The 72,089-nt window shown below is 36.3% G+C and overlaps 1 protein-coding gene across 1 annotated transcript; it reads right to left on the reverse strand.

The window, feature by feature from the left end:
* Nucleotides 1–10,444: 10,444 nt before the first annotated feature.
* Nucleotides 10,445–27,656, reverse strand: LOC131154058 (heat stress transcription factor A-8). Its single transcript, XM_058106551.1, has 2 exons — nucleotides 27,148–27,656; nucleotides 10,445–11,511 (listed from the first exon to the last, which is right to left on the reverse strand). The coding sequence occupies exons 1-2, from the start codon at nucleotides 27,367–27,369 to the stop codon at nucleotides 10,561–10,563; spliced, it is 1,173 nt and encodes a 390-aa protein (XP_057962534.1). The 5' UTR covers nucleotides 27,370–27,656; the 3' UTR covers nucleotides 10,445–10,560.
* Nucleotides 27,657–72,089: the final 44,433 nt, after the last annotated feature.

Raw genomic sequence — 72,089 nt, forward strand, 5'->3', positions numbered from 1 at the left:
TTTCATACTTAATCTTAACATCTTATGAGTATTAATGAAATTTCTTTTAAAGCATCTCATAAGATAATATGATATAACACATGATTCAACTACGGATTTAACACAATATATATCACAAGAATCACATCATGAAATATTTAATAAAATAGAAGGAGACAGAGAAATACCAATACATTTTACTCAAACGTTTAAGCTTGGAATCCTTGTAGTGATGTTCTCATCTCTCTCATATTTTTCATACTTTTAAGGTTTTCCCAAAAACCTTAGTACTAGTATAAATCATATATTTCGTAAAACCATTAGTAACTAAGGCACAATATAAATATATGCATGACACTCAAATGATATGCATTAAAAATATGTCATGCTCATTCAAATCATTTTCAGGTATGGGAAAACTTTTCATTAAAAAATTTCTATGGGATATGAATTATCTTTAACAATTCCTTTCCAAATTCTCCAAACAATTGATTTTACAAACAAAAAAAAAAAAAATTATTTCCAATTTTCAAACAATAAAATCTTCAATGTGAAAGCAGTGGAAGATTTGCAAAGGGTTAACCCTCAAAATAGGGATACATCAAACATGAGTCATTGTAATTTTTATGCAAATAACAGTTAAACTTATTGCAATCTTGCTGTGATACCAATTGACGCAATTGGTGTAATCCCAAGAGGGTGAGAGGTGAATTGGAGATTTAAAACTTCCAAACTCAATTTAAATCACAAATAGCATTTTGCAACCTAAGGTCTTTCTAAACAATCTCAATTTCTCTAAATAATTAAGTATGCAAATATTTAAAACAAATATGACATTCTCTACAATTTAAATATTTGCAAACAAACATCTCATCATATCCCATTTAAGATTAAAAGTGTGCATGTAAAATGGTTAGGTAATGCATACGAACGTATATGTGTGCAATATATCTCATTTAATTTTATGTGTGCATACAAATAATTATAACAATAAATAAACAAGCATATACATGTAGAAATTAAAGTGCAAAAATATAAATAAGATAAAGAGCAAGAGAGACACAGGATTTGTTATTGAGATTCAACTAAACCAGCCTACATCCCCGCTTTGAGCGAGCAAGAGAGACACAGGATTTGTTATTGAGATTCAGTTTACCTCGTCCCGCTTTGAGCATACCCCCCCCCCCCCCAAGGATTCCACTATCCCTATTCATTTAAACGAGCGGAGCAGAAGCCGTTACAACCCACTCCTTACGGGACGAGGTAAACTCCAACTCAATTATAGGCTTGAGCCACAACTAATACAACCTCTCCTTATGGGGCGAGGAATACCCTAACTCAATTACCAGGTTGAGCCGAACTAATCTCCCTTACGGAGCGGAGACACCTAGTTCAATTTACGAGCTGAACCCAACCGGTGCATAAAATATTTTTTATACATAATACATGCTTCTAAATGCAAGCAGAGATGTACAACAATGAAACTCAGAAATACACTCTAGTATGATATGAAATATGCTCAAGAGAGTAATGGTGTTTTTCTTAAAAATAATTTTTGCAATATTTGAATATGATATATATGATAAAAACTTCAAAGATTTAAACCCTCTAAAATATTTCTCCAAAAATATTTCTCAATAAAAATCAGGAGAACCTAAGTTTTGCTTTCAAAGCCATGTTGCAAAGCATAATAATCTTTGAGTGAATATATATATATATAAACAAGTGCTCAAAGATTCAAATAAGATTGATGATTTCTCCAAAAATATTTATCAAGAAAAATATGCGGAGAAACACTAAGCCAACTCTCACAAAATGATTTTCAAGAGCAAAAGAAAGAGTGAGAGTATGTGCTTATTAATGAAAATAAATGTCCAAATGTAAATGCTCTCTTAAAGAGAATTTTTTAAGGAATGATTATAAGAGAGTAGGAGATAATAAAATTTTACCCCAAAAAGATTTTTGAAATAAAGGTGAATATAGGGGAACTTTGATTAAGAAAAAATTTAAAAGAAAAATTTGGCTAATCAAAGTTATTAATCAAGTTAATGGAAGGGTTATTTATAGACTTCTTGAAAATATGACCATTTGGGGACACAGTTGGTATTTTGAAATTTATTTAATTAAAATTTAACGGTGCTTAAGAGCTAAAAATTACCGAGACCCGAGAGCGCCGATCAGCTGACCACACACAAGAATTTGAAATTTCAAACGGGTTCGGTCGGCCGAGGAAAGGGCCGGTCGGCTGGCCTGGGTGATTTTCCGAACCTTCGTAGGTTCAATCGGCTGAGACCAAATCCGGTCTGCCAATTCTTGAGAATCGATCAACTGAGGCGTTTTTTACCTAATTTAGCTGGTCGGTCGAGCCTTTGACTTTGGTCAATTTTCTTAGGCTGGCCGACTGGGCATTTTAGTTCATTTTAGGGTCGATCGCTCAAACATGACCAAAAATGCAATTTTGCCCTCAGGGCATGGTCGGTCGACTGAGGTTTTTAAAATGTGAATAGGTCGGTCGACCAAGCCTAGTTAAAAACTCAAGTTTGGTCCTATTTTTTACCCTAAATGATTTAAACATTTTTGTATGATTTTAGTTTTTAAGAAAAATGTTTTTCTTTTACCGTGTTGGGTACCCTAGGGTCAGTCTATGGTCATTTTGAGCATACAATCATATCATGCATAAAAATGCATAATTACAAACCAAATATAAAAACTAAATGCATTACAAATGAAAAAACAAATGTCTTCCTTTTTTTTTGCCCTTCATTCTTCCCTAGAATACGTCATAATGAGATAATCTTTATGCCATTCATGACTTCCATTTTCAATCACCTTATGTGTATTGAATTATAAACCTCTTTAAGCATTACATATACACATAATTAAGTTGTACTTTGTCAACATCAAAACAATTATTGATTTTAAGAAGTCAATAATAAATAAATAAATATATAAAAGACTACAAGTCCACACGCTAACTTATAAGCATTCCCTCCATCTCAAGACTACATTTGGTCACTGGAGTCCCTAATGGTTTTTGTCACCCAAAACATAAAACAAATAAAATAAAATAATAAAATAGAAAAATAAAAGAGAACAGCTTACATGTAACTTCTATAAACATACCAAAAAGGAAAAAAACATGACTTTGGCTTACATATATTATGCTTGTTTAGAAACATTGGCATTAAGCAAATATGGGCGCAGTAAAACTGATTAACGGGCCGGGTTCGAATGGATCATAAGTAGATATAGATTAAATAGATTTAGATTCGAATTGACTCATTTATTAACAGGTGACTAATAAGTAAACTCAACCTGTTTGTTTAATAAATGAGTTATAAATGGCTAGCCGTTTAAAAATATAATTTATTTATTTTAAATTTTTTTAAACATTTCATATAAAATGATATTTTTTTTTTTAAAAGCACTCCATTTTATTTATTAATATCTAACTAAAAATACATAAAAATATAGAAAATAATACAATGCTTTAATTAATAATTTTTTTAAAAAAATTATAATTTTAAGAAAAATACCTATATAAAATATGCATAATTATTCCTTGTCCTAGCAGAATTGAAATGTTGTGCAAATAGTTGAGTTTAGAAAGTCAAAATTTAACTTGAAAAATCAGATACCTGTTAAGGACGTTTCTCCCGAATCAAATAGGAATCAAAATCATATTATTGTAAAATAAACGTTAAACATAAAAATCAACCATTTTAATTTTAATTCGTACTTCCCAATGACCAAACATCATCCAAACTTTTTTCGGTTCTATGGGAACATGAGACAAACTAAACCAAACTAATGGACCAACAAAAACTAAACCAACTAGTTTGATTCCTTCTGAAGCCTCAGAAAATCGAACCAACCGAACAACCTCATCCCTAACAAAATTGAGCTATAGATATTGATTTCCCCAGAAAATTGAACTTCATAAACCGAATTTTCCAAAGGAAAACCAAATTTCACCTTTAGTCCTCAAACTGATGAACACTCGAGTCTCGAACTCTCAAACACGAATACACGAACTAACGAACACTCTAACGTGTTTGTTGTGCCGCTGCAGGTTGACTGGTTGAGAGCGAACACTTAATTACTTGAACATGAGCTGATATGACGAACACGAACAAGTGTGACGAACATGATTACATGAACATGAATCACCTTCCCCGCTTCTCGAATCATGCCTAAATTGTGAGTCCTGACAGTTGAAGCTGAAAGTTGAAACTTGAAATTTCTAAGTTTCTAACGCTAAGGATCTGAGAACTAGAGATTTAAAAATGACTCCCATCATCATCAATGGTGAAAAGAGCAAAGGATAGCGTCAAGACTGCGTCTGGCCATCTGTGACTCTGCGAGTGGAGCTGTGGTCCTGTGGAGTGAGTCGAGTGACAAGTCTATCGTCTGCGACTCTGGCACTCTGTGATTGCGGTGAGGGACTGAGCGACAGTTATTACCGACTGAGGGAGAGGAAAAGGGTAGGAAGAGGGGCAGGGTGAGGTGAGGTCGTGAGGCGTGAGGGTGAGGCGCTGAGGCAGTGAGGCGTGAGGCGTGAGATCCGAGCTTTGAGGTGAGGGACCGAGCGAGTCGTGCGACTTCCGACTGAGGGAGAGGGGAGAGGGTAGGGTTAGGTTTAATATATACGGGTCACCCGGCGTAGCCGAACTCAAACTCGCCCAACCCATTTATTAAATGGGTCGAATTCGAGTTAACCAGTTTATAAATGAGTTATTTTGTATTAAACCCAAACTAATTTAAACAAATGAGTCACGAGTTACCTGTTAGGTTTCAACCCGATTTGTCACCCCTAAGCAAATAGCATGAACCACTATCACAGAGAGACACAGAGGGAAGGGAGAGATTACGAAAAAAAAAGAAAAAAGAATTCATGTACCCAATTTAGGAACAATTCAAATATGGTTATAATTACGTAAATTAGAGAAATAATATTAATCAATAAAGGCTGCTCGTAAAAATTCATGCTATTAGCAGAATGAGAGATTTTGGAATTGTGGAATTCTTCTCTCAAAATTTCTCATTGATGTTGAAGGTATATATATATATATATAGTAAAAGGGAATATCAAAACAAAAATAATTTGTTACAGATTGGTTGAGTAAAAAAAATGAATAGTAAAATACAAAGTAATAACAGATTACAAAGATGTTGATTCCTACACACCAACTGTTTATGAAAATGTCTCCTTGTGTGTAGCTGGGTTATATAGCTTGATACACCCCTTCGAGTCCAACGGTATATCTACAACATTCAGACTTGATTTGAATCAAAAAAATTTGTCGGTAGCCAATGGTTTTGTTAAAACATCTGCAATTTGATCTTTGAAACTAATGAAAGAAACTTTAAGCGAACTAGTAGCCACCCTATCTCGAACAAAATGAAAATCAATATCCATGTGTTTTGTTCTAGAGTGAAAATTTAGATTAGCTGAGAGGTATGTCGCCCCTAGGTTGTCACGCCATAAGTAGGAGCTTGAGAAAGCTGGTTGCCAAGTTCACACAACACTGTTTGAAACCAAATAAGTTTAGTTGTCGAGGAAGCTATTGACTTGTACTCAGCTTCCGTTAAAGATCTAGCAACAGCCTGTTGCTTTTTGGAACTCCAAGAGATGAGGTGTTTGCAAAGATAGATGCAAAATCCCCCCGTGGAACGACAATCATATGGACAACCTCCCCAATTGGCATTTGAGTAAGCTTGGAGAGTGAGACTTGATTTGGAGGCAAAAAAGATACCATCATTTACAGTGACTTTCAAATATTTGAGCATGCGCTTCACCGCACTCTAATGAGATGCTTTTGGGGAATGCATGAATTGACAAACCTTGTTGACGGAGAAGGAAATGTCTGGTCTTGTAACCGAGAGATATTGCAAGCCTCCCACAATGTTGCAATATAGAGTAACATCCTCAAAATTTGGGGTATTTGATTTGGACAATTTTAGGGAGGCAGCCATTGGTGACGAAATTGGTTTGGCATGAAGCATATTGTTGTGGCTGAGAAGATGCTTGATATATTTTCTTTGAGAAAAGACAAGACCACCAGCGGTGTAATCAACTTCAATGCCCAAAAAGATATATAAAGGACCGAGATCTTTTACTAGAAAGGTAAGTCTCAAATCATGAATGAGATCGGCAATGGTGGACTATTTGGAGGATGCGATGACTATATCATCCACATATATGAGCAAGTACATATGAAGATTGTGGCAATTGAGAATAAATAGAGATGGGTCAGCTCTAGAAGCAACAAAGCCATAATCAAGGAGCTAGGAACTTAACTGAGCAAACCATGCAAGTGGTGCTTGCTTAAGCCCATATATAGCTCTCTCAAGCTTGCATACGTGGGAAGGCCGAGAGGGATCCATAAAACCTTAAGGTTGTTGCATATAGACATCATCAGTGAGCACACCATGTAAGAATGCATTTTCAATGTCAATTTGATGCAAACACCAGTCACAAGAGACACCAATAGATAGAATAAGCTAGATGGTGGAGGGTTTTACTACGGTGCTGAATGTGTCATGGAAGTCAACACCTGATTGTTGATGAAACCCTTTTGCAACAAGACATGCCTTTCGTCTCTCAAAGAACCATCAGCTAGGGTTTTGGTGTGAAAAATCCGATGGCATCCGAGTACATTCATGTGTGGTATAGGTGGTACCAACGTCCATGTCTAATTCTGAATGAGAGCATCATATTCTTTGGACATGGACTCCTTTTTCAGTGTGTTTGATAGCCTAAAAAAAAATTGAAGGATCATCTGGTACACCTGCAGAAACAGTGAGACAATTTCGAGTAGGGTACAACATGGTTCCATCAGTAAAACTCCGTGGACGAGATGAATTGGTGTGGGATCAAGTGATGATAGGGGAACGAGGTGGGATAAGACAAGGGTTAGGATTAGGCAAAGGAGGGGATGGAGGGAGGTCAAGGGAAGGATCAGAGGAAGGGGATAATGTTGGTGAGAGGATTGGGTTGGAGATGGAGGGACATTGGGATGGGTTAGGGATGATAGGAGATGGAGGTACACAGGTGCTTGGATGTGGGCCTAAGATAGAGCAAGGAAATATGGGTAAAGGGGCCGGTTGGGAGGAAGATGGGTTAGAAATTCGTTTGGACCTGGCTTTGGAGAGAGGGAATGAGTATTCATTGAATATGACATCACGGGAAATGTACATGTGATTAGTGTTTAGATCAAGACATTTGTAACGTTTATGTGTTGGATTGTAGCCTAAGAAAAGACATGATGTGGACCGTAAGTTCAACTTGTGAGAGGAATATGGTCAAAGGTTGGGCCAACATTCACACTCAAAAACTTTAAGAAACTTGTAGTCAGGTTCTTGATGATAAACCAAGGAGTAGGGAGACTTGTTCTTTAGGACTGAAGTGGGTAAGAGATTGATTAGGAAAATAGCAGTTTCAAAAGCTTAAGGCCAATATGAGAACGAAAGAGATGAGTGGGCCAGGAGGGCAAGACCTACTTCTACACTGTGATGATGTTTTCTTTCTACAAGGCCATTTTGTTGGTGAGTATGAGGGCATGAGAATCTGTGAGTAATGCAAAGTTTTTTGCAAAAGGTGGTGAGACGTTGAAACTTACCTCCCCCATCTGATTGTAAGGTGATGAGCTTGGTGTTAAAAAGTCGTTCAATGAATGGTAAAAGGGTGGTGAAAATATGCAAGACATTGGACTTTGACTTGATAGGGAAAATCCATGTGAAGCATGCAAAAGAGTCCCCAAATGAAAGATAATATTTATAGTCATTTTGAGAGACATAGTGGGCTAGACCCCATAGGTCAACACATAACAATTGTAAAGACTTGGTATAATGGGCCTATTTTGAGGAAAAAGGAAACTGATGACATTTTTCTAGGGGACATTCAGAACATTGAAACACATAATCAGTAGGAGATAATGGAAGGTTCTTGGACCGCAGGAGTTGAGAGACCGAGGTTAAAGAAGGGTGACTAAGCCTTCGATGCCATTGATCCATAGAGGTTCGTTGGCCAATATGGGTTGATGGAGATGACAAAATGGTTGTAGCTGATGTAAAATGGTAGAGACCATCACGCATTGGCCCAATGAGGAGGATTTTCCCAGTTGCCTTGTCCTTTACACAGAAATGAGTGGAGTGAAACTCAAAATAACAGGAATTATCAACACAGAATTGAAGAACAGACACTAAATTTTTAGTGATTGACGGAACATGCAGAATATTCTTGAGAAGAAATGTAGAGGAGCTGCAAGAGAGGTAGGTATCATCAGAGTTTTCAATTGGAAGGCCATTGCCATCACCCACCCATATGATCTCGCTACCTGCATATGCTTCAGAAGACAAGTTTAAGTTAAAGAGGTCGTTTGTGAGATGATGAGTGGTTGTAGAATTGGGGTACCAAACCGATTCAGAAAATGGAGTTTGAGTAGTGTAGTGAGCAAAGAAATTGTTGGGAGCTTCAAATTGATATGCATGGTTGAAACATTGTCGGCACTAAAGAGCGACATGGCCGACCTTGTTGCAGACCTAACAAATTGGTCGGTGCGCATTGTAATGCTGAGATGAATGGGAAGGAGATGATGATCAGCCACCGCAACCATTGTAGGAGTACCAACCCTTGCCACAACCTTGGCGTCCTCCTCGATTGGGGCCACGACCTTGCCGGTCTCTTGCAGACGAAGTGAAATGTGTAGATGGTTCGAGAGAGGTAGTGATGGGTCGATTTGTAAGAGCAAGACGAGATTCATGGACGAGGAGAAGTTGGTAGAGCTCGTGGAAGGAAACAGGGGTGGGTCTAGTGGTGATGGAGTTGACGAAGTGTTTGTATGAGAAGCCAAGCCCATTCAACAAGTATGTGACCAAATCTTTATCGGAGAGAGGGTTACCAATAACAGCGATGGAGTTGGAAAAAAGACGAACTTTGCCAATGTAATTGGAGATGGATTGATCACCTCAAGAGAGATTTCTGAGTTGGAAACGAATTTGGAATTCTTTGGCATGAGCTTGAGAGGAGAACATGGACGAAATGGAGGTCCATAAATGATGGGAGGTTTTGGAGGATAGAACATGACCTAAAATGGAGTCTGAAAGAGAGGAGAAGAGAATGCTAAGAACCAACTAGTCGAGACGCCTCTAAGAATGAAAAATAGGATTGGGTTTAGGGTTATATTGAGAGGAATTGGAAGGAAATTCAAAGGGAGGTGTGACAGAACCATCGACAAAGGAGAATAGGGCTTGTCCACGAAGGTAGGCTAAGATTTGAACATTCCACAGCAAATAGTTATCTGTGAAGAGTTTTTTGGTACCTATGTGGGAGAAGCACGAAGTAGCAGAGAAGTGAGGGGAAGAGGAAGAAGATAGGCTAGTTGCCATTGAAGGAGGATCGGCGAGACTGGTTGTTTGTGGCTCTGATACCATGTTAGCCGAATGAGAGATTTTGGAATTGTGGAATTCTTCTCTCTAAATTTCTCATTGATGTTGAAGGTAAATATATACAGTAAAAGGGAATATCAAAACAGAAATAATTTGTTATAGATTGGTTGAGTAAAACAAAAAAAAGGAATAATAAAATACAAAGCAATAACAGATTACAAAGACAACCGTTTGTGAAGACGTCTCCTCGTGTGCAGCTGGGTTATATAGCTTGATACATGCATGGTTCATTTTACACTTTTTAAACCTAGGCATGGAGAGAACAAGCAATACAAAAAGCTAGCTGGGTAGGCCAGATAAAAACACGCATATTCATAAGAAAAACTAGCTAGGATGACTACTTACCAAGTTCTGTAAAATCTGAAATCCAAGGACACCAGTTTCTGTTTTGCTACCATAATGAAAGATGCAGAGCCCCATTTTGTGTGTGTGCATGTGCAAGAGAGAGAGAGAGAGAGAGAGAGAGAGTAGCCACTCACTCATTATTTATCAATCCCGAATATTTATAATTAAAAACTAAAACAACTTTACGGCTATGCTTGATTCATGGAATACCAATTATTAACAATAAAATGAAATATAATGAAAATTTTAAAAGTAGAGGTAATAATTAATCTTTGTTATTCTTATTATTTTTATCTAACATTGAGTGTGAAAGGAATAGACATTCCATAATAAAATTTAGAAATATTCATTTCTCCTTTCTTGCTATTGATTCATTAGAAATTTTAGATTATTAATTGCTTTTTGATAATGATTTATATAAACTATCAAATTCTTCTATTCTATTCTTAAAAATAGGCATTCAACATTCCTTGAGCCAAATGCAACGCAAGTGCTGTGCAACCATATAGCAACTGAAGAAGTAACCTGTGCGCTTCTAGCACCGTGCGGTGTGTGGTAAACTGAGCAACATGGGGAAGCACACAAGGTTCTCATGAAATTAACCTGAAAATGCCAATTTATTTGAGAGAGAGAGAGAGAGAGAGAGAGAGAGAGAGAGAGAGAGAGCATATAGTTTAATATGAGACGCATGAAATAAAGCAAATTGACTTGAATTTACAGGAACAAAACTGAGCTATAGCAGTAAGAACTTGATATAAGAACAGCTTGTGTAAAACTTCTATACTGTCAAGTTTGCTGTTGCGTTTCAGAACTTGGAAGTCCTGTTTGGTCAGTTAGATGAACCGAGTCCAGAGAAATCTCTACGTGAACCTCATGCGCTACAGAATCCATCTCTGAGTATTGAGATTTATCCACTTGTTCTGGTGAACATTCAAGACTTAGAAAATCATCCAGTTGGGTTTCAAAAATTTCTGATTCTAATACAACTCCCGAGCCATTGTCTTCCTGTTCAATATTTTCTAAGAAAGGTGCAGCTAAAAGAAGCTGTTCCAGCATTTCATCATTAGGTAAATCTGGGATAGCAGCTGAAGAGAGAAATTTTTCATCAATTGGCAGTGTCGGACGGAAATCAATATTCATGAAAAAATCTTTTATCTTCTCAAAAGAAGGATCAGATTCTAGGGATTCCTCTGAATTTGACGCTTGTGTGAGAAGAGGCTTTGAAGTTCCATCATTCTGTGGCCAGTACCTCACCATCATCCCATCCGAGGCATCTGATTCACCGTCCCCTGTAACTTCTTGTAGCATGTTCTTCACTGCTTCAGGCGTGCGCCAGTTATTTTCTTTTGGTTGCAGCAGCTGTACCAAAAATCCTGGGCATTGCATTACCATCACTAAAAATGACAGCATCTGCTGCTGATTTTTTTCCATTCCTTGAAGGCGGTCTCTCAAGAGAAGCACCTTGTTCTCTGTGGTTTCATGGTGCTGCCTAAGTTTGACCAACTCCTGCATGAGTGCATTCCTATCAATCTTGAGATTCTCCACTTCCTTCAAGAGCCCAAAATTTTCAATTTCTTCACATGCTTCAGCAGCATTGTTATTTTGCTGGGATGATTTCCGTGGAACTAAGCCCTGAGAATGTTTCCTCCTAACAATATTCTTCAACAAATGCTTTTGACCTTTGACAAATTCATCATTTGCAAATTCCCAGCGATCTGAATCAATTTTTCTGAAACCCTAAATGAAGTGGATTAACAAATCAGTTTTCCAAAATTATAAATAATCTAGATACAGCTTAAACAAGCACATGCATGCCATGTGTGAATTGACAAATGGATTCCAAGCGTACACGTGCTACAATTATCTACTAACACCCTATGGATTACATCCATCCATAGTGTCTTTTCCTAATCTTTCACATTGAATGGAAAATAATGCTCACTCTAACTCAAATTCATCTGTCATGGGTCTTGAAGCGTGGGGAATCCCATCCTCCTCTATGGTCCTCTTAGCTCTTCCTCAAATCTTGAATTATGTGAAATGGTCACCGATTAACAATGATGCATCAGTCATGGATCTTGTTAGAGTGGATGAGTTAACCTAACAGAGGCTCCAGAATTTGATGCCCAATGACCAATCATGAATCTTCAATTTATTCTTTGTTTGGTTGACTATTTATCAATAATGTGTTAATTATGGATATTTTTTTTAGATAACAGTGTTAATTATGAATATTGCATTTGATTGTTAGGAAGAAGTTCTTAATATGAAGAAATTACAGCCCATCAAGCCATAGTCATGGTCCTTTCGCCTGCACCTCCAAATTCATCGATACATTCCTTTTCCTTACATTGAAAACAAAACAGAACATTCAGAAATAGAACAGGGGAAAGAGATATAATTAGAGGCAGAACAGAATAGAAATGGGAGAGAAGAAGGAACAGGAAAACTACCGAGAGAGAGAGAGAGAGAGAGAGAGAGAGAGAGAGGACTGCAGCAATTCTGATTTCAAATGATAACTGTACACATATTCACAAAATAGAAAGTACGTAAAATATAAAAAAAAAAAACCTAAATTAACTAAACTCCTAAAATAAACAAAAGCTGTCCCAAATTAAAATAAAAAAACATAGCTACTATATAAACATCTAAAGTTCTCCGTTGGTGGTTCTCCATAAAACTCCCCTTGTTAGAGATAACTCAACCTTAAGTTCTGAAATGGAGTAGTAGCTTTAACTCCAGGAGTGGGAAAAAGATCAAACATGTGGGCAAATCAAGAGAAGGCACAATCTGCATTGCATCATCCATCACAATTGGAGAATATCTAGAAGATCCTCCAGTTGTAAGTAGCACAGAAGGTTGCCATGTCCTCTAACAAAACAACCAGTCCTCCAAAAATAAATCAATTTAATATCGAAATCTACGGGCAGCCCAAGAAAATGTGCATTCGGTCCATATTCTAATATAATGGACAATGTTTCACTAGATTCAGTTAAGGAAAATGTAGAAGGAGATGATAAAAGGGATGGAGGCATAAGTTTACCAGATTGAGAAATAATCTCACGAGGACTTTCAACAATAGGTTCCATGATTAAAGATTATTCAACGAACTCTATAGCAACCAATTGTTCCTCACTCTTTGGGTTAGAAACAGAAATTGAAGTTAAAGAGCAAGGTTATTGACAAACACATCTGTCCTAGTAGTTGGCATCTCATCTAGCTATTCATCACAAGTCTCGACAACCAAGTTTGGGGACAAGTCAAGATCTATCTCTGGCCTAGAGGCTCCAACAGTGTTTAGGGTAATAAAGACAGGTCTACGACATCACCTTAAGAAGATTCATGACGCATGTCCACATAAGCATCAAAACATTCTGCATTAAGTAATATGCAAGTCATTTATGTAGTCATGATACTCAATTACGCAACAATTAGTATGGGCATTTCTGATATTTGATTGCTTATCTTCAAAAATTTGAGCTTTTTCTTGAACATCTTGAGAGGATCTAGGAATACCTCAAGACCATAGAAAAATTGATCTAGATTGATGATATTCTTTAAAATAGGAAGTGATGTTATAGGTTGGTAGCTGGAGAAATATCTTCAATTCCAAGGCCATATGATACGCCTCAAATAGTAGTGGAACATTTTCAAATAATCATATACCTTTTGATTGCACCCCTCAACCCTTTATTGAACAAAGTTAACATTCTAGGTTCCTTACTAAGAGCACACCGAAAAATGAGGTCTCTAAACTTGAGGTAATAATCAAGGACATTAGAAGAAGGTTGTCTAAGACTACATAGTCAGGTCCAGTAATTGTTGAGAATTGCCAACTAGGTAGGAACCATATATATGGAACTGACTCATTATTATTATTATTATTTAACTGGAAAAAAAATATGGACCAATGCAAATTCAAATAACTACCAAATAGATAAGCAATATTAATTCAATTTCTGTGGAGTCCAAGTAGTGTAAGTCTATGCAACCTTACCAAAGGCCCTTAGATGTTTATATAGATGCTCAAACTTGAAGACTGATGCCAGCGCACTGAATTTGCCCTTGCAAAAACATGTATCAAACAATTAAAGTTGGATTTCTTCAGATCAACATCAAAATCCCACGAAGGAAAACTAATTCATTGCTGTATACCTCAAAATACAGCAGCTAGACCTCAATTTGAATGCTGGCAGGATAACTCAGAAATTTAAGCTGGCAGTCCAAGATCAAGCTAACTTCCCAATTTCTCAAGCCTCCACAAAATAAAAGCCTACAAAATGCAGCAAATGAAGCCTGAATCCAGTGTTGCTGATGAAATTATCCTCCAAACATGTACCTTGCAGTAGCACTTGAATTTTCCTCAATTTTGCTTCAAAATATCAAGGGAAACCCAATTTATCACGGATGCGAACAATTTCTCGCAAATTTGGAAGCAGGAAAACATTGGAAATTTCCACTCACAGGCCGCCAGTGTGTGGGGCATGGTGCTACCAGCAAGGTGTTCTGGGCGACGGTTTTCCAGCTGGTGGCAGATTCAAAGACGTTGGTTCTGGTGGTGGGTCAAAAGGAGCTTAAGAAATTGCGGATTTTGAAGGGCATTCAGTTGGACTACTTTCAGGTGGTGCATGGGGCCACACCCCTTGTTGGGTGAAAGTGAAATTGCATGGAGGGGCTTTCAGTGGTGTCTGTCTGTGATGGTGAAGGAGTTGTAAAATGGAACTTGGAAAAAGGTGCTCAAATTTCAGGGGAACGACTGTAATTTTCTAGGAAGTTACATATGAACAATGCTTTAATCCTCCAGGACTTTCCTGTGATTTCTGATCCTTGAGTTATTTGTTGGACTTGTAGTTGCGCAACGATGGCCATAGTTGTAGAAATTGAATCCAAAATAATTGCTCCTTATGCTGTTTTGTAACAGCAATGACCATTCTAGTCTGTGGGTTTGATGGCTGCTTGGTGATCATGGTTTGCTTTAGTGCCAACTTGATGTAGGAAAAGCACTAGAATTCAGAAATAGAGAGAGAATCGAGAAAAATAGGGGAGAGAAGGAGAAGAAGAAGAAGAAGAATAGGACAGAAAAGAAAAGTAGAACAGGGGAAAGAAACAAAATCAGAGGCAGAACAGAACAAAGATGGGAGAGGAAGAAGGAACAGAAGGAGAATCTGCGGCAGAGAGAGAGAGGGGGGGAAACTGCAGCAACCCTGATTTCAAATAATAACTGTACAATATTTATATGTCCAGCACTTATACCCACTACTAATTCTAACACATTTACAAAATAGCCACAACTAAACACATAATTACAAAATAATCCAAGGTACATAAATTACATAATACAAACCTAAATTAACTAAACTCCTAAAATAACCAGAGTTATCCCAAATAAAAATAAGTTAGCTACTACATAAACATCTAGGTACTGCACAACAAACCTCCCTTCTTCCCCTTATGTTTCTCTCCTCAATTCCCTCTATGTTTCTATCTCTTTACGGTCTTACATTAATCCGGTCTGTCCTACATCAATTCATTATCAAGAGCAAAGCACAATCACCACGCAGGCTGCTAATCTGCGAATTACGGCCAGAACTACAATTTGCACAACTCAATTTTCAAATACCATTTTCCAACTAACGTTTCAAAATTGTTGTGAGCAATAAGAATTGTTCACAAGAGATTCTGTTTCAAGATTTGATCTTGGAGGATCAAGAAAAATCCAAGATTTGGCTCTGCATGCACCTGTGGATAGCTGAACTTTATATGCGATCTGTTGTATCAAGAAGCTGCAAAAAGTTAACAGGCCTATCTTTGGTCTCACATCTCCAGCCAGCCATCTTTTCCAGCTGATTGCCCATCTCCGGTGGATCATATATTTCTCTCCTCCTTTTCCTCCAACACTCAAAGCAAAGGTTGACCAAAGTCACCTCCAGTTTGTCAATCTCCAGCCCCAGTCATCCATCTCTTTCTGCCTTATGGAGCCAAAGGCCCATCGTATGCAGCCAGCCTTGCAACACTGCTCTCCAGCAATCTTCTCCAGCGAAGATGGTCCTCCTGCTATTTATCACTGAAGAGATCACGAACTAATTAATACCTGAAACTTCTTGGGAGAGTCGAGGCCGGTGCTTACTTTAGCTACAAGTCTTAACATTCCCCATCTCTTTCCTTAATTTCTCTCTAAGTTTTGGTTCCCTTTTTCTTTCTTTGGAAGGAAACCCCTGCAAGAACCTTGGGTTTCAGCATAGATCGATTGCAAGAAGTTTTTGAACCATTAATTTTTTCTTGAAGCAAGGCTTTAAGGAAAATTTCACCTGCCGACCTCGCCCATTGCAGGGCTTTGTCATGAGTTTTGATAAGGACAAAAATCATAGTCATTTTGGATCAAGACTGTCATCAAGAACCTGGTCTTGCATTTCAGGGATCTCGAATCGGTGTCGATCAGCATGGTCAGGTTCCTATGAGGGATAAGATTGACAATGTATAGGCCAAATTTGAGGCAGAGTGATTGCTGAGAATTTGGAGAACAGTTCAATTGAAGACCATGAATTGATAAGGGACTTTTTTTTTTTTTGGGGGGGGGGGGGGGGGGGTGTGGGGTTAAGTTGTGTTGAATACAATCTGAAAATTCTTTGCATTAAATCCAAAAGAAAATTCAGAAGATCGCTGTTGATGTGAGGTGGAGTGAGTAGTGTGAGAGGTTTCCTCGACATTGACTTTATTACCAATTTTATTTTGGTTTGAAGAATTCTTACAATCCCTCATTACTCTTATTATTCTTCTATTGGTTTTGTTATTAGCGTTAAATTTCCGGCGTCAAAGGGTACTTATTGTGTATTTTTAGTTGGTTGTCATTGCTCTTTTTACTAGGGCAACAAATTTTTGCTTGGAATTCAACCTTACCGATTTTAGCCAACAATGAGATCTTATGCTCTTTTGATTTTTTTTGTTTTTCTCTCCTCAATCATTGGTTATTAAAGTGGATTTTGTGTTTTCATTTTTTGGAGACTTAACATATGCATGTAGACATTGTATTTTCAATTTGTAGGCTTAACATATGCCTTTTTTGTGTTTTCTTTTTGCAAATCTTCAAAAGTACTTTTTTAGTGTATATTAATTTTCTTTATGTTTTGATTGTTTGGGGGTAGGTGGTGTGGGTTTCTAGTTCTTGTTGTATTGTCAATGTGAAATAAGTCTGCATTCAAAAAAAAAAAAAAATCGAACTTGCACTTCACTTGTGTAACAAATTATCTTTGTACACACAGCCGGTCCCAAGCCCAGATAAACGAGAAGTGTTGCATTAGGTAGCTAACAAGTAGCGTAAAAATTGTTAGATCTATATATCATGAATCCTTACCAAATCCACCTAGGTCAAGCAGATAGATCGAGTTAATAAGGGAAAGAGCCAAGAAGTTAGCAAAAGAAACTAATATTAGATTAGCAAGTTGAAATATAGGAACACTTAAGGGCGAAAGCAGGGAAATAGTGAAAACAATGTTTAAAAGGAAAATCAACTCAATTTGCCTTCAAGAAACGAAATGGGTAGGGGAGAAAGCTAGAGAAATTGATAAATCAAAATTTAAATCTAGTACACGAGAAAAGAAACATAAAAAAGGGGTGAAAATTATTATGGGCAAAGACCTAAAAGATAATGTAGTAGATGTTAAAAGAACAGGGGATTGGATCATTAAAATAAAGATAGCTTTAGGCCTAGAGATAGTAAATGTCATTAGTGTGTATGCTCCCCAAATAGGTATAGCAAAAAATCTTAAAAGACAAATTTGAGAAGACATGAATAGTATTTTACAAGGCATACCAACATCTGAAAAGACATCCGTAGGAGTTGATTTGAATAGACATATTGGAAACGATAATTTAGGTTACTAGAGGATGCATGGAGGTCATGGATATGTAGATAAAAATGAGGCTGACGATAAAATTTTAGATTTTTCCATGTTTTATGATTTAGTTATATTGAATACTTACTTTATAAAAAGAGAAAAACACTTAATAACTTCCAAGAGTGGGCAAAAAAAAAAGGCAAATAGATTTCTTCTTAAATAATAAAGGGGGATCGTCTATCATGTAAGGATTGTAAAATTATTCCAAGAGAAAGTTTGGCTACATAACACAGAGTCCTAATATTAGATATACATACTTAAAAATGGAAGAGAGAGTAAAGTAAATCAACACAAGGACTAGGTGGTGGAGCTTGAAAAGAGAAAATATAGTAAAACTAAAAGATAAAATGATCAAAGAATGTGATTGGACAATAGTACGTAAGGTAAAATGCAAATATTGTTCGGAATAAAATGGCTAACTCTATCATAAAATAGCAAAAGAGATTTAAGGTGAATTCAGAGGAAGATACTCAAGTAGTAAAGAAAGTTGGTGGCGGGATCAAGAAGTCCAAAAAGTTGTTAAGAGAAAAAGAAAGTGTTATAAAATATGGAAAAGTTATAGAAATATAGAAAGCCTTGAAAAGTATAAAAGGCAAGAAAAAATGCAAAAAAAAAAAACCATTACTGAAGCTAAATATAGAACTTATGATACTTTTATATAATAGACTAGATACAAAAAAGGAGAAAGTGACATTTAAAAAACTTGCTAGAGCTAGAGAAAAAAAATACAAAGATTTAGGTAATGCAAAATAATAAAATGTATAAAAGAAAAGAATGATAATGTCTTGACTAGAGAAGAAGACATAAAAGAGAGGTAGCAAAGATATTTTTATACGATGTTTAATGAAAACCAAAATGAAAGATTGAACTTGGAAGTGGTAGATGAGGAAAAGTCTAAAAATAGGAGATTTATTTGCAAAATTAAAGTCATTGAACTTAATATGGCTTTGAAAAAGATGAAAAATGAGAAATCAATAGGACTAGATAACATACCAATTGAAGTTTGGAAATATTTGGGGGATAAAAGATTAACTTATCTATTCAACATTATTATAAGAACCAAGAAAATGCCAGAGCAAAGGAGGAAAAGCACATTAATACCTTTATACAAAAGCAAAGGTGATATTCAAACTTCTAATAACAGCTGCAGAATTAAGACTATGAGTCATACAATGAAACCTTAAGGAAAAGGCTAATTGAACAAAGAAAAAGACTAGAAATAAGGATTTCAATGCATTAATTTGGTCTTATGCCTGGGAGATTAACAATAGAAGTTATTTATCTTTTAAAAAGATTAATGGAAAAGTTTAGAAAAAAGAAGAGGGACTTGCATATGGTATTTATTAACCTTAAGAAAACATGTAATAGAGTACCTAGGGAAGTTCTTTGGTGGGTCTTAGAAAAGAAACGGGTATGTAATAAATATTATGAGGTCATCAAGGATATGTATGATAGAGCGATGATTAGCATTAGGATTGTAGAAGGGTAATCTAGAGATTTTTTCCAATCACAATTGGTGTACACCAAAGTTCTACTTTGAGTCCTTATCTTTTTACTTTAGTCGTCGAGGAACTCAATAAGAATATCCAAAACGAGAACCCTTGGTGTACGTTATTTGCAGATGATATTGTCTTGATTGATGAAAGTAAAAGTGGAGTAGAATCTAAGTTAGAACTTGGGAAACTGCTTTAGAGTATAAAGGTTTTAAGATAAGTAAGAATAAGACAAAATATACGAAATGCAATTTTAGTAATGTAAGGAGAAGTGGAGAGAAGATTAAACTTGTAAAACACTTATAGATTTCATTATCTTGGATTTATTATTCAGAAGGGGAAATTAAATAGGATGTGATACATAGAATTAAAGTAGGTCGGGTAAAATAGAGGATTGTGTTAGGAGTGTTGTGTAATCGTAGAATATCCTTAAAATTAAAAGGAAGCTAATAATACTCTATGGTTTAGAATGTTAGGCAACTAAAAAACATGTACAAAAAGTAAAAGTTTTTGAAATGCTAATGTTAAGGTGGACAAGTGGTATCACATTAAATGATAAATTAAGGAATGAGCATATATATGCAATAATCCAGGCATAGCACCAGTCGAAGATAAGATAAGGGAGGGGCACCTTAGATGGTTTGGGCATTTGAAACACAGGCCTAGGAGTGCATTTGCGAGGAAGAGTAAATTTAGTTATTGTTTTTGGCATGAAAAGGGGTAGAGGTATTCCTAAAATAACTTGAGATGAGGTTGTGAGGGAGGATTTAATAGCTCTTAATCTAGTAGCAGAAATTGCTATTAATCAGGTGAATTAGCGAAAAAGGATTCATGTAGCCAATCCCACCCAGTGGGACTTAAGGCTTCTTCTTCTTGTTGTTGTTTACTATATAAACATCTAAAGTTCTCCACAGGTGGTTCTCCATCAGTTTTTTTAGAAGATTCACAAGCAAGTAAACATTGGAAGCCAATCGATATATACTCATGTGCAGGAGACTCCATACAAAACAAAGAACGTAGAAGAGAACACAAGAAGAGAACATACAAAAAGAAGTAGACAGCACACTTTTATTAACTTTCATATACAAAAAAAAAAAAAAAAAAAGGAGAGATTGAGTGTGTAAGAACCTCCAGCGTTCAAAAGAACAAACCTTGTGATTGTTGTGAAGGCATTCAAGTGTTCTTAAGAAGATCATTGTGCTTAAATTTCTTCTCTATCTTCATTAATAGGCTTGAAAGTTTATTTGGCACTAAAGAGTCTGACATACATTGCTTTCTCTTTGTAATTTTGTTTCATATGTCTTGTGGTGATTGTATTTGGATCAAAGTAAGGGTAGGCATGGTTCGGTTAACTAAACCATGACCGCAATACCATTAACCAAGCCGAATTTTCGGTTCACAAAAAACTGTGAACCGAAACCGAACCGTTTCAAATGGTTAGCCGAATTTCAATTAACGGAATTTTATACCAATATCCAACAGTTAACCGAACCGAACGGTTAGACCTAATTAGAAGTTTAAACTCACATAAATTGATATTTTTCTTCCATTTTGACCATTTTGATTTTATGCAAATTAAAATTTTCAAACATTAAAATTCAAGCTTCAAATAAAAAAAGGTACAAATTTTTAAACTTCAAATTAATATCCAATCCATGAATTGAACAAACACAAAACCCACAATTCAACTTCTAAATTGTTACAAAAAAAAAAACACATAGAACATTCATAATAAATTCAAATAGTTAAGGCATATATTGGCTTAGAAATATGTTTATATCTCTAAATGTCTATTTTAAATAGTTAAGGCATATATTGGCTTTGGAATGTAACTTCATCTGTTTGGTGTTCTGTTCCTGTCTTTGGGTTTCTTTTCTTTTGATTCTGTTCTTATGCTAAGTGCCGACTACATCACAGTTTTTCAGCAGAAGAGATCTATTTGATCTGTTGATTTTTACCTTGGACGAAGGCACATATGTTTATTTCCTCTGTCAGAGAACAACCAAAAGTTGCAGATAATAGAGGCAATAGGTGCAAAGGTCCAGGGGGGGGCATGGAAAACCGGAAAACAGGAAAACCAAACCAACTGATTATTCTTGAGATCTAACTCGAACAGTAGTTCAGATTCACAAACTTCTGAGGAACATTTCCGCAAAACCAATTCAAGTTGATGTGAAACAATGCTAGAACGGTGAGCAGACCCAATTCCTCTGACAAATAAGAGGAAATGTCATGATGGTTGAGATCGATGCCAGTGGCAGCAAGTGGGTGGGGGTGATGTGGGGTGATGGTGAGTGGGTAGTGGCGATGGCTGCGATGTGGGATGATGGCTGTGAGTAGAGAAGATGTAGACGATGTGGGGCAGAGGCGACAGCGACGGAGACTCTGCAAGTGGGCAGTGGGGATATGGGACGATGGCTGTCGGCTGCTGCCTGCTGGGAGTAAGTGACGGGCTGATATCTAGGGTTTCTTTGGTTTTGATAGGGAAGTGAAAGTATGAAGATGAAAATGAAATTATGAAAAGGGGAATTTAGTTTTGAGAAAGACGGGAGTGTCGGAGTGATGTACACCTGTACATCATTACCTCATTTTTTAATTAAACTAGTTTTAATTAAATAATATATATTAAATATTATATATTTATATTATTGGTTCGGTTCGGTTAACCATGGTTAATGAAATTTCCAAAAACGAAACTGAACCATTAACCAAAAAAATCCAAATTCTTCAAGTGAAACCAAACCGAAAACATGGTTAACTAATTTTTTGGTTTGGTTTGGTTTTTCGGTTTTCCATGCCCACCACTAGATCAAAGGATCCATGGGCAGTTGTCCAAAATTTGTTGTGCCTTCGTTAGCTTGTTGGATTTAGTAATAGGATTTGGGTTGTCAAACCAATGTATTTGGACAAGTGTTTCATGTGCGCGAATTGTAATTTCAATGTGAAAGTGGAAGACCCAAGGGGTTAGCTTGGGGAGTGGGCATACGTCATGTGGACCGAATCACTGCCACTATGGCACTTAACTTTCAAAGACGGATTATAACATATCCATTCAAGCAGGCACCATAAATTACATATTCTTTTGCGGAAGTTTTCTCATAAACACAAACTGCAGCTAGACATGATCAGATTAAGGCTGGGAGGAAATGTCAGCAGAAGACATCAACATCAAGGTCAGAAGTCGTGGAGCCATGAAAGATGGCGAAGTAATAAAGATGTTTCAGTAATGCACAGATCTGAACTACTGGTGGTATTTTGTAGTGTTGGAACAGTAAGGATTTAAAGACATATCTTTATATTTTGCAGTGTTGAAGAGCTAATATGGGTTTAAAGGCATCTCTTTGATTTTAACACCATTTTCCGAAGAATAGAATTCATAATTACAAAATTTGGGACCACTGGAGGTATTTTGCAGTGTTGGAACAATCATCAGGATTAAACATTTTCTGAAATTAAGCCCAAGTAGAAATAAGGATCCAAACTGCCAACCTTTAATTTATCTCACCATTCAAAGGCACAAATACTAAGCCAAAAACAGAATTAAAGAATGAAAAAGGTCAAGAGTTCCAATGTTTTCTGAAATCCTCAACTAAACCACATGAACATTAGGTAACAGACTCCTAAACTCTGCTCAAATCTTTTAATAAAATAAATTAGAAGGACCTATGCAGTGCTCATTGTTGTTCTACTTTGTAGACACCCCATTTTGAACCCCCTTTCAAATTCACAATTCTTCAAGGGTTTGAAGCAAAAACATAGTAGGAGAAAAGAAGGACCTTATTCAAAGATGCAGTGTTCATTGTTGTTCTTCTTTGTAGACACCTCATTTTGAACCCCCTTACAAATTCACAATTCTTCAAGGGATTGAAGCAAAAACATAGTAGGAGAAAAGGCCTGCAAAGGGGACAAACCTGAGGAAACCAAACCAGATGCAGTGTCGCTGCTAAGCCAAACATGCTGCTGACAGACTACTAATGTCAAATGCATTACTGCCTGCGTGACAATGAGGGAGCAGCCCCTGCCACTGCAACAACTTTGTCTTGGACCCCTTCTGCATCCCATTCAAGCATTTGATCAAGTTATCAGCCATCACAGATGTTGGATTGCCTGGAACTTTTAGGTAAATGTTTCCGACATTTGACCTATGAATAGGACCTTAGGGTGCATCTGTTTTATTGGCAGCAAACATAGACTTAAGCGTTCTTAAGTAGCCTAGCCAAGCCAAGCAACCAAAAAGGCACCATAAGGTAACTCCATTAGACATGAAGAGGCAGAGAGGATAGTACCCCAAATCAAATAGAATAGATAGCACGAAAATCGTTTGAGCAAGTGGAGCAGGATAGTGAGAAAATCGACAAGAGAAGAACAAAGAATTCTTGAAGTATGGACCACTCAAGCATACCGAAGAATCCACAAGTAGGACCTTTCAACTCTATTTTGTACGGTACAGCATGCTTATGACTTACTTATGTTAAACCAATTCATTAAGCTCCTAACCATTACCTTACATAATGTTCTAGTTTTTGTCATGATCTCCAATGTAGCTAGGATTAACACATATATGGAATTCTTCTCATCGCTTGGATCCTTGTTTTGGTATTTGTCATGATCTCCAATGTAGCTAGGATTAAAACATATCTAGAATTATTTTCATTGCTTGGAGCCTTCTCTATATTAATTCTTGATCATATATACTAGTATGTTGCAGATATGAATGTTTAGGAAAGCATGATATAGGAAGTATTGCATGATTTCATTCGTGACTTGGTGATAGATGATGATTCGTGAACCTAGGTGCAAGTGCATGTGCTTGAGCATAGTCTTGTTTTGATCGGCTTCACCTATGGAATGAACTACATGAATTCGATTCCCTAATCAAAGCAGGGAAGTGTAAGCAACAAGGGGTTATCTTGAGCTCAAATCCATGATCAAAAAGATTACTTGTGTGTGCATTAGCACCTTCATTTTTTTCCTCTTCAATCAATTATGCTTCTCCGTTTCAATTATTCATTTACTTTTTAATCCATGGCTTGCTCAACTTAAGCCTTCTAGACATGATCCAAAAATGATGCCTTGTTACAAGCTAATTCACTTGCATGCTTTGTGTAGATGTCTCTTTTGGTGTTAACTTAGTTTGTTCAAAGCATGTCTTTTGATTGTCTAAGCATGATTTAATGGTACATGGTGTCTCTTATTTATATTAGATAAATTGTAATCTATTTTGCTCAAAAATTACTGTTTATTTAAGATAAATAAAGAATTATCTAATTACCAAATTGCTGAAAAGAAGGCCAAAAGGGCAACTGGGTACGTAATGGGCCTTATATGTGATTCACTAACCTTCACACTTTGTAACTTAATTCAAAATCCTAGTCTTCATTATGATGCTTGTCCAAGTTTTGGAGTCAATATTAAGGTTTATTCTTATTTTTACTAAAAATATACAATTGTAACTACCATACAATTTGCAACATTCCAATTACATAAGGATTGTTGGCTTGATGGCCTTGCGTGTACCCATTGTTAGGGCATGCAACTAAGTGGTGTTGGTCCATTGGGATTCCCACTACCAAGAAAAAGGGCAGCAGTCCTCACATTTGAGTAAGAGAGCTCTATCAAAGGGAAAGGAATGGTGTCCTATTCAAATCAATAAGGCACTAACGTGCCGCTCCACAACTTAGAGTGGGTCTTGGTGAGTTGGATGCGGACATAACTTCAACACAGCTTTCATACATGTTTGTATGTGTTGGAGTAACACACACACACACACACACACATAAGTTCCAGTCTCTAACATACATATTGACTCAATCTGGACTTATCATCAACAAAACTATGACACGAATGAGACAACTACAGCAAATTGTTTAAATGACAAGGCCCTTTCATAAAGCTGAAGAAATGTTAGTTGAAAAAGTAAAAACGACCATTTAACTTAAAATGTTGGAAGGGGCAGTGGCTTCTCAAGAAAATGTAAGAGGGTGCTTCTCTACTTGCTTGCAGGGCTTCTAGAAGAAGCTTGTGCTTCTCTACTAGGAAGGTTGTCACTTGTAAGTTAATTTTATGCTAGCACTTCTACAGACTTTAAACTATGAAAGTTGATTTTATTGTTATCATTACATTAGTAACTTAACATTTAGTTAACACGTTATGTTTGTGCATGTGTGTGTATCACTACTTAATTTTTTATTATGCATAAATACGCCATGCCTTGTCCATGATTTTTTAATTTCATTGAGCCACTGGGCCCATGTTGGGTCATGTCTAGCATCCATGTCTGTGCTTCTTAGTGTTCTATTGTTTCTTCCATCTTTTAATTGTCAAAACTGAAGACAAATGTTGAGTTATAGCACTATGCAGGACAAAAACATGCATGGGAAAAGATGCAGAGCTAGATGGTTGAAGAAGAGTACAAAAGCACTCATGCTTCCATTGGGTACTGAAACAAGGGTGCTCACTGACCTATAACCTGAATTGAAGTAATTTCATGGCATTAATGGATAGATTCTACAAATAGGAAAAAGCTGAAAAAAGAACCTTGCAACTCATGGAGGTGCCACGGTTATCATTAACAACCTTTTGCCCCTCCTCCTCTCAAGCGTCAAATAAAAGAAGGCAAAACATCCAACTTTTTCATCGATAATGTCAATATAATCCTTTCGAAGATGTTAATTAATAATATGAAAATGACTTTATCTACCCACAAACTAATTGAATCCAAAATAGACTCCCCAAACTTATCTAGTCCCATGAAATCAAATTTCTTAAACTTGATTTCACTTTCTATATGTAAATTCATTCACCCCATGCTTATTGAGCTCATGCAAACATAAATCGAGTTTGTCGCACCATTTTGAACAAACAGAATTCTACTTGAAAGTTTTCCAAATTTCTCCATAGATGGTAATCTAATGGGTAGTTCAAAGGCTAATTTCAAGCTACTATATAAATAAAGGCATCTCTCTCCATTCTCTTTCAAGTTTTCCAAATTTTACAAAGCAAGGCATTCAATTCAGAGAGATAATTTTGAGAACTTTTGGTATTCCTACAAGGCAACTAACACTCAACCAAGGTCTAAAATTCTGATTTCGACTCAAATTTCGAAGCTCCAAAAGTATGGAAAGTTCTAAGGAAATTTTGATTTTGATCTCAATTTCGATTTTGATTTGAAAAAATAACAAAAATCAATAGTAAAGCATAGAATTCTTTATGAAACTTTAGAAATGGTTAATAGGCATAATAATGTAAGTTTTAGGACTAATATATTACAAGTTAAACACATCTATGTTGTGTATGAGGTTGAAAAGTTGTATATAATATGTGTATCAAACATATTTGTAAGATAATGTGAATTAAACATATTCAATTAATACAAACGAAACTCATAAATCATTTAAATATTATTTATTATACAAATAATGATTATTTAGACATGAATGGTTAAATAAAATGTTATTGTAAGTTTATTTTTTCATATGACCTCCAAAAGCTCTCGTAATAAATTTTTTTTTTCAAAAAATAATAATAATAAAATAAATTAGAGTCACTTCAATTTTCAATCTCTTATTTGAATTCTTTGGAAATTTCATTCTATAGCTAAATTTTCAACAAGTTTCGTTAAAATTTCGAGATTTCGATAAATTTGGGTTGATTTGTTGAGATTTTAAAGGAAATTAAGCAAGACACAAATCGATTGCCATTTCGATTTCAGAGGGTAATGGAAATCTTGAGGGAAATTTCAACAATTTCGTGGAAATTTAAGACCATGTACTCAACACCTTTTTGCAATCCCTTTATAATTCACTAAATTCTAGTCATATTCACACATATAATACATTTTTATTTTCAACTTACGACTTTTTTCCATTCAATATTCCAGTTTTTTTCTCTCAGTAAATTAAATGACAAAGGAATTTATTGCCAGCAAGCATTCACAACAAATAAAAGGGCCCGTTTACTGGAAAAAGCAAGCAAGAGAAACTCACATAGATATTGAGTTGCCTCACGAAACTTGAGAAATTGCTGTGTTTAAAATACTTGGGAAGCAATTGGACCGTGAACTGGGTCATGTCCCAAATGACGAAGCTACTGCTGGTCTGGTTCCAAGATATAACCTCGTCCGTCGATTGGTCGTCCACCAAATCGTAGCATTTTGTCAGAAATGGAGCTATCTTCGCACCGGCGTCGCCAGCTGATTCCTTCACCATGATCGAAATCTAGAATCCTCCTTGAGGACTTCAAACTCTACTAGGCGTCAACTACACAAGTCGAATTGAAGAGACCCTAGGTTACAACGACGGGGAACATCAATTGGTTATGGCCTACAAGGCCTCTATGGACAAGTTTGGAATATATGCGTAACTTCAAAATATACTCAGCCGTCGGAGCAATCGGTGACTGCGGCATTTTTCAACCAACGGAACCATGCCAAGTGGGAGGTGTTTGGAATTACTACAATTTTCTTAGAGGCCAAAAATTAATCCTAACTCTTCTCGAGACTCTTCCTAAACAAAGTATGTATATATACCAAGATCGATCGATAAATATAAAAGGAGAAGAGTAAACAAATGTAAATTTTCTAATTCCTAAAGTCTTCCCTGGATTCTTCTAGTGTACGATGCCTGGACGGTGCCTTCATGCCTTCTTCAGGCTTAGGCGATAACAGGACTTCAACTCACAAAGAAGAAATTTCCACAAGAAAGATTCTTAGAAAACAAGTGTTTATTTAATTGAGTTCTCTCAATTGTTCTCTCCGAACAACAGGATCGGAGCTCCTTTATATAGGCAAGCTATTGGAAGGATAAGCACAACTTGCTTCCTTATCCAACAATGTTAACTTGACAATGACATAAAGTAATAAAACAAATAACTTAAAGAAGATGACAGCATATGTCCTGCTAACTTATCTCTTACTTTACGTGTACGCCAAGTAATGTCTTACTTTAATTTTACAAAACAAAAGAAAGATCCTTAATTTACATTTACGACAAATGATACCCTACTTTACTTTAAAAAAAGAAAAGATGTTTGATATGACCAAATTAATTAGCCCGCTTCATCGGATCTGGGATATGATACTTTTCTGGCCTAGTATATGATAGCTGGTTTGATTTTTGATTGTGAAATCTTCACTATTCAAAAATACTTGAGTGCTCTAGTCCTTCAAGCACTCCAATAATTTCTTCACTGTTGTCTTGGACATTGGCTAACTCTGCCAATACTTGCTTCAGTTCATTCCGAACCACTTGAATGGATGGTAGATAAGACTTCCAATCTCTGATTTTATTGTTGAAATTTGCAATAGTATGCAAGATTTTATTGATTACAAAGAAGAGATTACAATGGTATATATATACAAAAATCATAATTGAACTTTAACAATTCAAGAATCAAAATAACAACTTAACAACTAACTAATCTAATAAAATGAAGAATAAAATTATGACTGTAATTTGGTAATTTTCTGTGCTGATATTCTGCTGTTATTCTGTTATGAGATGCTACTGCTATTGCTGCGAGCTAGTTGATGTGCTACTGTAGCTGCTGCTGTGAAGTGCTATTGCTACTGCTGTGAAGTGTTGTAGCTGTTGTTGTGAAGTGATGAATAAGAAGCAGCAGCAAGTATATTGCAATACGCCCCTTCAGGATGGTGGGGAATGAATATTCAACACACCCATCTTACGTAAAAGAAAATGAAAAACGTTAGAACCCAATTCCTTTGTGAAAATATCAGCTAACTAGTGATGAGTGGAAATATGAAGAAGATAAAGAAATCCAGCCTGAACCTTGTCACGAACCAAGTGGCAATCAATTTATACATGTTTCCTCCGTTCATGAAAAACAGGGTTGGAGGCAATGTGCAGGGCAACCTGATTATCACAAAACAAAGAAATTGGCAATGACATTGAAACACCAAGATTTGTGAGCAAGGTAAAAAGCCAAGTTAATTCACAAGCAGTAGTGGCCACAGCCCGGTATTCAGCTTCAGCAGAAGATCAAGAGATACTTGTTTGTTTCTTAAAGAACCAAAAGATAAGAGAGTCACCAACAAAAATACAAAAACCTGTGACTGAATGGCGAGAATCAAGGCAGCTAGCCCAATTTGAATCAGTAAAACCAGTAAGTTTGAGGGATGAATAAGCTGGGAAAAAAAACCTTGACCAGGAGATGATTTGGGATAGCAAAGCACATGGTGAGCAGCATGAAGATGAGGTAACAGTGGGGTATCCATGAACTGAGCAAGTTTTTGAAAAGAGAAAGCAATATCAAGTCTTGTAATTGTGAGGTACAACAATCTTCCAATAAGAAGGCGATATTGTAAAGGATCCGGAAGCAAATCACCCTCATACTGAGAGATCTTAAGAGATTGAAACATTGGAAAAGAAACAGATTTAGAACCAAGAAAACTAGCATCCTGTAGAACATCCAATGTATATTTACGTCGGCAAAGAAAATTCCCTTGGAGGAACGAGCAACTTCAAGCTCCAAAAAATATTGTAGACAACTAAGGTCTTTGATCTTAAAAGCTGAGTGCAAAAATTGTTTTATAGCAGTGATAGAAGCAAGACTAGAACTTGCAATGATAATGTCATCAACATATACAAGAAAGGCTATAAAAATTGAAGCAGAAATCTGAATAAAAGGACATGAGTCAGACTAAGATTGTTGAAAACCATAAGCAAGCAAGGTATCAGCAAGCTTAGAAAACCACTGTCTTGAGGCCTGCTTTAAACCATAAAGGCTTTTATGAAGTTTACAAACCAAATCAGGTGCTCCCTTGGTTGCATAACTAGGAGGAAGTTTCATATAAACATCCTCAAATAAATCACAATGTAAGAAGGCATTGTTTACATCTAACTGATGAACAAACCAATTCTTGGTTGCAGCTACAACTAAGAGACAACGAACTGAAACTAGTTTAACAACCGGAGAGAATGTTTCAAAATAATCGATACCTTCCTGTTACGTGTAGCCTTTTGTTACTAGTCGAGCTTTAAAATGTTCAATGGAACCATTTGAATAATATTTAATATGATATACCCACTTGCAGCCAATGGGTTTGTGACCAGGAGGTAATGAAGTGAGTGATCATGTTTGATTTTCCTCAAGTGCACGTATCTCCATAGCCATGGCATTACGCCATTCAGCAATCTTAAGCTTGATGATAATACTGAGGTTCAATATGAATAGATACATCTAAAATAAAAGAACAATAAGCTGAAGAAAGATTGCAATATGATAAAATAGAAGATAAACCATATGGGTTACTTGAGGCTCTTTGCTATGAGCTGGGAAGATGAGAGAGGAATGAGGTAAAATTTTTGGCCATAGAACAATGGTAATCATGAAGATATAAAGGTGGTTGTCGAGTGTGTGTTGAACGATGAAGAGAATCAAAATCAGAGGGAAAATTAGATGAGGTAGATGAAGATGGAAGTGAACTGTTCGATGAAGATGAATCTCTTGATGAAAAGTTAGGAATACTTAAAGAAGAAGCTATTGGAGGATTGAGCAAAACAATATCAGATAATAAAGGTTTTGACAAAAAGTCAGTAGGTAAAGAAGCAAAAGGAACTATTCATTGAAAATAACATCACGAGAGATGAAAATTTGATGAGTTTGCAAATCGAAGAGCTTGTAACCTTTGATGCCAAAAGGGTATCCAAGAAATTATACTTCGTTAAGAACGAGCATCAAACTTATGTCGATTAAAAGAAAGTGTAGAAGCAAAACAAAGGGAACCAATAACCCTCATGTGAGAACAAGAAGGGGATTTACCAAATGAAATTTCATAAGGAGTTTTATTTGATAAAAGAGGGGTAGGTGTTCGATATATGATGTATGCAGCTGCTAAGATGTAGGCAGACCAAAAAGGCAATGGCAAATGAGCTTGAAAACGAAGTGCTTTTGCAACATTAAGTAGATGTTGATGTTTCTTTCAACAATGAAATTTTGTTTAGGAGTAGCAACACAAGATTTTTGATGTATAATGCCATTGGAGTGATAAAAATCAAACATATTAAATTCTGGACCATTATTAGTTCTGATAATTTTAACAGTGGTTTGAAACTGATTGTTAACCAAAGCAAAAAAAGGAATGAAGGAACATACAAGTTTCATATTTAGATTTCATAAGAAAAACCCATGTGCATCAGGAAAAATCATCAACAATAGAAAGAAAATAGTGAAAACCTGGTATTAAAGGGGTTGCAAAAGGACCCCAAATATCTGCATGAATCAATTGAAATTTAAAAGTGGATATAGATTGACTGTGAGGAAATGAAAGTTTGTGTTGTTTTGCAAGTGGACAAACAGTACAAGTATTATGATTATTTGAAGTAGAGAATGAAATGCAATTATGTAGCAAACTTAAACGATCAGCAGAAAGGTGATCTAGTCGTTGATGCCAGAGATCAAACAACTGGTGTGCATTATTCGAAGAATGAGCTTTAACAGCAGATGCCATAGAACAAATCCCATCTGAGAAAGGAGTTAGATAATAGAGGCCATTAGATAGTCGGCCCAGCCCAATCGTCTTCCATAGCTGTAGGTCTTGAATGAAACAGAAAGATGAAGAAAAAAATGAGACAACATGACAATGAGGATGATAGTTTACTAGTAGAAATGAGATTGAATTTGAAAGAATGAATGCAAAGGACATCATGTAAAATTAGAGAAGATGAAAGAGAAACAGTTCTAATATAAGTTACGGAAACACGAGATCCATTTGGCAAATTTTCAAAAGATTGAACTAAAGAAGTAATGGAGGTTCGGAGATGAACATCACTAACCATATGGTCAGTTGCGCCGGTGTCTATGATCCAAGAAATTGAAGAAGAACAATTGGAAACAAAGAAAGAATGTGAAGTTAAAGAAGATGTACCTATCAAACACATTGAGGTTAAAGAAGAACTACAAGTGGAAGTAACCAAAGCTAAAGTTGGTGGAGATGAAGGCTGGAGAAGAGCCAATAACTGTGTGCACTGATCTTAAGAAAAAGGTAAGGAAGCAAGGAACATTTGATCCAACTTGATTTTCCAAAGAAGGTCCTTTCGAAACCCATGAATTTGATAGCATTTATCAACGGTATGACTTGAGATTCCACAATGAGAACACATAGACCTATTTTTCTTGAAATATTTTAAAACTATTGATGCAGGTGAGGCAGTTGTGATCATTGCGGTAAAGTCAAAAATTGGTGCTAAAATTGAAGTAAGTTGACATTGGCCTTCATCTTGGAGTAGCAGAGAAAAAGCCTTGTTAATGGTAGGAAGGGGATCCATCATTAATAGTTTTCCTCGTACAGCTGAAAAAGAATCATTCAATCCCATAAGAAATTGAATAGTATGTCAAACTGCTCATGATTTAATATGTTCTGAAGTGCTCCATAGGAACAAGATGGTGAACAAGAGCAGTGAGGAGGAGGACGGTGAAGCTCATCCTAGAGAGTCTTCAATTGAGTATAGTACTGAGTGGTGGATAATTGCCTTTGAGAGAGGTCTAAAATTGATTTCTTTAACTGATAAACATGTGGTGCACTGCTTTGTGAAAATCGTTGTTGCAGATCAAGCCATATATCTCTTGCATTATCAGAAAATAGAATACTAGATGCAATGTCCTTAGAAAGTGAATTTATGATCCATGCAACAACCATTGAATTATATTGCCCCCACGTGAAACGAAAAGGATCATTGATAGCAGGTTGTGGAAGAGAACCATCAATGAAAGGAAGCTTATTCTTGGCATGAAGAGAGGTAATCATCAAATGACTCCATATATGATAATTTGTTTCAGTGAGTGCTGTGGTGACAAAAGCAACACTAGAGCTTTCTCCATGATGCAGAAAATAAGGATTAACAAAGTCATTCACAGTAGATGAATTCAAGGAAGTGGAAGAAGAAGATGATGAATTTGTGGAAGCCATGAGATGTTTAAGAAAGCTTCAAGAAGAGGAATAATGCAGAAGGAATGCGGAATAAATTTAAAACTTCTCTGATACCATGTTGAAATTTGCAACAGTATGCAAGATTTTATTGATTACAAAGAAGAGATTACAGTGGTATATATATGCAAAAATCATAACTGAACTTTAACAATTCAAGAATCAAAATAACAACTTAACAACTAATTGATCTAACAAAATGAAGAATAAAATTATAACTGTAATTTAGTAATTTTCTTTGTAGATGAAATATTCTGCTGTTATTCTGTTATGAGATGCTACTGCTATTGCTGCGAGCTAGTTGATGTGCTACTGTAGCTACAGCTGTGAATTGTTGTTGCTGCTGCTGTAAGTGTTGTAGCTGCTGCTATGAAGTGATGAATAAGAAGCAGTAGCAATTATATTGTAATATCGAGCATCTTATGTGCTTCAATTTCCTGACATGCTAATTGGGGGTCTTCCGAAAATTGTAGGAACCTTCCATTGCTACCAATGTTTCAAAATCTGCAAACATAACACAGTTTGAAGCTGCCCTTGCTTCTACTAAATATATTCCTAAAATAATTTGAATAATTTCATAAATTTTCTTGAGTTTATAAAGATTATTCCACTCAATTTCATCTGGTTCTTCTTCCATAATGGTTGAAACTATGTCGTCTCTCTAGCTTTTTGGAAAGAGATTCCAAAATAGGATTTTGCCAGTTCTTAACTAGATTGGTTCTATGTAATCTACCCACCAAAATTTTCTAGATTTGTAAAATTCAAAATATTTTGCACCAGGGGTGGTAACCAAATAAAAATTTGTCCAAACTTTTTGAACCCAAAGAACTCCACTTCTCCTGTTTTTAAGGCTCTTTGAGCTGCCATAAAGAGTTCTGGTTGAAGACTGCTAGGAATATGAAATTTAGGGATTCCAAGTATGATTTTTCTCCGTTACTTCTTAAGTTGTCAAAGCTCTTCTGCTTCTCTAGATCTAGAGATAAACAGAATCTTGTCTAGCTTGTATACTACAGTTACTCAAACCATTATCTATTGATGAATGATCTTAGCAAATTTTTCTCTCTCAATTTATTTATGGGCTTTTGAAATGGCTTCCAATTCCTCTATCATTTCAACTACTCCTTTAAGGAAAATAGAAAAAGGGGCATTTGCTGGTATTGTTGGATTAACTATTATTCCTTCTAACGATTTCCTTTTTATTTTAAAGATCTCTGGAGTCCTTTTTATTTTAAGAACTAGATCTTTTAAGTTAGTTCTTCCTTCTTAGAGATTTGAACTATCTGTATTAGAATCCTTTCAAAGTCACAATTTATTTTCTCCATTGTCTCACTATTAATTTTTCTAGCCTTCTTGACTCTTGGATTCTGCAGACATTGGGTGCTATAATTACCATACTGGCTACATATAAAGCATTGAATATAACTTTTTTCTTTTTCCTTTGAAAGCTTGCTGCTCTTGTGAAGCTTACTGCCTCTGGCATCTACAGATTGGACTTCCATTGTTCTGATTATCTAAGTCCTTTTCTATCTTTGATTGTTGTTAAAGGAACTTTTGTTAAAGGAATTTCTTCCTCTTCCTTTTCCTCCCCTCCTGGAAGTTGAGACTAGTTCCTTCAATTATTTCTTTTCCTATATGAACCTTAGAATGGGGCATACTGCCACTTTGTGTTGTTCATTGCAGAGAGGACATTGTTGGTTGCTGATGCTACTGGCCATCTTTCCTGCAAGTAATTAGATATCTCGTTAAAGCATATGTGCAGAGACCCGGATAATTTTCATAATTTAATAATAGGAGAAGGAGAGAAAAGGAATTAAAATTGAAAAATTAAACAGGGGCTCATCGACGAACACAGGGGATTCGTCGACGAGAACACATAAAGGTCTCGTTGATGGGGATGTGTCTCGTCGACAAGAAGATACCGAGAGACTATATTTCTGTTCTGAATTTCGTCAACGAGAAGTAGGCATTCATCGACGAATTTCCTTCTTGACCTCGTTTACGAAGTAACGTGGTTCACCGACGAAGGCTAGTGTATAAATAGCCTTAACTTCATTTTTTTCAGCCGAAATTCACGCACAGATTCCTCCTTCTCTCTCCTTCGCCCCTCCCCCTTCTCTCTAAGTTTTCGAGCCAGATTCTCATCGGTTTGACGCTCCGAGGCCACCACAACGCTCCTGGAAAGTTCTCTTCAAGTCTACTAGAGCGGATCATTGGTGGGGATGCCTTAGATTTCATCCCAAATTCAAGGTAAGACCTTTTTATTCAATATTTGGCTTTACCATAGTTATAAGAAAAGTAGTACATAGAGAAATATTGAAGTTTTGTTCTGAGAGATGTTGTTTTTAGGGTGTTAAGCGGGGAACCTTGCCGGTGTAGGACCAGATACAGTAGGGGTTTTTCAGTAGTCAGGTAAGGGAAATATGCTATGTTAGGGATTTCAGAATGTATGTCAGAAGATTATGTTTATGTATATATATCAGCCTATTGATTAGTTTTCCAGAATATTATTGTTATTAGTATTATTGTTGAATTACATAAATTGAGCATGAAATTTTGATTGCTCAAATGTGTGGCATAAGTTTATTACAGTTTAGTATGATGATTAAACAATTTTATAGATATCCAGTAATACAGATATTAGCAGAAAGTATGATTTATAGTAGTTTTCAGAATGACATGATTTCTAAAACCATAACACTCAGATAGATATTACAAATATTTTAGATAGATATTATAGATATTTCAGATAGATAGTATTAATATTTTAGTCAAATATTCCAGATATTTCAGTTCAGATTTATAGTGCTCTGGTTATTTTGAAACCAATGTAAAACAACAAGATAAGTATATATATATAGTATTACACAGTATCAGATCCCTGAGGAAATTTCAAATAGATACAGATAGCAGAGCATGGTAGCGTTGCTATTTCAGATAGAGTGCAATCACATAACTCAGATAGTATGTGGATTCCATCTAACCACGCTAGGAGGGATTGCAATCTCCCTAGCAAGCTGGGTTGAGGTGGCCGGTTAGACGAGATAGATTTGGACATTATCCGGAGAGATTATAGTGGGCTAGATTGATGGATGATAGAGATATAGATTGGCTTTCCTGGTAAGCCATCTAGAGTAAGTCAAGCCTACGGGCCACACAACCCTGTCATGAGGAGTTAAATCATGACATACAGATCTCAGGGTATTATCTCAAAAGTTTTTATGTACGGAAATATCACGCAGCAGCAGTTATATTATAATATTAGTAGTATGTATGAATAGAAAACTTAGATACATAGTTGTATTTTAAATTATATTACGAGAGTTTTGTATAACATATCAGCATCTTTTTTTTACAGTATCAATATCATATCTATATATTAAATGTGTAACTCAGCCGCCACACTCTATTAATAGCATATTTCCTTTTACTGAGCATTGTCTCATCCCACTAACTTACTATTTCTTAGGAGATCTAGCTAGGCGAGCAGATCAGGCTCGCAGGTAGAGGACTGCTTACGCTGCCTTTATAGTAAGGGTAGGTGTTCTTTAGTGCCAGTGGTTTGGGGTAGATTCTAGGTTTTGATGATGTCACTAGGCATTTTGTGATATATACTTATTTTGGAATTTATAGTTTTTTGTTATTGTATATAGATGCTTACAGTTTCTTGTACACCGCTGTTTAAGGATGTATGGAGTACAGAGTTTCCTTAATGCTCGTTTTGGGCTTAGATGTTTTATTATTATTACAATTAGATTTGCTATATGAAAAAATAAAAAATAAAAATCAATAATGATATAAGTAACAGGTCGTTATAGTTTGGTATAAGAGCCTAGGTTACTAGGTTTTGTAGACTCTAGAATGCAGCGGAAACAATACCAGAATATTGAACAAAGGATTGGAGGTTTTATTCTGTGATTTGGATACAATATTTTTGTGGTGGTTTCTATGTTTTTCCTAGGATGACGATTTTAGGAAAGTCATAGTAAACTAACGATGGGTCGTGTGTCTAGGTTGTAGGATTGGATTTTGGGTCAGGAGAAGGAGGGATAGTTAATAGAGAATCTGAAGTTTAAGTTGAATAAAATAAATTAGATTGGTATGGGAAATAGGATCTTGAAATAGTGTTCTTTGTATTTTCAGGATGGATCTAGGGAACAGTGGTACGAATGCTGGAGGTGATAGACTAGGACCCTTTAGTATAGGAGGTGGAGATACAGATGTAGTATTACGCAGCGTCACCCAATAGGTGATGGCTAAGATGGCTAGTAGCAAAGGAGAGTGTGGCTGCACGATTGAGCAGTTTATGCAGATAAAGCCTCCATCTTTTGCTGGAGGACCTAACCTAATTGTAACTAAAAGCTGGATTTAGGATGTTGAGGAGATTTTGGCAGTGCTTGTATGTACAGATGAGTAGAAGGTGCTATTTGTGTCATTTAAAATGACAAGAGAGGTGAAGCGCTGGTGGAGGATAGTGCGATTGATTGAAGAACAGAGGCCTGATCCAGTGCCAGTGACATGGAGTCAGTTTAATGAGCTATTTTTCGAGCGATATTTCCCTGCTATCGTTTAGAGTGCAAAGGAAGCAAAATTCTTGCATTTAGCTTAGGGGCGGATGACAGTGTCTCAGTATGCCGCCCAATTTATTGAGTTGTCTCGTTTCGCCCCACACTTGGCACCATATGAGGAGAAGAAAGTAAGAAAGTTTGAGGAAGGCCTGAAGTAGAATTTATTCGAGCAAGTTATCATTTTCGGGCTCAAACGTTCACGGAGGTTGTGGATAGAGTTGTTGTTATCAAGAGTGGCATGCAGAGAGGTGTCGTAGCTCAGAATTAAAGAAAGAGGCCCGCGCCTCAGGATTTTCAGGCCAGTTCTAGCTGAGTGCCATGGAGAGGAGATCGACATGGAGGTAGTAAGGGATGGATGATGGGGCATGGTGGTTCTCAGGGTGGACGAGCTATACCTACCTGTCCTAGATGTGGCCGGAGGCATCTAGGTGAATGTAGAATGGGTGAGGACATCTGCTACCAATGTGGAGACTTGGACATAGGTCTTGGTCGTGTTAGGGATTGCCAGCCCAGACACCATTTCCTAGACACTTTCGGGGTGGTTATCAGGCGCCCCGTGGAGGCCAGCAGAGGAACACTGCACCGGAGAGAGTGTATGCATTGACGTCGGGAGACGCCGAGGCTGCCGGAGACAGAGTTATAGGTACCCTTATCGCTTTTTCATATAAAGCTGTTGTTTTATTTGATACAAATGCTACCCATTCTTTTATTTCGTCACTGTATACTAAGTTAATGGGGTATGAGGCACTATTGTTGGATATTGGGTTAGTTGTAGCTACACCGAATGGATCAGTGGTGAGATGTAGGAGAATACTCTGGGACTTTCTCGTGACCATTTAGGGAAAAGTACTGTAAGCTAATCTTGTGATATTAGACATGTAGGGGTTAGATATAATTCTGGGTATGGATTAGTTGGCAGTTAATCATGCTAGTTTTGATTGTCATTTGAAAGAAGTGATTTTCAAACCTCTAGGTGAGCAAGAATATAGATTTCTTGGTTCACGTGTACATTCTTCGCCACAGCTGGTGTCAGCTATTCAAGTGAAGAAACTGATTCAAGATGGTTGCTAGGGATTTATTGCCTACATAAAAGAATTGCCAAAATAAAAACTGAATCAAGCCGATATTCTTGTGGTTAGAGAATTTTTAAATGTATTTCCAAAAGAATTACTTGGTTTGCCACCAGACTATAAAGTGGAATATATTGTGGATCTTCTAACGAGGTCTACACTAGTATCTAAAGCACCGTACTGAATGGCTCCAATCGAATTAAAATATCTAAAAGATTAATTACAGGAATTGCTAGATAAAGGATTTATCAGGCCTAGTGTGTCGCCCTGGGGAGCACCAGTTCTATTTGTGAAGAAAAAAGATGGGACCATGAGAATGTGTATAGATTACAGAGAGATAAATAAACTGATAGTTAAAAATAAATATCCTCTTCCTAGGATCGACGACTTGTTTGATCAGCTCCAAAGGACCCACGTTTATTCTAAAATTGACCTTCGGTTGAGTTATCATCAGGTGAAAGTTAGGGCAGAAGACATTTCAAAGACAGCATTTCGAACGAGATATAGGCATTACGAGTTCTTAGTGATGTCATTTGGGTTAAATAATGCGCCAGAAGTATTTATGAATTTAATGAATCGAGTGTTCCATCAGTACTTGGACCAGTTTGTGGTTGTATTCATTGATGATATATTGATTTACTCGAGGCGTTTTGAGGAGCACGAGCATCATTCGAGGCTGGTATTGCAAACATTGAGAGAGAAAAAGCTATATGTGAAGTTCAAGAAATGTGAATTCTGGCTGAGGCAAGTTTCTTTTCTTGGTCATGTGTTCTTTGAGGCAGGTGTAACAGTTGACTCGAGTAAGATAGAGGCAGCAGTGAATTGGTTGAGGCCAGGGAATGTCTAATAGGCTAGAAGTTTTTTAGGTTTGGTGGGCTACTACCGATGTTTTGTTGACGGTTTCTCCAGTTTATCAGGTCCACTGACGTGACTTACGAGAAAAAATATAAGGTTTGAATGGACTGATGACTGTGAGCAGAGCTTTCAAGAATTGAAACAGAGGTTGGTTACTGCCCCAGTGCTAGCTATCCCATCAGGAGAGGACGAGTTTGTGATTTACAGTGATGCATCTTTGAAAGGTCTTGGATGTGTGTTGATGCAGCATGGCAAGGTTATCATGTATGCTTCTAGACAGCTTAAAGAATATGAGAAAAACTATCCTGTGCATGATTTGGAGCTAGCTGCAGTGGTGTATGCTCTCAAGATCTAGAGGCATTATTTATATGGTGGAAAGTATGAAATCTTCACAGATCACAAAAGTTTAAAATATTTCTTTCTAAAAAAGAACTGAATAGGAGGCAAAGAAGGTGGTTAGAACTTATTAAAAACTATGACCGCACTATTAGCTACAATCTAGGAAAAGCGAATGTGGTAGCAGATGCCCTGAGTAGGAAATCAGTGGGACTAGTACTGGCAACTATGGAAATTCAACACTTGATCCTGATGGATTTAGAGAGACCTGGCATAGAATTAGTAGAGGATAATCCTTAGGCATTTATTGCCAGTCTGGTTGTGTAGCCTAAACTATATGAAAATATTAACGCCGCTCAGGGTGATGACGCAGAGTTAGTAGAGGTAATAGCCAGAGTACGAGATGGTTATGGAGAAGAGTTTAGCATCTCTGATGAAGGAGCTTTGAGGTTTCGCACCAGATTGTGTGTGCCTGCAGGTGATGATATTAGAAGAATGATTTTAGAAGAGGCTCACAGATCGTTATACACTGTTCATTCTAACAGTAATAAAATGTATAGGGATCTACGAGAGTATTTCTAGTGGAGTGGGATGAAAAGAGAAATTGCCAAATTTATACAGCAGTGTTTGACGTGCCAGCAGGTTAAGGCTGAGCACCAAAGACTAGCAGGGCATTTGCAGCCACTCTTTATTCTAGAATGGAAGTGGGATCATGTCTTTATGGATTTTATTACTGGGTTACCACTAGTACGACAGGGATTGAATGCTATTTGGGTGATTATGGATCGTCTAACGAAGACCATTTATTTCATCCCTATTAAAATAAGTTATTCCATGGACAGATTGACAGAAATATATGTTCAGGAAATAGTTCGTGTCCATGGTGTACCGATATCCATAGTCTCAAATCAAGATCCTCGATTTACTTCACAATTTTGGAAAAGCTTTCAAGAGGCTATGGGTACACAGTTAGCATTCAACACTGCTTTTCACCCTCAGATAGATGGTCAGACTGAGAGGACGATCAAGACATTAGAAGATATGCTTCGGGCGTGCGTGCTAGACTTTGGGGGTAGCTGGACCCAATTTATGCCACTAGTTGAGTTTGCTTATAATAACAGCCATCAGGTTAGCATTGACATGGCACCTTGCGAGGCAATGTATGGTAGAAGGTGTCGTTCTCCTATTTTATGGGATGAAGTAGGCGAGAGGTGAGTTTTGAGCCCAAAGATAATACAACAAGCATATGATAAGGTCTGACGAATTAAAGAAAGAATCGGTACCGCGCAAAGTCAGCAGAAAAGTTATGCCGACACTCGCCGCTGAGAATTAGAATTTGATATGGGGGATCAGGTATTCTTGAAGGTAGCTTCTATGAGAGGGATTATGAGATTTGGGAAGAAGAGAAAGCTGAGCCTTAGGTTTATTGGCCCTTTTGAGATACTAGAAAGAGTGGGGTTAGTTGCCTACAGGCTAGCTCTGCCACCAGCCTTATCTAGGATATACGACGTATTCCATGTTTCCATGTTGAAGAAATACAACCCAAACCTGTCCCACATGATCAGTTATGCAGAAATAGAGCCTAAAGATTAATTAGTCTATGAAGAAGCACTAGTACAGATCTTAAACCGAAAGACACAAGCACTGTGCACCAAAGAAATTCAGCTGGTGAAAGTTTTGTGGAGAAATCATGCTATAGAGGATGCTTCTTGGGAGCTTGAGTATCAGATAAAACAGAAATACCTACAATTGTTCCAAGAGGTTTAGCTATAACCACGTAAAATGTAGGTAGTTAGGTAATGTTTCTTTTGCATGTACATGTATTAATCTAGTTAGTAAGTAGTCTTATTGTTTTATATGTGTAATCTCCCAGAATTTAGAATGTAACCACGGTATTCCTTCGCCATAAGTGAGGGTAAGTAATAAAATAAGTAGACAAATTTTCTTTAGAGAATAGTGAATGGTACAAATAGTAAATTTTGAGGACGAAATTTTATAAGGAGGGGAGAATGTAGAGACTCGGATAATTTTCATAATTTAATAATAGGAGAAGGAGAGAAAAGGAATTAAAATTGGAAAATTAAACAGGGTCTCGTCGACGAACACAGGGGATTTGTCGATGAGAACACGTGAAGCTCTTATCGACGGGGACGTGTCTCGTCGACGAGAAGATACTGAGAGACTATATTTCAGTTTTGAATTTCGTCGACAAGAAGTAGCCATTCATCGATGAATTTCCTTCTTGACCTCGTCGACGAAGTGACGTGACTTCTCGATGAAGGCCAATGTATAAATAGCCTCAACTTCATTTTTTTCAGCTGAAATTCACGCACAGAATCCTCCTTCTCTCTTGTTTGTCCCCTCCCCCTTCTCTCTAAGTTTTCAGTTTGAATTATTGCCTGTTCAATGATCCGAGGTCACCACGACGCTCCTATAAAGTTCTCCTCAAGTCTACCAGAGCGGATCGTTGGCGGGGCTACCTAGGATTTCATCCCAAATTCAAGGTAAAACCTTTTATTCAATATTTGGCTTTACCATAGTTATAAGAAATGTAGTACACAGAAAAATACTGAAGTTTTGTTCTAGGGGATGTTGTTTTCAGGGTGTTAAGCGGGGAACCCTGCGGGTGTAGGACCAGATATAGTATGGGCTTTTCAGTAGTCAGGTAAAGGAAATACGCTATGCTAGAGATTTCAGAATGTATGTCAAAAGATTATGTTTATGTATATATATCAACATATTGATCAACTTTTCAGAATATTATTGTTATTAATATTATAGTTGAATTGCAGAAATTGAGCATGAAATTTTGATTACTCAAATATGTGGCATGAGTTTATTATAGTTTAGTATGATGATTAAACAATTTTACAGATATTCAGTAATACAGATATTAGCAGAAAGTATGATTTATAGTATTTTTCAGAATGACATGATTTTTAAAACCATAACACTCAAATATATATTACAGATATTTCAGATAGATATTACAGATATTTCAGACAGATAATATTGATATTTTAGTCAAATATTCCAGATATTTCAGTTCAGATTTATAGTGCTGTGGTTATTTTGAAACCATGTTAAAACAACAAGATAAGTATATATATATATATATATATATATATATATATATATAAATAGTATTACACAGTATTAGATCCCTAAGGAAATTTCAGACAGATACAAATAGCAGAGCATGGTACCATTACTATTTCAGATAAAGTGCAACCACATAACTCAGATAGTATGTGGATTCCATCTAACTGGGCCAGGAGAGATTGCAGTCTCCCCAGCAAGCTGGGTTGAGGTGGCCGATTAGATGAGATAGATTTGGAGATTGCCCAGAGAGATTGCAGTGGGCTAGATTGGTGGATGATAGAGATATAGATTGACTTGCCTGGTAGGCCAATCAGAGTAAGTCTAGCCTACGGGCCGCACAACCCTATCATGAGGGGTTAAATCATGACATATAGATCCAGGGTGTTATCTCAGAAGTTCCTATGTACAAATATATCACGCAACAACAGTAATATTATAATATTAGTAGTATGTATGAATAGAAAACTTAGATACAAAGTTGTATTTTAAATTATATTACGAGAGTTTTGTATAGCATATTAGCATATTTGTTTTATAATATCAGTATTATATCTGTATATTAAATGTGTAACTCAGCCGCCACACACTAGTAATAGCATATTTCCTCTTACCGAGCGTTGTCTCATCCCAGTGACTTATTATTTTTCAAGAGATCCAGCTAGGCGAGCGGATCAGGCTTGCGGGTATAGGACTGCTTACGATGCCCTTATAGTAAGGGTAGGTGCTCTTTGGTGCCAGTGGTTTGGGGTAGATTCCAGGTTTTGATGATGTCACTGGGCATTTTGTGATATATATGTATTGTGGAATTTATAGTTTTTTGGTATTGTATATAGCTTACAGTTTCTTGTACACAGCTGTTTAGGAATGTATGGAGTACAGAGTTTCCTCAGTGCTCGTTTTGGGCCTGAGATGTTTTATTATTATTATTACAGTTAGATTTTCTATATGAATAAATAAATAAATAAAATAAATAATGATATAAGTAGCAAGCCGTTATAATTGCAACATTATTATCTCTACATTTAATATGTTCTATAGAAAATGAGTAATACTGAAGCTCATTTCTCCATCTAACTAATCTAGCTTGTATAAATCGTTTTAATTTTAATCCCATGCAATTCTTCACATAGGAACTACCAGTTCTGACAATAAATTCTTTTCCTAAAAACAGCTTATTGGCCCAAATACCTTTTACTACAACAAGAAGTTCTTTCTCATGTATTGGGTAGTTTTGTTCAGTGCCATTGAAGCATCCGCTCCAATATCTGTTAAGATGTTCTGATTTATCAAATTTTCTAATTTTTAAAATGCATCCCCAAGCTATATTAGAAGCATCAGTTTCTAGGATAATTTCTGATTTAGTCCCATCTAGATATTCTAATCTAGGTAGATTTTGAATCTCATCCTTAAGGATCCTAATTATTTTAGTATCCTGCTCCTCCCGATTCCATGGATTCTTACTAGAAACCTTCCTTTGGATTGGTTTAGTTTTATTCGCAAGATTTTGGATAATTTTCTTACATAATTTAGAATTCCTAGAAAGCTTTGACACTGCTTTCTGTCTAGAAGTTCATCTGGGAACTACAATAGTTTTCCTACTATGTGTGGTTGGAGCTCTTCTCCATTTCCATAAATTGTTAATCCAAGGAATTCTATTTCTGGTTTTGCCCAAATGGTCTTTCTTTATGAGAGTACCATCCCTTTACGTATAAACACATGAGCTACTTGTTTTAAATGCTTATAGTGATCATCTATATTTCTACTGAATATCAAGACATCATCAATATATATAGCCACAAACCGTGACATACCACTAAATGCCTTGTCCATTCTTCTTTGGAATATTCCTGGGGCATTCTTTAAACCAAATGGCATTACTAACCATTCATAAAGACCTACGGGCATCATGAATGCAGCAAGGCCTATTCCATTCTCTTTGTGGCTTTGGTCAGTTCTCTATAGTCAATTACCATTCTCGCCTTGCCTCTTACTTGCTCAGCATAGTTCATGACCATGAAAGTTGCACTCCTGTGCTAACTTTGACTATGCCTATATAATCCCATTTTTAATAACTCTAGAATCTATTTCTCAATTTCCTCTATCAATAATTTAAGATATCGGCAATTCCTTTATTGCGAATGATCATATCTGGATCTTTCAAAGTGATGTCAACCTCAGGCATGACCTTCTACCATAATGCTTGAGGGTTTTTTGACCAGTTTTCTGAGAGTAATGCCTTAATTTATTCTATTTGGCCATTACTTTCTATTATATGATTTACTCTTAAGATTTATCCTCCAACCAAAATTTTCCATTCATCAAGTTTCTCTTGATAAACTCGTAGTTTCTTTTTCTCCCATTTCTCTATCATTATTTGGCTCCTGCTTCTTTTGATAGCCGACAAAGTGGGAATAAATTGGTTATCTAAATAATCCCTTCTGAAAATACCATGAACGATTGGTATTTTTTAAGGATTAAATTTCCTAGGAGAAAATCGTTAGGTAACTCTGGAATTAAGAAAAGTATTTGTTCTTCAAAGACCCTTCCATTTAGAGTTATCTGAACATTTCTTACTATCTCTCTAGTATGGAGTAATGCATTGTTACCTACTGTAACTTGAAGATTTGCTGATTCCCAATTTACTTTTGGAAATCTAATTCATGTGCATGACCAGGTACATCAAGTATCAATTAGGGCTGTACATTCAATCCCACTAATTGATATGACTGCAAGTGTTGCCCATTCTTCAATTTTAGCACTTAAAATGGATGTTCCCATGTATGCTACTTGGGATTGATCTGCATCCTCCTCGGCGTAGATAGGGATTCTTATGGTTCTATGACCAACTATCCTTCTACTTCGTGAATGTCCTAATTCAGATGGTCCAGATCCTTCTGACCTTATTTTCGAATTAATATCTTCTTCCCTAGATATACTTACTCTAGGAGTCGTATCACCTAAGGGCTTGGTTATAATTAATGTATTTGCCTCATATCTTACTGACTCTAGAAAAAGACCTTTTACCCTTTTTTTCTATCCTTGGGGTTACCCAAATTTGTGGCCAACTCAATGCTCTTGGATTTACCACTTTTGGTTGTAATCCTCTAACCGAGTCAGTCTGATTTTTTTTTTTTGAAAAGTTGTGTGAATCTACTAACTCCTCTCTTAAAAGCTGGTTTCCCCATGTTATAGAATTTTAAATACAATCTGGTAACAATTCTAATGCATCTCCTATTTGGGTTGCATTTTAGCATATCTTGCCATTCTCTAATATTTACTTTTATCTATAGCATTTTCTCTATACTTTTTCATGGAGATCTACATTTAGATCTGGTATTACCTTGATCCATGCTGCTCTTGAATGCAAGTTGGCTCTTGTACCTCCTAACAAGGATCTGGAAAAATTACCTATACTTCCATCCATGACCGCTACAAGGATAGGTAGATCCTGGCCCTTTCTGACCAATGGATTAACTCCTATTTGGATAATTCTGAAATGTATGTATCTAGCCTTTTTATCCATAGCCTTCTGTACTTCTGGTGCGGTTAATAAAGGAATTACAAATGTTCCTGTATCCATACTGGATACTTTTGCAGTTACTTCTTTCTCTATAACCTTGATTGTCTTCTTGTATGGTATCCATGAACTTTGGTATACAATCCAATTTGTTCAGGGCATACTCCATTCTTGACAATCCTGACTATTAGAGGGGATCTCTATTTATGAAGAGTGTACTATACCATCTCCTAATTCTATTAATGGAACTAGGTCTGGTACACTTCCTACCGACTTCACCATAGCTATCTGTTGACTCTATGAGTCCAATCATGTTTTGATAATGACAAATTACTTGGTATTTTACTTGAGCATTGATATTTTGAATAGTATCATGGCTTAGCATGCACGGATGGTAAGTACGCTATGGAAGCCACGAGGAACACAAAGTATATACCACTTGGCTCAATCCATGGAAGCTGAAGAGCAGAAGGATAAAGACAATCTAGATTTTCAATTGTAATTCGTATTAGGTTTGATTGTATTTGCATAAGGTAAAAATGACATATAGATTGACCTTAGGATGCATGTTTTTCATGACATATTTATATGCATTGATCTAGGTTGAATCGGCCTGAATAACAAACAGCTCATCAACAATTCCCCTAGTCTCGTTGATGAATGACTGAAGGTCACTCATTGCTGAATGCTCTACTCTCGTCAACGAGAAAATACCGAGACCATAAAAATCTCAGACAACCCAGTCGTCGATGAATTCGCTGGTTTCGTCGATGAACTAATGAAGGATACTCGGAGACAAATGTATCCACTCGTCGATGAGTACATCGCGCAGAATGATGCTCCAGCACATACACAAATAGAAATTCTTTATTTTAAATGATCCAATAGCCAAAAATCTTATAGATGGCGAGAACACTAATAAATACCAACTCTAAACCCTAGGTCATCACCTTTTGCATACTTCTTGAGAGCTTTTAACATATTGCTAAACTTTTGCATGCACTCCAAAGCATTCACATCAAGTCTGGGCATTCGTCACCATCATCTTCAAGATCCAAGAGCTTTCATTCATATCATCTTATGAAAAAACTGGTTTGATCTTGAGGTTTGGTTAAAGTTATTATTGAGCATTCAAGTTTATTTTTATATAAGTTCATTTACTCTCATATTTTTATTGAAAATATTTATTGGGAGCAAAAATATAGAGTTCTATATATTTGTGTGAAAAATCCTTTGGATAAAGTTCTTCTAGAGTTCAGATCTCTGTGATATTCAAAGTTATATCTTTATACAAAGATTAATTAAGAAAATTTGGGAGAGACTAAACTGTGCAAAATGATTCATATGTCATATTCTACAACATGTCTAGATTATATTGCAATATTATCAGTTATGCATTATCTCAGGGGGAGCCTTGTTTGGCTTTACCCATTTTTACTTGTGTATTTTTCATCATAAAAAAAGAGAAGATTATTGACCCTATGAGTCTAATTTTGTTTTGATAATGACAAATCACTTGTTATTTTACCTATGCATTGATATTTTGAACAAGATCATAACTTAGCATGCACGGATGGTAAGTACGCTATGGAAGCCACGAGGAACACGAAGAACATACCATTTCACTCAATCTATGGAAGTTGAAGAGCAAAAGGATAAAGACAATCCATATTTTTAGTTGTATTTCGTATTAGGTTTGATTGTATTTTCATAACTCATAAGATATGATGTGAAGCTCAAAATGACATAGATTGACCTTAGGATGCATGTTTTTCATGACATATTCATATGCATTGACCTAGGTTGAATCGGGCTGAATAATAGGAAGCTCATCGATGATTCCCCTGGTCTTATTGATGAATGACTAAAGGCCACTCATCACCGAACAATCTGCTCTCATCGACGAGAAAATACCGAAACCCTAAAAATCTTAGATAGCCCAGTTGTCGATGAATCCCGTGGTCTCGTTGATGAACTAATGAAGGATACTCAGCCAAGAATGTATCCACTCATCGACAAGTACGTCATGTAGAACGATGCTTCAGCACGTACACAGAGGAAAATTCTTTATTTTAAATGATCCAATGGCCATAAATCTTCCAGATGAAGAGCACTTATAAATACAAACTCTAAACCCTAGGTCATCACCTTTTGCATACTTCTTGAGAGCTTTGAACTTATTGCTAAACTTTTGCTTGCACTCCAAAGCATTCACATCAAGTTTGGGCATTCGTCACTATCATCTTCAAGATCCAAGTGCTGCTTACATTCATATCATCTTACGAAAAAACTGGTTTGATCTTGAGGTTTGGTTAAAGTTATTGTTGAGCATTCAAGTTTATTTTTTATATAAGTTCATTTACTCTCATATTTTTATTTAAAATATTTATTGGGAGCAAAAATTACAGAATTCTATATATTTGTGTGAAAAATCATTTGGATAAAGTTCTTCTAGAGTTTAGATCTCTATGATTTTCAAAGCTATATTTTTATACGAAGATTTCATATATTATTATTCTTGCAAAAAAGTATTTGAAAGTAAATCTTAGGATCTCCAACATACATATTTTCAAGAAATATTTTTTGGAGAAATATTGAATAAGCTTTTAGATCTTTGAAGTATCTTATACATATATATATGTATGTATATATATATTTTCCATACAAAGATCATATTTTTTATACATCATTAGAAAAATCACATATTACATCTGAGCTTCATATTATACCTTCTGAGAGTGCTTAGGACTGATTATACTCATTAGCTTATTGAGAAGTGTCTGAGTGTTCATAAATTCATTATTCATTATTTGTATTAATGGTTCGGTTTGTAAAATCATGAGGAGGAAGCTACGCCTCTTGTAAGTAGCAAGTTGTAAGGAGGAAGTTGTGCCTCTTGTAAGCAGCGAATTGTAACATGAAACTTTGTCCCAAGTTAAGGAGCAGTATAGTGGAATCAACTACCCTAGGTGAAGACGTAGGCTGGGTTGGCTGAACCTCGTAAAAACCATGTTTGCATCTCTCTTCTCTTAACTCTTTTAATTTTTGCTTGCACTTAATTATCTATTTGTTGTGTATGTTAAGTAATTGAGTAATCCTATTTGCTTGATAAAGTCACACATTAAATTGATAAGTTGAGAAATACTGAACTGCTTGTCATCTAGTTTGTGCGTGTGTAGTTGTAAGTTTCTTTTTTTTTTTCAAAATTAGGACTTAAGAGAGCTAGATTTTAAAATACCCAATTCACCCCCCTCTTGGGATTACACATAAATTCACACTATCCTTAGCTAACTTAGTTTTAATTGAAATGGAGATCGTTCTAAGAACTCCTTGTTTGATTCTTTCCCTTTTTCCGTGTCTAAATATTTTGAGAAAATAGAGTAAATACTTTCATCGTTAGTATTTATTTCCTTTCTCCAAATTGGTTCATAAAGAAGCTAAAAGGAATCTTCAATCAAGATACTCTTGAGGCTTCCTTTCCTTTTCTTTGCTTTAGGACAATTTTTTGCTTTGAGGCCTTTTTTGCCATAGAACTAGCAACAATTACTATCCGAAAGAGATTTGCCCCGAGGACATTTAGGATATCTTTCATATTTATTTTTGAAAGATTCTTTAACATCTTCTCTTACCCTATTAGGTCCCAAATATCTCTTTCCTGGCTATAGCCTTTCTTGGAGCTTCTTTTCTGAAATCTCCTCCAAGATTTCTTTCTTTGCTTTTCTTTCTTTCTCCCTATATGTCATTGCCCATCTAGACTGCTTATTTATGGTTTTTCTAACCGTTTTGCTATTCTCTGGTCGCAACCATATCTTCTTGCAACTCCATTTATCTTGGAGCAACATGCGGGATTCATGTATGGCATACTTCTTACATCTTGTAAGACATGCCTCTGCATACAGTAAAGCCTTATCATTTGCCTTACTATTTCTGCTCGGACTCCGAGTGTGTCTGATACTTCTGTATCTTTCTTGAGTCTTTGCTTAATAGCTTGGGTTACCAATCTTGGCCAACTTCTTGGTAACTTCTGTACAAAGACCTCTTTTGCATATGCCTGATCTGGAGGTCCAAGCAGACAATACCAATGCTGAAACTCGCAAAGATAATCATCAAAATAACACATATTGCAGATTTGAATCTTAGTAATTGCCGTTCTGGATTTTTCTACTAATTCTTCTCCTCTATCTACTAGAGAGTATCCTACAAACTTTTGCTTGAGGAAATATGCTATTATGGCCATTACTTCATCTGGGCTGCTAATTGTTGTTAGGATAATTGCACTCACATTTGAGTTTCTCTGCTACTTTTCCCAAAAACTTCTAGCGTTGCCCCTTAACATGGAGACAACGAATTTATACACTCTTTCAACTGTCCATGTTTCAACACCATGTCTTAGGATATTAAATCTTATATCCATGGCCCAATCATCTATGGATGTTGTGGGATCCTTATCACAATTTAGCCTTAGAATTGTTCCATTCTAAGGTACTGCTTATGTAGAACCTCTATGTGGTCTAAATTCATCTTGAATTCTACTCGGGTAGTTTAAGGCACTTTCAGGCCATCTTGTGGTCTGAAGCATTTCCTTGAAAGATAGCTTTTTTCGCTCCCAAGGTTTTGGCTCTAATCTTAGGGGTTGCCAAACTGGATTTGCATCCTAAGTAGAGAACTCAGGAGGATCTACTGTTCTCTTGGGACGAGATGGTCCTGCTCACGAGGAACCTCCAGATCCACCTATTGTAGGCTTCTTTCTAGATTTTGAAATAATAGCTTCTGCTTTAGCGAACTTTCTAGCAGTGAGGTGTTCTACCTCATCTAGCTTCTTGTTGATCTTACCTTGTATCTAGGCTATATCATCTTTTGTCCAACTTTCTTTTAATAAAGTTTTACTCAGCTCTTTCTGAGCCTTTTGAATATCATCTGTTAAGTCTGATAGAACCTTTGTCTTATTTATTTATCTAAGGGCACTCTACATCTCTTCTGCTTCATAGTCTTTAGCAGTATATTTTCCCGATATACTACTTTGGACATGAGACGTCTAAGGAACTTCTCCTTCTCAGTTACATTCTCTAATTCTATCATCATAACTTTGAGCTATTTCCTTGATTTTATTTGTAATAAATCTTCTATCAGACATGATTGTTAATCAAAAGAAATAAGATCTTTTCCATTTGACTTCTTTCCTAGTGTTCCATGGAATTGTGCTAATTGCCACTCACACTGACTAATTCTTGACTAATAGAGCTTAATCTGCTCCTCAATCTCTGCAAGGTGTGATTCTACCCCTGCCTTTAGTCTCCTTAGTTCTTTGAGTCATAGTCAATTTTCAAAGACGATAATTGATGATATTTCTCGAGCCAGACCTCTTTGATCGCTTGTTCATATCACAATATCCGTGAATACAACCCTTTGATAATATAATCCTTTTTTATCGATTTTCCAGGCTTTGATACCAATTTTCTAGAGGCCGTAAATTAATCCTAACTGGACAACTTACCGAAACTCTTCCTAGACAAACTATGCCTAGATACCAAGATTGATCGATAAATATGAAAGGAGGAGAGTAAACAAATGTACCTTAAATAATAATAATAATAATAATAATAATAATAATAATAATAATAATAATAATAATAATAATAATAATAATAATAATTTATCCAATACAAATAGCTTGTATGGATGAACAATTTGAAATGAGATTATTATTATTATTTATTTAGTAGATACCAATTAAGTTCAATTCAGTTTTGGCGGTTGTTAAGTGGTGAATCAAACATTAATTATTACTTAATGGGGCCTAACCGTGCAATTATATTGCTAGTGTAATTGCAATTTAATGCTTTAAGATTAAAGTAAAAAAAAATTAATATAAATATTTGATTTTTATATTGAAAAGAAAATGATATAATTTCTGAATACTTCTACAATAAAGAATAAAAATAACTTTCTTTTGATCTTCAAGAAAAAAAGATTTACCAATTTGAGGGTTTATGATCGTATTCTCAAATAAGCAATGATACTTCAAATGGCGTAGTTGATGAAATGTATGAAGATAGATTTGTATCATGTGTTTGTGGGTGGGTGTTTAATCATGAAAGATAGATGTTCATGCAAAAAAAAAAAAAAAATGGTTGTACTTGTGATATATGACATCTTTGCAAAAGAGAGAAAGCGAGATGATTAATGGTTGTCCTTTTTCTAGAATTTTTATTTCTAGCCTATGAGAGGAGTCATGGAGATTGTTTATAAGGAGAACTAGGGTTGGGTGTTATTCTAGAAGTTTTCACATCTTCACCTCATGTCTATTTACAAGATATGGGCTTCTAGGAAGATTAATTATATTAATTTATTAGGCTTATTTGGATATTAAGCACAAAATCCCCCTCTCCCTTTAATGAAGCCCAATAGACATTTTACTAGTTGGACTCATTAAAAATAATTAGCCAAGTGAAAATTTATTTTCTTATTGAAAATATAATTTAGGCATTGAAAGATTTTTAAATGCCTGTAAATGCCCACTTTTAAGGCTTGTCTATATGCAAGCATATTGTGCAATAAAGACGAGATGCAAAGTATTTTTTTTCTTCTTCTAATGGACTATTATTTTTTTTTTGTTTTCTTAATTAATTTTTTTTTTGTCCATCAGAGGTCCATACTATGCTTGTGCTTCGCTAAGGTTAGTCCATTTCTAATACCTAATTTTACAAAGAATATGGATTATCATGCTTATTGATATGGTCAATACGGGGTGAATTGAGTGAAAAAAAAAATAATAGGTTAATAATCAATCTTAATTTAAGGTGGAAGAGATAGAGAGTGAATGCTAAATAAAAGAACATAAAAAAAATAAAATAAAAATCAAACTACACAAACCAAAACATGAGGTTTGGTTAGCCTTGAGAGAAAATCATTTAGGATGTTGTGTTTTCCCTTGATGTTTTTTTCCTCAAATTTATATTTTGAGAACCAATTCGCCCATCTGAGAAGTTGTCCTTGTGAGAGGATCTTTTGCTTAAATTGTATCATCTATGGAAAAGATGACATGTCCCTCTCAACCTCAAAGACGTGTCCAATCAAATGAATTCAAACTTTTCAATTTCTCTTTTCACCGCCAAGATCTTCTTAAATGTGGAGTGATAATGTAATTCATATTCTTTGAATGCTCCACTCCTATAGTCACAAACATGTCTAGTTTCATCATCCTTTTCTTCAATTAAAGTTGCACCCTAATAATTATCACTAACATCAATCTACAAGTTTCTCCAGCCTTTATTTGGAATTTGGAGCGATGGCAACTTCATAGCCATATCTTTAAGTGACTTCACAACTTTTGTGTGTTTAGGTTCCCTAGGGGGTGTCATTCTTTAGTAAGAGTTGATGGAGCAGCAGTGTGTAAACTGCCAGTTTTGGGACAAAGTCTAACATGTAATTGGTTATACCAAGAAAGTACTACAGTTGCTTTGTCATCATCTGTTCATCTGCGAAGGTGCTAAGTTGTGTTTGCAATGTGTGGTTGCAATTCATATTTTCCTTAGCAGGTTTTCACTCCAAGGAAATTAAAATAAGGAAATCAATAGCATTCACTCTAATTAATATCTTCTTTTTAGACAACATAATAGCATAGTGTATGATTATCTTCTTAAATTGATTTAACAATTCTGCATGAGACGTCATATCCTTTGAAAACAGAGGATGTAAATCAAGGCATGGTGAATAATAGGGTAAAATATCTTGATCATTGCTCTCTATAGGGCCACTATAAATCCCAAATGGCATCGTTATCTATTGATAAAGGAAGTTGGGGGATACAAATGCTATCTTGGCCCAATCCTCTAGATGGATACCAAGTTGTCAAAATCTTGCTTTGAGATCAAACTTTGAGAAGATATGGGTCTCCTATAGTTTTTGAGAACAAATTGGTCTATTTTGTCAATGGAAATTTGTCATCTACCTGAAGTGATTAAAGGACTGATAATTGATAACAAGCCTAAGCTTCCTTCTTGTCTACTTACCCCTCTTTGTTGACATAAAAAGTCTTACAAGCCCATTCCCTTTTTCTACAGTTGGGATAATTCATTTTGGACCAATAAGTAGTGTTCTGGATTCATTCCTTTGTGGCTTGCCTTTATTGGATTGATATCCTCATTTTTTTCATGAATGGAATCCTAATAAAAAAAAAAAAAAAAAACTCTGGATTCTTCCATAAAACTTTGAACACTTCTTTAGGAATTCGCTGTGACTATTTGCATAGCTTGTGTAGATTAGTTGGGTTTTTATTTTTCCAAGTTTAGGGTTATGTGGAATAGATTTGGAGTTTTCGTCCTCTACAAGAGATATGACTTGAACTTTAGCCCTTGTCTCGTCCATTGGACTTTGGTCAAGAGTTGGATGATATCAAACCCAATAAATAGATCATTGTTAGAGAGATTTGATAAAAAAAAAATACGGCTTTAATTAAGCATCATGGATGAAGCTTAATATAAACCAGGGCACTTTTAACCTAACCTCAAAATGTTCTTTATTTGCTGTTTTGAATCCTTAGTTGCATAGCTTCCATTTATCATTTTGGAAGGATGTTTGGATTTAGCAAACTGCATGTTACACCTGTATCAATGAATGTAATGACCTTAATTGGTTTTGAGTACTTATTAGTTAGTACCCAAACTAGAGTAGATGGCGATGCATAGTCTCCCCTTTTGAATTGTGCTGATAGTGATTCGTATATGGAACAAAGATTGTGAACTTCATCCTCTGTTGAAGGATGTTTGGATTTAGCAAACTACATGTTGCTTCTGTATCAAAGAATGTAATGACCTTAATTGGTTTTGAGTACTTATCAGTTAGTACCTAAGCTAGAGTAGATGGTGATGCATAGTCCCCCCTTTTGAATTATGCTGAGAGTGATTCCTATATGGAACAAATATTGTGACTACATCATCTATTGAGGCTACTAGATAGCATTCATTGTTGATATGTTGAATGTGGGAACATTCTAGCCTTGGGACAATCTGATAGCACTTGATCATTAAGTGATTTACATCAATCATCATTAAACCCTGATTGCCATTCAAGAGATACTTCAAATCTCTTATTTATTGGTTGACTTAAATCATCGTTAAAACCCTTGTGTCAATTAGGATGTTTTCAACCCCATCAATATAATATTAAATTATAAAATTTCAATCATGGAACTAAAACCACAATATCCATTAATCCAAAACTCAACAAATGATCCCATGCATCTTATCCAATCCCTGATTCAATTGAGTGATTTTAATGTTGACTTCCCCCTAATCCTAACTTCCAAAGAAAAGGGTCATCTTTGAACTTGTTCATGGCAATTAGTAAAATTTTTTTTTTCATATCCTTTCTTTTACTCTTCTATTGTTCAAAAATATAGGATTATATAAGGCTAATTCCCTTTTCAAATAAGAGCATATCAGGGTTTTCAATTGTGTTTTTTAGGCTTTTGGAAGGCCATATTTCATTAAATTACCAAAAAAGGGAATCTTCTATATTTTTCTTTTCTTTCTCTCTAGTTAACACACGCACACACGCACACACACAACATGCACACGCACACACACGCACACACACACACACACACACACACACACACACACACACAGTGGTAACCATTCCTAGGACAGGTGTCGATAGAGGTTTTGGTTGACTGATCTCCTTTAATATTGTTAGTCCACCACCTTCCTTATACACAAGTGCACTCCCGAACCTTTATTCTTTATATTGTAGATCTTTTATGGTTTTTTTCTTTATTTTCCATAAAAATAAAAATAAAGGGGTGACTCTACTCTTTCAATCTTTTGCCTTTTATTAGTGTCTTATCCACCCTTTTTGACCTTATTATTTAAGAAAATTGTCATGCAACGTCCCATTCGTCAGCACACCCCTAGACCAAAATCCAATGTTGATAGCTTGGCAACTCCACTAGGGACACTTAGAGAGTCGAGCCATTTCCTATGTGTGTAGTCTTCTTTTTACTGATTTAATAAGTTAACCTTTATTGGCCTAAGTTGTTATGTTCCTTTATACTCTGTTGTATCTTAATGGTGTGTTTGGTTGTATAAACTATGGTATATATGGATTTCTTTTGTTTATTTATATTATGATAGCTCCAATGCACACTGTCCACTGACACTGTACGTGCTCTATACCTAGGTTTTCACTTTCTAGGATTAGGAGATGGATAGTAGAGAAGATCTCCGTGAGGCACTATCCTCTACATAGGCCTCACGAAATTCCTTACCTAGACTAAACCTTGTCTATTAGAAGTCTTTAATAACTGAGGATAGGGGACCTTGCTGCCTAGTAATGGCATCAACAAGGATAGTGTAATAACCTGAAACTTTAAAAAAATAAAAATAAAAAAATAATTAAAATTATAAATTAATTAATTGGTTAAACATTATTAAATTAATGTATTAAATAAACAAATAAAAAGAAATAGTAGGGAAAAAAGTTAAGAGTAATTATTAATTAATTAATTAGTTAATTAAATATTAAATTGAATTAATTAAATTAAGTAAAATGGTTGTTGTATATATAATATAATATGATATTGTTATAATATACATTATAAAGTAAGTAAAAGAAAAAAACAAAGAAAAGAAAAAAAAAAGATAAGGAAGCCTGAGCTTCCTTATCTTCTGCGCGTAGCTCTCTCTGTTCTCTTAGTAACTCCGTCTCACTCCTCCGTTCTCCTCCTCTCTCTCGATTTTTTTGGCCTAACGAGCACCAATCAGAAAATGGAAGGTGCCGTTGGATTCCTAACTCCACCATTGACATTTCTATTGGAGTGGATTTGTTGTGGGAGCGGAGTAGGCACCACTCCTGTCCTAATCGTGATCGTCGTCATTTTTGGCATAGGTAATTTTTCAATTGGGGTTTTCTAGACCCCACTTTAAAGCGAGAGTGGGATTTGAAAATTTTGGAAAATTAGCTATATTTAAGGGTATAATTATTTATTGATATTTAAGGGATTAGGAAATATTAAAATAGTATTTTATTTAGGATTAATTTAATGGAATTAGGATTTTTGATTTAGGGTTCGGGTGAGCACCACAGGTATTTTTCGGGATCCCTGTTGGCATAGTTCAAGAAACCAGGTAATGGGAAAAATATATATTAAATCAAAATTTTTGTGAATTTAATAGAAAATAAATTGTGTTATATATACATGTATATGTTTCGGTATGGGTTTAAATGCGAACCATTTAAATTATATTTTTCAAGTTTAGGGCTATTTATTAGATATGTATATGCGAAAATGAACTGATGAAAGTGAAAAGATATTTTCAGGGCAATTATATAAGGAATGAAAGGTATTTTCGGTATATAAACGTTAAATGTTGGTTGGTGTATTTTACAGGCAATGTATGAATTTTATTGCTAAACTGTGTGGCATAAGATTCTGTGCAAATATATGTTAAATGTATGAGATACAGGTTAAGTAAGTAATGCATTGTGAATAAAACATGATATGGACTACATTGCTTGTGTGTGTTAATGCAACCATGTAAAGAGCTAAAAAATGCTAGGTAAATAGCTGAAAAATGTTAGGTAAAACAGTTGAAAGATGCTGGATAAATGTGTAACAGCTAAAAAATGTTGGGTAAAACAGCTGAAAGATGTAGGGTAAATGTATGAAAGCTGAAAAATGTTGGGTAAAGTAGTTGAATGATGTTGGGTAAAATAGCTGAAAGATGCTGGGTATGAAATGAAAATGGAAACGAATGGGACGGAAATGAAGTATGAAATGTGAACAATGTAAAATGGAAAAGAGTCACTTAAAGTGAAATAAAGTGAAATGTTAAAGTTATAAACATGAACAAATGTGAATGGTTGAATAATGACAGAAAGAATAATGTATTATGATATTAGAAGTACTTATGTACGTAGAATGTGCTATGATTTGGGCGGGGCATACTCTTCGCCTGAGGGCTTACTGAGAAAGGCGAGTGCACTAGTAGCTTCAGATGTGGCAGTAGCTGCATAATGTACTAGTGCAGAGGGAACCTATTTGTATGGGTGGGTAGATTTCCCTATTCTTGGGAGCCTTCGCCAGTAAACCTTTGTTTGAACTGTGTGAGTATGAGATCAATTTAATACTTGGGGGTTTACTGAGTAAGGTGAGTGCTTTGGTATACTTCTGCTGTGACCTTTGGGTTGCCTAGGTATCAAAGCAGAAGGGTGCTACTTGTATGGGCGGGTAATCACCGCTATCCTCGGGTAATCTCGTGGGTTAAATCTTTTGCATGTGTTTGATTAGGATCAGTGAATGATTTCAGAAATTGTGTTAATGATTTTCAAATGTTAAATATTATGTTGTTATATACCTCATGTTAGCCACACGTTGTGTTTAATATATTGTTTCTTCCCTTACTGAGATGTGTCTCACCCAAATATAAATGTATTTTTTTTCAAGATTTCTTAGAGATCGAGCTTGGGGAGCTCGAGGGTTTTTGTTAGCTTTGGTGTATTTCCAAATTTGGGGGGGGGGGGTGAATTGGAAATTTAAACTTTTTCCTAGGTTTACCCTAAACAACAGCAATATACACACAACCCAGGATGTGTCTATGCAATTTCTAAATGCGCAGATAAATATAATGTGGAAATTAAATCATGCGCATCATTCACACTATAACATACACGTGCAGTAAATATAAAGTACGTAAATGTAGACAGACACACGATATGTTATCGGAGTTCGGCCAACTGTGCCTACATCCTCGCCTCTAGTTCGCAAGCCCGAGGATTCCACAAATGACTCACTTAAAGGGTGGAGCGGCACCTAATACAACCAGGTCAATTCAAGGAGCTGACCTCAACCAACACGCCTTAACAGGATGGCGCACCTACCTTTCCTAACTGGGTCTAAGCCAATCTAGGACTATTTCACAGGGCTAGTCTCCCTCTTTAGGTCCGCGCTTGGAAATACAACAGTATTTTTCACAATAAACTGGTACAGTGATTATGCTTTTATGTAAAGCAAATATGTACCCTAATATGCGCAGTATACTTAATCAATCACATACACATCAACAATGTAGGTAAATGTAAGCTTGGTGATGTGTATTTTTGTGCAAGTTACACTCAATAAGATATGATTGCTAATATGTTCAAGAGTGTTCTAATCAAGCTATTTCTTTGAAACAGTAAATATCGAATCTCAATAATAAACCATAGTTTCAAAGATGCTGCAAATATTCAAAACAACTCAAAATATTTTCTTCAATGTAATATGCTCAAGAGTTGCTTGAAAGAATAATGTAGCTTGTTAAAAATATTTTGCACAACAAAATCAAGCTATAGGAATCTTTGCAATGACAATACAAAGATCCTTAAGCTACTAGGTTTTTCCCAACACAAGATTTATTAAATGAAATATGTGGGAAAACCTTGCTTAACTCTCCAAAATCAATATCAATCAACCGAGTAAAGCAATGGGAGTATGAGCAATACTAAGCAATAAATAAACACTCACAAAGTAAGATTTCTCAAGCGAATGAAGTTGTTTGAGTGTTATGGGGTTGGAATGAACAAATAGGGTTTAGGAAATTTGAGAGAGTCTTTGGCTAATCCTATTTGCTAATCACCACTAATTTTTGCAAATGAACCCCTATTTATAGAGAATGGGTAAATTATGACCGTTGGGAGACACATAGGGTATTCTTAAATTTATTAAAGAAGTTTAGTAAAAATTAACCCTGTTTAATTAAAATTTATATCTGGTAAAAATAATTTAACCCACGGGATTCGAGTTCCTGGTCTGAGGTTCGGGTGCCCGAATAGACTCAGTCAGAAAATCAATTTTTAAAGGTTCGGGTGGCTAAACCGAAGACAGAAACTTTTTGTTCGTGGTTCGGGTGCCCGAAGTTAAGTTTGGTTAACCAAACCAGCAATTTCAGTCGCCTGAGGCCTTTTTGAACGCGAAGGTTCGGGTGCCCGGGTTGGTGGAAAAGCTCTCTGACATGGGTTCGGTCGCCCGAGGGCGATACGTTCATTATAGCTTTGGTTGCCCGAAACCTGGTTAAACTGTTGACTTTCTAGCAGTTTGGGCACCCTAGGAGTTTTGAACTCTAGGGGTTCGGTCACCCGACCTCTCATATATTTGCCTATTAAGTCCAATTTTTAATTCAATTATTTCCCCTGATAATGTAAGTGATTATGGGGACTTTGTGCACAATGTGTAAGAACCTAGAGTCTTTTCAAGTACGCCCAAAAACCTGGCGTCGATCGACCAAAGGGTGCCCTAAGGTCATTCGGTCTCTATGGTCAATCTATGGCATTTTTGAGCTTACAAAACCTACATGCATGACATGCAGAGATTATTATAGACCATATACCTAGTTACTATTACAGACCCAAATTAAACTTAATATACAATTACAACAAGTAAATCTTCTGGGTCTTCACTTCTCTTCAGGTTGCCGCATGTCATTATATAAACTTGTTAATGAGAACCTGCACACAAACTTGGCAACCATTAAATACCTGAGTATTTTTCATAATCGAAATAGGGTATGACCCATGGGGTTAACATTTTTTTAGACTTTTTGAGAAGTATTAAAATAAAAGGGTATATTTCTATGTTAATTTTGGGATGTATAAATATTTATGTTTTATGTCTTTATGTTTTAAGGCTGTTGAGTAAGGAGTGATTGTGAAAATACTAAAATGTTTTGGGAGTTATGTAGATTTATGGAAATGCAGGTGATGGATGATTACTATGGATTATAGATAGGAATTAGTAAAATTTGGTATTATATTTGTTGGAAGATTATAATTATGTTTTCCGCTGGGTATATGGTGATTATGGATTATCAGAGATTTTATCAGGTATAATGCGCCAGACTTGGGTTTAAGGGTTCGGGGCATTATAGATAGTCCAGCAGCCTTTAGAGTTCTAAGAAATAGAGTTGAAGCCCTGCACTAGCACCTTAAAATCCACTTCACCCTTGTATAGAGTCGACAATGATGAACTTGAGAACCTTGCCACCATATTTAGTTAGGAACCTGGAGCCTCATTGTGTCTATTAATTGTTAGGGTGTTGTACTTCAAGGTTATATCATAGCTTGTTGTGATGAGTGATGTAGGAGATTTATTAGCGAAACCCTTATTTGGTTTCATAAAGTAAGAGTAGTGTGAGCCCTGCAAGGTAGAAGCCTCTGCATGGACCATGAATCCAAGAACTCAAATGATGGTGTGACACCATATGAGTAATAAATCTCTTTTTACAAATATTGTAGTTGAATGTGAAATTTAGTACTAACTTTGGTTTTTATTCTTGTATATTCTTCGTGTCATTTCCTCTAGTTCATAAGGTAAAATTCCATATTCAAGGTAGGATCAGCTTATTGCATACAACCCCATCATTACTAGATCCAAGACTAAGGAAATGAGGATCAGCTTATTGCATACAACCCATCATTACTGGATCCAAGACTAAGGAAATGAGTACTTAAGAGGTGAAGTTAGGTTAATGATTTTCCAACAACATGATTGAAGCTTTAGAAAAGCCTTGGCAGAATTGATGGCATTGGTGAAAGGAAAGGCTGCAGTGGAGCATCCTTCTTTATCGTCAATGGAAAATCGATTGAAAGAGCAACCTCTCAATCCCCCTATGCTTCAAGTACTAACTAAAAAAGATCAAACATGTGATGAATTTTCAGTAAAGGAGCAAATGACTTATCTAAAGGCACGTCTAAGAACTATCTAGAGAATACAAGATTATAAAGGGAGTGAATTTGAGGAACTATGCTTGTTGATTGATCTGAATATGCCCGCCAAGTTCAAAACCCTAGAGTTCAATACATAAAATGGAATCGAGTGCCTAAATACTCACTTGTAGATGTATGCAAAGAAGCTAACGATGCACATGAAAATTCATTAGTTACTGATACATATGTTCCATTAAAGCCTTATTGGACCAGCCTTCCGATGGTATGCCTTATTAGACAAGAGCGTGGTATCGAAATGGAAAGATTTACCATATGCCTTCTTGATGTAGTACCATTTCAATACTAACATAGCCCTTACCAATTTATAGTTAGAAAACGTGGAAAAGAGAAGGAGTAAGACATTTTTGAGTATGCCAGAGATGGTAGTGCAAGCCCAGCCACCAATCGACAACAAAGATATGATGAAGCTCTTTGTTAGAACATTTCAAGGGATATAATATGACAAGCTATTGAGTCCCAGTCTCATAGTCTTCGTAGAAGTTGTGGCCATGAGGGAAAAGGTTGAAATGGGTTTAAAGACAAACAAGGTGGTGGAATATGTGGCCCCATATACTATCACAGATAGAAAGACTCCTTTCGTGAGGATAGAAAGCAAGGAGGGAGAAATCAGTGTTATGAATAGCACACTATCAAACTAGTCCCACACTTCATATGTTTACCCCCAAGCCACTTATACCTAATTTCGGAACTCAGATACCTCTAAGACCACTAAACCAAAGAGAGAATTCAGTGCCTTTCCTCTTCTACTACCCATGTTTTATCAGAGTTGGTTGCTTAAGGCGAAATTGCTCCTATCCCTCCAAGTTTAGTCCTCTCGCAAAGTGGCATAACCTTAATGTAACTTACGAGTTCCATATGAATTCCCTAAGACATTCCACTGAGAATTGCATTATATTGAAACACATAATACATGATTTTATTAATGATAATGTCTTGTGGTTCTAGACTAAGGAAGGAGAAAACTCAAATGTCAAGACCAATCCACTTCCTAATCATGAGGATCCTATTTTGAATGGTGTGGAGATGGCATAGTAGTCTTAAATGAAGAAATTCTAATCCATTTACCTCTAATATTTTACACCTCTATGTGTTTGTTCAATTGTGAAATGTTTTTCTTGTCACTAGGGGCCTAGCTTATGGCCCTCAGTGATTTTTTTTGTTTTAATAAGCATATTTTTTTTAAAATTAAACAAGCTAGACATTTTTTCCTTCCTTTTCGAATCCAAGGTGCCTCTATTGTTATCTATTTGCCTGTCTTATGTAATTATTCATTGCTCTTTTCTTTAATATGTATGCCATTTTAGCCTTTTTTTTGCATGCTTGTCATCTCATCCTCATGAGATAATATTGATTGCAATAATGGAACCTCAAACCATCCCATGGTGGGTGGGAAGAAGTTGAAAACTCCTAGCAGAGCCCCTTAACCTGGCTAGAAGAAGAAAAAGATGGTGTCTCACTACTGAAAGTCCATCTAGAGATTCATGTTATTCTGCAGTAGATTCAACATACCTGTCATACAATCAAGTTTTGGAATCTTAGAGCATTGTGCAAGCACGAGTCAACTCTTGGTGAAAACCAAGATGGCACCAAGAGGGAATATAGGCATTCAAAAAGGGGGGGGGGGGGGGAAAGCAAAGCCAGAATAACAGATCAAACCAAGACATTAGGGTAGTTGTGTTTTAACAAGGATTGAATCAGCTCAACCTTACTTGAAATTCATCATATCAAAATAGCTATCAACAATGCAAGTACTAAGGTAGTTTATTTGTTTGTTTTTTTTTTTTTTTGATTTTTTTTAAATTGATGAGCACGATAGTGATCTCCAACCGCTTTCCATTCTTGTTATGGGATTGAGGAAAGGTGATATTATTGCAATCAATTTTTATCTTTTGGATACCTTAACCTCCTCTTCACATAGATTTATCTTAAACTCCTAGCAGGAAATATTCTTTGAATTGATTCCCATGACATATTAGCTCATTATGTTATGAGAAAAAAAAATCATGATTTTGACTAAATTCAAGTTTATAGTTGACACTCACCTATTGGTATAACTAGGGCAATTGGTTTTGGGTGCTGATTCAGACAATGGCCATATAGTCTTTGAGGGTTTAGGGAGTTTTGGAAATACAAAAGAAACACTGGTAGAAAGTATAACCCTTATTTTATCAATAAATTCTATTGAGCCCTCACAATGTGGCATAACTAAAGGCATCGACAATCTATGGGTAATGATGACGTTTCAAGTAGTGGCCAATGACTCTCTTAGGTAACTATTGTACATTCTTTATCTTAGCCTCTATTTCATTCTTTCACTTATGCTACACACAACCCATATTATTTTAGGTAAATTCAAAGTAATCAAATCCTTGAAGTCTATCATTTTAGAGGCAAGTCAATTTAGAGTCATCCAACCTCTAAGATTTGTTGCCCTCTTTTTAGGATATGTCAGTTCTAGGTTATCAAATCCTGGAGGTCTATCATTTTCCTTTTCAAGTATGAAAGTTAGTTCAAAGCCATACAATCTTTGAAGTCAGTCACCTTCCTTTTAGGATGTTAGCTTTAGGTCATCAAATCCTCAAGGTCTATCCTTTACCTTTTCAAGTAGGAAAGTTAATTTAAAGACATCCAATCTCGGAAGCTATCCCAAGTATAGGAGTTCTGTCGTGTAATATTAAGCCCAAGGGCTAGATCGTCTCCTTAGGGAATGCATTTTAATCTCAGATTTTATGTCTTTCCAATCGAAATTAAAAAGGTACTGAACTCAGTTCAGATTCGGGATCTCAAGATTGTTCAATTTCACTTTTGACAAATTAAATAACACGCAATTTAAACCCTAAAACTAACATTCACTAAATTAAAAAGCAAGAATGGAAACCCTAACCTACTTAAGGAAGCACTGAAACATGCATTAATTAAAAATGGCAACTTCAAACAAGGAAATAGAGTATGCAATGGAAACTTAATCAAATACGCACACGCGCACAATAAAAATTGGACCTTTAACATGAACACAAAACTCGAATTAAAATTAGACTATCAATCAACCTAAACAATAACGTGACACAAGAAATAAAAAAAACACGAACTTTGTATTTTATTTTAGTTTTCTATATATTTTTTTATTTTTATCTTAGACTTCATTAATTATACACATAAATTCAATAAACTTTAATACTAAAAAGAACTATAATTAAAAGAGCATCTAATAAAATGATAAAGAAAAAAATAGAATAAAAAAAAAAAGTCTTTAATAAAATCCAATGAGTAAAAACAAAATAACAATTAACATAAAATAAATAAATAAAAAAACAAGAAGAAGAAGGAGATGAGAGAGAGAGTAAAACAGAGGGTGGTTGCAGAGGAGCATCTGCTGGTGTTGCTGGGCTGTGCTGTATGCTCCGAAGTATCTCCTCGGGTCTGCTGGTATGCTGCGGGGCTATTGCTGGCTGGTGTTGGCCGAGAGGCCTGCTGTGCTGTGGAGGGGCTGTGATGGTAGCTGAGAGGGTCGGGGCTAGTGTGGAATTGCAGGCAGCAGGGAGGCCGAAGAGTTGCTCAACTGCGGTGACTCGTGGGCAGTTCGGAGGTTGCTCTGTAGGTGGCTCACAGTCGCTGGCCATCTGGTGTGGCAGTAAGGGGCTGTTGCTGGTGCTGGCTGACAGCTTTGGCTCGAGGGAGTCTGTTCGGAGCCACTGGGAGAGTTGTAGAGGGCGGAGCTGGAATTGGTCAGTAGGAAAACAGAGGAGGGGAAAGAGGGAAAGGAGAAGAAGAAAGAGGAAGAGAGAATAAGAGAGGGGGAGAACGAGAGATAAGGAGAGAAAGAGGGTTAGAGGAAGGGTTGAGGGAGAGTGTAAACTAAGCTAAATAGAGGAAGAGAGGGAGAATAAGGAAGAAAGGAGAAAGGAGTGGTGCCGGGGGCAAGAAGCAGGGGAGCTTAAATAGGAGGCATTGGGTGCCCTAGACCCGGATGGCACTGACTCGACCCGGCCATGCATGGCTGGGTCACATCAAATACCCATTCATAAATATATTTTTTTTATTTTCTTGTTTTATTTGTTCTCTGTTCATAAAAAATCTGACTCTTTTGGAGCTGTTTTCTCACAAAACTAAAAACACAAAAGTTGTAGATAATCCTTTCCTCTTCCTCCAAAAATTTGAATCGTCTTGATCGAAGCTCAGACGGAAAAGTTATGCATGAAATACGAATAGGTGTCGGTTTTAGTTCCTGGGAATTTTCCTGCGACAGAAAAAAGTACCAAAACTTCATAAATAGTGCAATAAAGTTCAAGAATGATGATTTTGGAACTTCATTAAAATATTGGACAATTTTGGACATTTAATTAAAAATATAAACCATAAAGCTCGGGTTAAATGTTCAATTACGCAGTTTCGGCGCGTAATCACACCCCCTAACTAACGTTTTGCTAGTTTCTAGCAAATGACGTGAATGAATCTCAGGGTGGTGTCTAGAACTAAATACTCCGGTGATCATAAAATCAATGCACATGCGATATAACTATACCACTTCACATACAAGAACATAACTGAATTTCACACAAGCTCATTCATATTCAATACACACGACTCCAAAGCACGTCACTCATGCAAGTTTCATTGTTTATATGTGATTTGAGAGTAGTAAACTCACATGAAGTTAATCATATACTCATATAAGTTTGAGTATAAATAGGTAAACTCTCGAGGTGTGTGTGATGTGTGTGACTCAGTACACCTAGGACGCCAGTGGACACCTACAGAACGATCGCTTTGACTCGGCCTAATTGGTATACCCTCAAGAACACTCAAAGAAATTAGGTTCACTCATCATATGTGAGGAGGAGTGTCACGATCAAACATCCCACATATTAAAGGGAACAACGCTAAGTATATGGAGTGGACTAGTCTGGAAAGGATCTAGCCTATCTATGAGGTGTCAGGTCCTTCACCCTAGTATCTTCTCACCTACTCGCCATATCCAACTGAGACTACCCTAGATCAACTTACTCACAAACTTGTCGTGAATGCATCTGAGGCATTAATCAGTTGAAGAATTTTCATACGTGGAAAATATGTGTCGTCCTTGACTTTTTGTGATATGTATTTGGACCGGCATTGACTTTTCATTTCATGCGCATGTGTATTGCTTATTCTTTTTTTTCCTACTCATTCTTTATTTTCTGTCTTTTCTTGAGCAATAAGGACAATAAAACACTTCTTTTGTAATCTTCAAACAATCAATGGGAATTGAGCTTGAATAGGAGTTCATGAATTAAATCTATCTCTAGGGGTGGCTCAGCCTTCACATCTTGAGTAGGCTACAAGACCTAGGTTTCTATCTCCCCACTAGGTGTCATCTCTAAACTAGCAAATCAAAACATAGACTAGTGTACAAAGGAATCATCCAGAAAAAGAGAATTGAGTTCCATGAATTTGATATTAACGCTTAAAAGGACGATAAATAGCTCAAGGATATCTCACAAGGTGTCATAGTCTCCACGGGTGCTCTCTCAGTGCTCACAGGAAACCTTAAGTGCAATGAATCACGTGAATGTGTTTATTCAGCCTCGTGAGATGCCGTATAAATACAGGAAATTATATAGTCAAATTAACACGATTGTACTACCAATCAATTCTTCATGGAGTCATAAGATCATATAGAGAGAAACTACGCATGATTGACTCAAGTGTGTCTTTCATAAGTTATATGCAAGTATGCGAAGGGTATACAAAGTGTTAAGCATGACATAGTGCAATGTAATTCCTCAGTGCTCCTCCTTTCTTTCTCTCTTTCTTTGATTTTTTTTTTGATTTTTTTTGATTTTTTGTTTTTAAAACCCAGTACGTGTACATGCACAGTGTTACATGCGAATGCTCACCCCCCCCCAACTAAAGTGGAACATTGTCCTCAATGTGAAAGCGTAGGGGAGAAAAAAAATTGTGCACGGTAAACAACTAATGGAAAAGTACTACTGACTAATGTAACAAGAAAGAAAAGGGAAAAACACAACTAAAACAAATAAATGAAAAAAATAAAATAAAAATAAAAATAAAACAGTAGCATAGAAAGGTCAGAGGACTCCCCTAGGGTCTTGCAAAAGCAAGACCTCTTTGTCGACATCGAATGGGGTCATGAAAGGCTTTAGGCACTGTCCATTAACTGTGAAGCGGTTGCCATTCTTTGGATCTACAATCTCTACCGCACCATAAGAATGAACTTTTTCAACAATATACGGACCACCCCACCGGGATTTCAATTTCCCAGGAAACATATGCAGTAGGGAGTTATAGAGTAGCACTTGTTGAGAAGGGAAAAGTTGTTTTTCTTTGATGTTCCTATCATGTAGCAACTTCATCCACTCCTTAGCCAAATGAGCATTATCATAAGCGTCCCTTTGAGATTCTTCAAGCTCACATACCTGCAATTTTCTTAAACTTGTGGCATCATCAAGTGAAAGGTTAATCTATTTGATAGCCCATAACGCACGATGCTGAATTTCAACAGGTAAATGACATGCTTTACCGTATACTAACCTGTAGGGAGACATCCCTAAGTTTGTCTTGAAAGCTGTTCAGTAGGCCCATAGTGCGTCAACAAGTTTTTCTGAATAGTCCTTACGATTAGGACGCACGGTTTTCTCAAGGATCGTTTTGATCTCTCTATTGGCCAATTCAATTTGACCATTGGTCTGAGGGTGGTAAGGGGCGGAGACTTTGTGGGTTACACCATATTTTTGCATGAGTTTTTCAAAAGGTTTGTTATAGAAATGGGACCCTCCATCACTAATGATTGCCTTGGGGATGCCAAAGCGTGCAAATAACTCTTTGAGAAAACGTATGACAACCTTGTGGTCATTGGTCCGACAAGGTATTGCCTCCACCCATTTAGAAACATAGTCCTCAGCGACCAAAATGTAAGAATGCCCAAAAGAAATGGGGAAAGGTCCCATAAAATTAATACCCCAATAATCAAAAATCTTAAGAGTCAATATGGGGGACATAGGCATTTCATTCTTGGCAGTAATTTTTCCTAATTTTTGATAGGCCTCACATGCTTTACAAAAATTTTCAACATCTTTAAACATGGTAGGCCAGTAAAGTCCACTTTGTAATATTTTTGAAACAGTTTTCTTAGCAGCAAAGTGGCCTCCATATGTCCCACCATGGCAGAAATGCATCACGGAACTAAATTCATCATCTGGAACACATCTACGCACCAACTGGTCGGAACAATATTTGAACAGGTATGGATTATCAAAATAATAATGTCTTACCTTAGTTAGGAACTTACGCTTGTCCTGAGTGAGCCAATGGTCTGGCATCCGGTCGGTGACGAGATAATTCACAATGTCGGCGAACCATGGAGCGCGTGACACAGCAAAGAGACGTTCATCAGGAAAGTCCTCATTCAAGGGAGGGGACACCAGTACCTCGGGTAGCTGCAACCGAGAAAGATGGTCAGCTACAACGTTTTCCACGCCCTTTTTATCGCGTATAGTGATATCGAATTCCTGGAGGAGTAGAATCCACTTGATCAACCTGGGCTTGGCGTCCTTCTTTGCTAATAAATATTTCAAAGCAGAGTGGTCAGTAAAAATAATGACAGGGGCACCAATGACATAAGAGCGAAATTTTTCTAAAGCAAAAACAATAGCTAGCAATTCCTTCTCAGTGGTAGTATAATTTCTCTGAGCATCATTCAAAGTTCGAATGGCATACTAAATAACCGACGGCTTGTTATCAATTCGTGACCTAGGTCACCGCACCAAGAACGTAATCGCTAGCGTCGGTCATGATCTCAAATGGCAAGTCCCACCGGGGAGGTTGCATGATAGGCGCAATAGTCAAATGTCGCTTTAGTGTTTCAAAGGCCCGTTGACAATCATCAGTCTACAAAAATTCAGTTTCATTTTGCAACAAGGTACATAATGGTTTAGCAATACTACTGAAACCCTCAATAAAGCGTCTATAGAACTTGGCATGACTAAGGAAGGAGCAAATATCCCGGACTATCTTAGGGACAGGTAACTGAGAAATCAGCTCTACCTTGGCCCTGTCAACTTCTATACCATGCTCAGAAACCAAATGTCCAAGTACTAAACCACTACGTACCATAAATTGACATTTTTCCCAGTTTAGAAGTAAATTCTTTTCCTCACATCTTTTCAAAATCGCAATTAAATGTGTCAAAAAATGATTAAAAGACGTACCGAACACAGAAAAGTCATCCATAAAAATTTCACACATATCATCTAACATATTAGAGAAAATACTTATCATATAGCGTTGGAAAGTAGCAGGGGCATTGCATAAACCGAATGGCATTCAGCGGAAAGCAAAGGTGCCAAAGGGACAAGTGAAGGTAGTTTTCTCTTGGTCCTCAGGTGCTACGGAAATTTGATAGTAACTAGAAAATCCATCCAAGAAACAATAAAAAGAATTACCAACTACTTTCTCTAATATCTGATCTAGGAAAGGTAACGGGGAATGATCTTTTTGGCTAGCCGAATTCAATTTACGATAATCAATGCACATTCTCCAACCCGTTACTTTCCTAGATGGGATCAATTCTCCATTAGCATTTTCAATAACAGTCAAACCAGATTTTTTTGGAACTACCTGTGTTGGGCTTACCCATTTGCTGTCGGAGATCGGATAGATGATGTCAGCAGCTAACAATTTCAGCATTTCGTTTTTTTACCACCTCTTTCATGGTTGGATTCAGCCTCCTTTGTGCATCTCGAACTGGTTTAGCGTCTCCTTTGAGGAAGATGTTATGCGTGCAAATGGAAGGGTTGATACCCTTGATGTTAGCGATAGTCCATCCAATCGCTCCTCGATGCTCTCGAAGTACCTGCAATAATTTAGTTTCCTGTTCAAGAGTAAGGTGTGAAGAAATTACCACAGGGAATATGCCATCTACTGGACCCAAAAAAGCATATTTCAGCTCGGCGAGCAATGGTTTCAACTCAAGGGTTGGAATTTCTTCTGCGGATGACTTCAGAATTTCTAGTAGGTCAATGGCCTCAAATGTAGGCTTACGCCAACTACTTGTATAACTTGCATCAAACATATGAGGACCACTATCTGGGATCTGCTCCTCAGATTCTAGTAATAATTCATCAATCCCTTCAAACTGCGCAAAAGAGTCATTTTCAAGTGCGGCATCGATGTCGAGTACTGACAGTAGCTCTGAAGTGTCTAAGTCATCTATCACATCGACTGCATGAGTATCTGCATCATCACACCCACTTGACATCCTATGAGCATTAAAAACATTCATTTCCAGTGTCATGTTCCCAAATGTGAGCTTGAGGACTCCACTCCGATAGTTAATTAGGGCATTTGAAGTAGCAAGAAATGGTCGCCCCAAAATGACAGGAGCCTGATATACGGTGGAAACAGGCTGCTGTATATCCAAAACAACGAAATCCACAGGATAGTAAAATTTGTCAACCTGAACCAAAACATCCTCAACAATACCTCGTGGAGCCTTTACAGATCTGTCTGCCAACTGTAGCATCATAGTAGTTCTCTTCAATTCACCTAAACCCAACTGGTCATATAATGAAGACGGAAGCAGATTCACACTACTCCCAAGGTCAAGTAGAGCTCTCCCAATACGAGATTCACCGATCATGATTGGTATCGTAGGGGACCCAGGATCTCTAAGTTTCTGTGGAGTCTGACTAAGGATCAATGCACTAACTTGCTCAATTAGGAAAGCCTTTTTCTTCACGTTCAGTTTCCTTTTTACGGTGCATAGGTCTTTTAGAAATTT

Source organism: Malania oleifera, chromosome 4 (assembly GCF_029873635.1).
Source record: "Malania oleifera isolate guangnan ecotype guangnan chromosome 4, ASM2987363v1, whole genome shotgun sequence".
Classification (NCBI taxonomy): domain Eukaryota; kingdom Viridiplantae; phylum Streptophyta; class Magnoliopsida; order Santalales; family Ximeniaceae; genus Malania; species Malania oleifera.

Coding starts and splice junctions, on each gene's coding strand:
- LOC131154058 (XM_058106551.1), bottom strand. CDS start 27,369: ATGGTGAAGGAATCAGCTGGCGACGCCGGTGCGAAGATAGCTCCATTT. Junction 11,512..27,147: donor TGAGGCAACTCAATATCTAT/GTGAGTTTCTCT, acceptor CACTTCATTTAG/GGTTTCAGAAAAATTGATTC.